The 71,879-nt window shown below is 45.7% G+C and overlaps 3 protein-coding genes across 4 annotated transcripts; 2 read left to right on the top strand and 1 right to left on the bottom strand.

The window, feature by feature from the left end:
* Window positions 1-20,391: 20,391 nt before the first annotated feature.
* On the top strand, window positions 20,392-22,716 carry LOC123052597 (protein C2-DOMAIN ABA-RELATED 8). The gene is made up of 4 exons (XM_044475847.1): window positions 20,392-20,672; window positions 21,811-21,906; window positions 22,190-22,473; window positions 22,644-22,716. Exons 1-4 carry the CDS (start codon window positions 20,550-20,552, stop codon window positions 22,714-22,716), a joined length of 576 nt encoding a protein of 191 aa, XP_044331782.1. The 5' UTR covers window positions 20,392-20,549.
* A 22,972-nt stretch (window positions 22,717-45,688) lies between these two features.
* Window positions 45,689-46,695, top strand: LOC123052596 (protein C2-DOMAIN ABA-RELATED 5). The gene is made up of 3 exons (XM_044475846.1): window positions 45,689-45,974; window positions 46,068-46,163; window positions 46,302-46,695. The coding sequence occupies exons 1-3, from the start codon at window positions 45,858-45,860 to the stop codon at window positions 46,587-46,589; spliced, it is 501 nt and encodes a 166-aa protein (XP_044331781.1). The 5' UTR covers window positions 45,689-45,857; the 3' UTR covers window positions 46,590-46,695.
* An 85-nt stretch (window positions 46,696-46,780) lies between these two features.
* Window positions 46,781-56,648, bottom strand: LOC123052594 (receptor-like protein 4). 2 transcript variants are annotated; one of them, XM_044475844.1, is made up of 10 exons: window positions 56,450-56,648; window positions 56,164-56,376; window positions 54,264-55,322; window positions 53,737-53,884; window positions 48,971-49,042; window positions 47,906-47,977; window positions 47,760-47,831; window positions 47,591-47,668; window positions 47,243-47,427; window positions 46,781-47,148 (listed from the first exon to the last, which is right to left on the bottom strand). In XM_044475844.1, exons 2-10 carry the CDS (start codon window positions 56,252-56,254, stop codon window positions 47,018-47,020), a joined length of 1,908 nt encoding a protein of 635 aa, XP_044331779.1. In that variant the 5' UTR covers window positions 56,255-56,376; window positions 56,450-56,648; the 3' UTR covers window positions 46,781-47,017. The 2 variants fall into 2 exon arrangements, with proteins under 2 accessions (XP_044331779.1, XP_044331780.1); XM_044475845.1 differs by having other exon boundaries at window positions 56,164-56,371; window positions 56,450-56,632.
* Window positions 56,649-71,879: the final 15,231 nt, after the last annotated feature.

Raw genomic sequence — 71,879 nt, 5'->3', positions numbered from 1 at the left:
CGTTTAGCTTGATACCTCAGCTACGATCTTGTGCCCTCGGCAGGATCTGGTAGATAGTCAGGCTTCTCAGCCTTTTTCATTTGTAGATGTCTGTACTCAGACATGTTAAGCTTCCACATGTGCTTTGACTTGTATGCTCTAGATGTTAGGTCATGAGACCCATGTTTGTAATATCTCGCTCCTCGGAGCCTAATGAATAAATACTTTGAGTCGTAGAGTTTTGTTGTGATGCCATGTTGTATTTACACATATCGAGCATATTGTGTGTATGATTGAAATGCTTGGTATGTGTGGGATCCGACAACCTAGTTGTTTATCCTTGGTAGCCTCTCTTATGGGGAAATGTAGTCTTGTGCTTCCATGAGCCATAGTAGTCCGCTACAGCCCGGTTCACCGGAGTCCTGCTAGCCCAGCACTACTACTCCGGAACACTTGACTGGCCGGCATGTGAATCACTTCGTTCCTGTGTCTGTCCCTTCGGGGAAATGTCACGCGGTGACATCCGGAGTCCTGCCTAGCTTGCTACAGCCCGGTTCACCGGAGTCCTGTTAGCCCAGTGCTACAGCCCGGATTCGCACGCTGCTGACCGACATGCTCGATGTTGATTCATGTATGCCTATCCCCGTAAGTTAGTGCCACTTTGGGTTCATGACTAGTCATGTCGGCCCGGGTTCTCTGTCATATGGATGCTAGCGACACTATCATATACGTGAGCCAAAAGGCGCAAACGGTCCCAGGCTGGTAAGGCGGCACCCGTGGGAATACCGTGCGTGAGGCCGCAAAGTGATATGAGGTGTTACCGGCTAGATCGATGTGACTTGGAATCGGGATCCTGACAGATCCTGCCTATCTTTGTCTTGGAGGGCACACCACGGCTTCATAGATCTCCTGTCGTTGTACGACTTCACCTGTCCGGCCCATATACGATGGACCGAGACTTTGAGGACCCCTTAATACATGACTCCCTCAATAATGAAAAGTAAGGATGACAATACTTAAAAGTTAAAACTATGTATTATGCCTAGCTAGGGGCGTAAAACAATAGCGCTTGTTAGGACGCAACCCAATAATTATCTTTATTTTTCCTTTTTCTTTTCTGTTTTTGAGTGTTCACAAATTTATGCTATTTTTATGATTGTGTTTTTGTGTTTTAATTAGTGTTTGTGCCAAGTAAAGCCTTTGGCATGATTTGATTGATAGTTGATTTGATTCTGTGAATAAACAGAAACGTTTGCGCCGAGTAGCAGAATTGTTTAAATTCATTGGAATGTAATAAAATTCTGAAATTTTTACGCATGCTTTTTATATAAATTTCCCACATTTTCCTAAAAAATTAGACTTTTTGGAGTTACAAAAGTATTGAGTTTGTTCAGATCATTACAGACTATTCCGTTTTTGGCAGATTATATTTTCTTTGCATAGTTTGCTTGTTTTAATGATGCTATGGATTATATCGGGAGGTATAAGTCATGGTGAAGTTAGAATACAGTATGTATTATGCAATAATAAAATATGAATGGGTTTATAATAGCACCTAAAGTTTATGATTTGCTTGTTATACTAACAGATCTCACGAGTTTTCTGTTGAGTTTTGTGTGCTGAAGTTTTCAAGTTTTAAGTGAGATTGCGATGGATGAAGGAATAAGGAGTGGCAAGACCCTAAGCTTGGGGATTCCCAAGGTACTCCAAATGTAATATTCAAGTATACCCAAGCGTCTAAGCTTGGGAATCCCACGGAAGACATCCCCTCTTTCGTCTACAATCCATCGGTAAATTACTTGGAGCTATATTTTATTCATCACATGATATGAGTTTTGCTTGGAGCGTTGTGTATTATATGAATGTTTGCTTTTTAGTTTGCCACAATCATCTTTTCTGCACACACATTTTGAGAGGGACACGCATTTATTCATGATTTGTTAGAATACTTTTTTGTGCTTCACTTATATCTTTTGAGCTAGGAAGTTACTCTAGTGCTTCAGTTATATCTTTTAGAGCACCACGGTGGTTATATTTCAAATAAATAGTTGCACTATCATGCTTCACTTATATATTTTTGAGAGTCTAATAAATATTAATGGCAATATGCATGGGTTATGAAATTGGTCTAATATGATAGGTATTCAAGACGAATATAATAAGAACTTTCATGTAGATCACTGAATATGATAAGTTTGATTTCTTGCAATAGTTTTGAGATATAGAGATGGTGATATGTGGGTTTTACTAGTGAATAATTGTGGTTTAGTAAGAATATTGGTGTTAAGGTTTGTGATTCCCGAAGCATGCACGTATAGTGTCATGTTATGCTAAGAAGTTGGAGCATGATTTATTACTTAAGTGTCTTCCTTTGCATGAAGGTCGAGGTCGCGCGATGGTTAACTCCTACCAACCTCCCCCCTAGGGGCATGCGTAGTAGTACTTTGATTCGAGGGCTAATATACTTTCACAATAAGTATGTGAGTTCTTTACAACTAATGTGAGTCCATGGATTATACGCACTCTCACTTTTCCGCAATTTGCTAGCCTCTTCGGTACCATGCATTGCCCTTTCTCACCTCGAGAGTTGGTGCAAACTCAGTGCATCCAAACCCCGTGATATGATACGCTCTATCACACACAAGCCTCCTTATATCTTCCTCAAAAGAGCTACCATACCTACATATCATGGCATTTCCATAGCCATTCCGAGATATATTGCCATGCAACTTCCACCGTTCCGTTTATATGACACACATCATCATTGTCATATTACTTTGCATGATCATGTAGCTGACATAGTATTTGTGGCTAAGCCACCGTTCATCATTTTTATACATGTTACGCTAGATCATTGCACATCATGTACACTGCCAGAGGCATTCATATAGAGTCATATTTTGTTCTAGTATCGAGTTGTAATTTTGAGTTGTAAGTAAATAGAAGTGTGATGATCATCATTATTCATTATTAGAGCATTGTCCCAGTGATGAAATAAAAATAAAAAATAAAAAAAGAGGCCAAAAAAGAGCTCATGCAAAAAAAGAGAAAAAGAGAGAAGGGGCAATGTTACTATGTTTTTCCACACTTGTGCTTCAAAGTAGCACCATGCTTTTCATATAGAAAGTCTCCTATGTAGTCACTTTGATATACTAGTGGGAATTTTTCATCATAGAATTTGGCTTGTATATTCCGATGATGGGCTTCCTCAAATGCCCGAGATCTTATAGAGGAAGCAAGTTGTATTCACACCCACTTAGTTTTCAATTTGAGCATTCATACACTTATAGCTCTTAGTGCATCCATTACATGCAAATCCCTACTCCTTGCATTAACATCAGTTGATGGGCATCTCCATAGCCCGTTGATTAGCCACGTCAATGTGGGACTTTCTTCTTTTTTGTCTTCTTCTTATTAATCTCTACCACCGCATCTATTCCACCCATACCGCTATATCCATGGCTTGCGCTCATGTATTGCATGGGGGGTGAAAAAGCTAAAGCGCGTTAAAAAGTATAAACCAATTGCTTGGCTGACACCGGGGTAGTGCATGATTTATACTTTGCGTTAAGAAGATGGAGCATGACAAGGTTGTGTGATTTTGTAGGGATAGTGTTCTTTGGCATTTTTATTTTGAAAGACATGATTGTTTGTTAGTATGCCTAAGTATCCATGTCTTTATGTCAAATTATAGACTATTTCTTTGAATCATTCATATCTAAATATTCATACCATAAAAGAAAGATTTCATGATAGACATGTTAGGTAGCATTCCACATAAAAAATTCTATTTCTATCATTTACCTACTCAAGGACGAGCAGGAATTAAGCTTGGAGATGCTTGATACGTCTCCAACGTATCTATAACTTTTGATTGTTCCATGCTATAGTATCAATCTTGGATGTTTTATATGCAACTACATGCAATTATATATCATTTTTTTGGGACTAACCTATTAGCCTAGTGCCAGTGCCAGTTGTTGTTTTTGGCTTGTTTTTGGCTTTTCAGGAAATCAGTACCAAACAAAGTCCAAATGCTATGAAATTTTTTGATGAATTTTTATGCACCAAGAGAGATCCTAGAAGGTTTGGGAGAAGACCAGACGAGCCACGAGGGAGCGACAAGATAACTAGGTGTGCCCTAGGGGGTGCACCCCTTGGCTTGTGGGCACCTCATGAAACATCTTGACCTAATTCCACCTATATAAATTCTCAAATACTCCCAATACATCAAAGAGCCACCCGAAACACTTTTTCCGTCACAGCAAGTTTCTGTTCTTTCGAGATCCCATCTGGAGGACTTCTCTGGTACTCTGCCGGAGGGGGAATCGGTCATGAAGGGCTTCTACATCATCCTTGCTGCCCTTCCGATGATGCATGAGTAGTTCACCATAGACCTACGGGTCCACAGCTAGTAGCTAGATGGCTTATTCTCTCTCTTTGATCTTCAATACAATGTTCTCCTTGATCTTCTTGGAATTCTATTCGATGTAATCTTCTTTTGCGGTGTGTTTGTTGGGATCTGATGAATTGTGGGTTAATGATCAGATTATTCATGAATATTAAATGAGTCTTCTCTGAATTATCTTATGCATGATTTTTTTTGTGAATCTCTTATGCATAATTGTTATAGCTTTGTATTTCTCGATCTATCCGTTTGGTTTCGCCACCTAGATTGACTTATCTTGCAATGGGAGAGGTGCTTTGTGATGCGTTCAATCTTGCGGTGCTCAATCCCAGTGATAGAAAGGGATATGACATGTATTTGTATTGTTACCATTAAGGATAAAAAGATGGGATTTATTCATATTGTTTGGGTTTACTTTGTCTACATCATGTCATCTTGCTTAAGGCGTTACTCCGTTTTTATTGCTTAATACTAGATGCATGCTTGATAGCGGTCGGTGGGTGGACTAATAGTAGTAGATGCAGGCAGGAGTCAGTCTACTTGTCTCGGACGTGATGCCTATATACATGATCATTTCCTTGAATATCGTCGTAACAATGAGCTTTTCTATCAATTTCCCAACAGCAATTTGTTTACCCACTGCATGCTTTGTGTTCGAGAGAGAAGCCTCTAGTGAAAACTATGGCCGGTCTACTTTTCTCATATATAAAATCCAAAAATACCTTGCTGCAATTTTATTTCCTTTATTTTATTGTGCAATTTACTTTATATATCTACCACTACGAATTTGATCCTTCCAAATAACCGTCACCGGGATTGACAACCCCTTGTTCGCGTTGGGTGCAAGTATTGGCTTTTGTGTGTGCAGGTGCTGCTAATGAGGTTATGTGTGGTGCTCCTACTAGATTGATGACCTTGGTTCTTAACTGAGGGAAATACTTATCTCTACTATAATGCATCATTCTCTCCTCTTTGAGGAAATCCCAACGCAACTCACAAGTAGCAATGAGAGGATCGTTGGTGATGTCAGTGACTTCGATTTCCCCCTCCCGGAGGTAAGTATCCCTGGCGGAATTGCTCCACCGGAGAGCAAAAGTGCTCCTGCCCAGGTTCCACCTCAAGACGGCATCGCTTCGTCCCGAAAGTCTTCCTCTTATTTTTTTCTAGGGCAAAACCCTTCATATAGAAAAACATTGGCACCAGAGGCCAGCTATGGGCCCCACAAGTCATCGGGCGCGCGCCTTGGGGGTGGGCACACCATGATGCCTTGTGAGGAGCAGGTGGCTCCCCTATGGAATTTCTTTGTTCCGGTATTTTTTATATATTTGATAAAAAATACTCATGAAATTTCAGGTCATTTGGATCTCCGTAGAATAGCTATCTCTGTTGTAGCTCTTTTAGGTCCAAAATTCCAGCTGCCGGTAATTTCCCTCTCCATGTAAATCTTGCAAATAAGAGAGAAAAGTCATTAGAATTGCATCATAAAGTGAAATAATGACCAAAAACATTATAAATAATAGTAGGAAAACATGATGCCAAATGGATGTATCAACTTACAACTCGATAAAACTAATACAAGATAACTCTATATGAATGCCTCTGGCAGTGTATCAAGATGTGCAATGATCTACCGTCACATGTATAACAATGATAAATGGTAGTTGTGCCACAAATATCATATCAGCTCTATATGATCATGCAAAGCAGTATGACAATGAACACACAAGTCATGTATATGATGATGATGGAAGTTGCATGGCAACATATCTCAGAATGGCTATGGAAATGCCATAATAGGTAGATATGATGGATGTTTTGAGGAAGATATAAGGAGGCTTATGTGTGATAGAGCGTATCATATCAATGGGTTTGGATGCACCAACGAAGTTTGCACCAACTCTCGAGGTGAGAAAAGGCAATGCACGGTACCGAAGAGGCTAGCAATATGCGGAAAGGTGAGAGTGCGTATAATCCATGGATTCACATTAGATGAAGAACTCACATACTTATTGTGAAATTTTAGTTGCCCTCGAAGCAAAGTACTACTCGCATGCTCCTAGGGGGATAGATTGGGAGGAAAAGACCATCGCTCATCCCCGACCGCCACTCATAAGGTAGACACTAAATAATAAATCATGCTCCAACTTAATCGCAAAACTAGAGGCCATACGTGCATACTTCGGGAATCACAAACTTTAATATCAATATTTTACTAAGCCAAAATCATCCACTAGTACATCTACATATTACCATCTTAATATCGCAAAACTATTGTAGGGAATCAAACATATCATATTCGGTGATCTACAAGTTTTATTTACGATTTTATGACTAACCATGTGAATGACCAATTCATGTTGACTCTCTAAATAGATATACGTGAAGCATGAGAGTTTACTTGTTTCTACAAAAGACCACACTTTAATAAATATAAGTGAAGCAAAATAGCATTCTACAAATAACGGTTTTCCGAATGTAGAGAAACGAGCATCCAAACTTCAAATGATATAAGTGAAGCACATGAAGTATTCTATAAAGCCATACTCAAAAGATATAAGTGAAGTGCATGAAGCATTCTATAAATAAACCAAGGACTATCTCATACCAGCATGGTGCATCACTAAAATAAAAGTAAAAAATCACACGACGCTCCAAGAATTTACGCATATCATTTGAACAAAACAAAAACGAAGACATACCGATAATTGTTGACGAAAAAAGATGGGATGCCTTCCGGGGCATCCCCAAGCTTAGACGCTTGAGTCTACTTGAATATTTACTTGGGGTGGCTTGGGCATCCCCAAGCTTGAACTCTTGCCTCTCCTTATTCTTCTTATATTGATACCCCCTCGATCTTCGAACACTTCATCCACACAAAACTTAACCAAACTTTTTATTAGAGGGGTTAGTACATATAATATCAAATCCCATCATGTCCTATTATAATATTATTGTATAATTATAATAAAATGTTTCCCATTGTATGCTATCAAAATTCTATGGCTCCCAAATCAATGGAGCTCAACAAGACTTCAATCATAAGTAGATAAAGAAACTATAACAGCAATCTGCGAAAACAGGCCAATCTATAAAGATGCAGATGAAACATATACTTCTGGAATTCCAAAAATTCTGACAAATTAGTAAGCGATAAACAATTTTTATAGCAGTATTGTGTAACAATTTCAGAAACTTTTGACGTTTCAGTAAAAAAATGTAAATTCAAACACTACAACCAAAGTTTATGTGTTTGCATTGCACATAGCAAACAAGAAACTTAAACATGCTAAAGGTAAACTTGGCACATTATTTTTTAATACAATGGATTTGTACAAGGCGATAATTATTTTTGCGAAAAACTTCCATGAAATTTTTTACATTGTTTCCATGAGCATGAACACAAGTGTCCAAGGTCGACCCTCACTTCCCCAATGCATAACCTTCCAATCGCTTCTCTTTCTGAAAAGTTTTTTGGTTCCCCTCTTTATTTTTTGGTTTTAAACCTTTTAAAAGCACATAACAGAATACAATGGCTCTCTAAAACTTCCGGGTTGTCTCCCAGGTAGCGCTTTCTTTAAAGCCATTAAGCTAGGCATAAAGTGCTCAAGTAATTGATCCAGCCGGATACCAAGGTATATCAAAGCCAATTTTAATTAACATTGATTTACAATTCATTAGTGATCACAAAGAAACATATATCATAGAACAACGGAGTCTAACTCTCTTCCTATGCATCGGCATGTCATAAAAGAACAATTCATGCACACATAATAAAGGCCAATACATAGCATAAGTAGTTTCTTGCAATTTTATCGCACTAGAAACATACAGAGGTGGAGGTGTAGTTCCTATCTCATAATAATTGCAAGTAAGAGCAGCAAGCACATGCATATTATATCCATCAAAATCATCATGTGCAATGGTAAAACGCAGCCCATCAATATAATCCTTAATAAGCGCAAACTTCTCTGATATAGTGTAGTTGGGAGAATTCAAAAATATAATAGGACTATCATGTGTGGGTGCAATACCAACAATTTCATTCTTAACATAAAGAACTATAACGAGTTCGTCCCCATAAGCATCGTTCATGTTGGCATCATGGCCACAAGCATAGCAATCATCAATTTCATCAAAAAGGGATATTTTAAACGAATCCAAGGAAACATAGCAATGTATAAGTTGAAGAGTTACTCTCATCAGAAGGTGGTCATGGGTAGCTAATCCGCTCTTCCTCCTTTTGTTCTTCGCTCTCCTCCTCATCTTTTTCACCCAATGAGCTCACAGTTTCATCAATTTCTTCTTCCATAGACTCCTAAAAAATATTAGTCTCTTCTTGGACAGCAGAGACTTTCACAATAAATTCATCAATATCGGCATTGTATTTATAATTCTCATAGCAATATTTAAGAGCGCCGTCACAATTTTTGCACTTTTCAAACAAAGATTCAATTTCATAAGCACCCTTAAAAGCGACAAATTCTTCTATTCATTCCACGTTATAGTAATCATATACTCCCTCCGTCCCGAATTACTTGTCGCAGAAATGAATGTATCTAGAACTAAAAAATGTCTAGATACATTCATTTCTACGACAAGTAATTCCGAACGGAGGGAGTATAGCATTAGCATAAGAAACCAATGTTTCATTATCATTAAATTCACATTGAAAGGGAAGGTGTGGAGCCTTCATCTTAGAGCAACAAGTATAATCATACATAGAGCACATATTTGAAGCATACCAACGCAATATTTTAACTTGATCCCATAAGTGTTTCCCTTTTTGACATAAGCGGTAATCTCTAAAGTATTCACGTTGATCCAATGTGTCTCCAATTATTAAGTTGAATGGGGATTTATCAGGATTATCAAAAAAGTAATTAGCGTTCCACACATATCTAACATCGAGGGTTTTAGGAGGTTCCCCATCTCCATGAGTAACAAGTACAACTAATTTTTTTGGTATTTCGTGTTCCATATCCATAACTAAAGATATAAAACAACTTAAAATAGAAAATAAAAACTACTTTGTGAAAAGCTAATAAGTGCACATGAGAATATTCACCCCACGCTATTGCGTCCTGGCAACGGCACCAGAAAAAGGTCTTGATAACCCACAAGTATAGGGTAGCAATTGTAGCCCTTTTGATAAGTAAGAGTCTCGAACCAACGAGGAGCTAAAGGTAGAATCAATATTCTGTCAAGTTCTATCGACCACCGATACAACTCTACGCACACTTAATCATTCACTTTACCTAGAACAAGAATAAAACTACTTTGTACATGTAATAGGATAAGTTTGCAAGAATAAAACTAGATACTTAGCTAGATAATAAAAGTTAGTTTGTTTTAGTAGAGAGCTTTTTTTAACACAAAGAGAAAGATTACCCATAGGCAATTGAATATAACACGATAGATACTTATCATATGCAATGAGGGAGAGGCATACGCTAACATACTTTCGTACTTGGATCATATGCACTTATGATTGGAACTCTAGCAAGCATCCGCGACTAGTAAAGATCATTAAGTTAAAACCCAACCATAGCATTAAGCAACAAGTCCTCTTTACTCCCATACACAACAACCCCCTACTCGGGTTTAAGCTTCTGTCACTCTCACAACCCACTATAAGAGAATTATGAATGTATCGCAACACCCTACAGCGGTAATTCCACACGCTTGCGCGACACGGAGGGCACCATAGGACATCACCATATCAACATACAACTCATATCAATCACACCACACCACAACTAACCCGTAGGACAAAAAATCTACTCAAACATCATAGGATGTCAACACATCATTGGATAATAATATGTGGCGTGAAGCACACCATGTTTAAGTAGAGATTATAGAGGGGAGAAGAGGTGTTACATCGCTGCATAGAGGAAGAGAGAGTTGGTGATGACGATGGTGAAGTTGTTGGTGTAGATCGCCATCACGACGATTCCCCGGCGGCGCTCCGACGTCACCGGAAGAGGGGGGAGAGCCCTCCTCCTCCTTCTTCTTCTTCCTTGGCCTCCCTCCTAGATGGGAGGAGGGTTTTCCCTCTGGTCCATGGCCGCCATCTCTCCCGGAGGGCAGGAGCCCCTTCGAGATTGGATCTCTCTCTCTCTCTCTCTCTCTCTCTCTCTCTCTCTCTCTCTCTCTCTCTCTCTCTCTCTCTCTCTCTCTCTCTCTCTCTCTTCTGTGTTCCTATTTTATGGCCCTTCACCATTTCTTACATTTCTGGAGATCCATAACTTCGATTGGGCTGAAATTTTAACATGATTTTTATCTGAAAATTTATCTTTCTTGCCGCGAAAGAAGGGCCCCAACCGACTTAAGGGGAGCCACGAGCCTGCACGGCGTGCCCTAGGGTAGGGGGCACGTCGTCTGAGCTCGTGACTCCCTCGAGCATCGTCTCGCGTTGATTCTTTTTCCGAAAAATCACATATATATTCCAAAAAGAATCTCCATAAAACTTTGTTGCATTTGGACTTGCTTTGATATGGATTTTTCTGCGAAACAAAAAAACATGCAACAAACAAAACTGGCACTGGGCACTAGATCAATATGTTAGTCCAAGAAAATCATATAAATTGTTTCCAAAAGTATGTGGAAGTAGTAAAATATTGGCATGAAACAATCAAAAATTATAGATACAACGGGAGATGTATCAGTTACTTGTTACTTGCTATCAATTATCATGCTATCAAACTATTTGTTACTACTACTTTACATCACTTGCAGAGAATTCCTTGATGAAACTTCTTATCAATTCCTTCTGCTCCTCGTTGGATTCGACACTCTTACTTATCAAAAGGACTACGATTGATTCCCTATACTTGTGGGTCATCAGGCGCCAAGTGGTGGTGAAGAGGAAATCTAGAGCGACCACACGCACTCCTCTCACGTCCAACACTTGCTCTCTCCCTCTCTCTCTCTCTGTGTGTCGGGGGGCGCATGTGTGTGTGTGGAGGGGCCACGTGGAGGATGTCCCCCCCCCTCTTGGAGGGCTTTGGCCCACTAGCTCTTCTGACTTGAAACTTCATAAACATTTTTTTTATCCCACAAAGAGTGATATTCTGTCAAAAAAAATAAAATATCAGAAAAATACACTGGGCACTGGATTTATAGGTTTGTCCAATGAAATTGATAAAAATGATGTCAAATTGATTCCATTATGATATAAATATACCATGAAACAAGCAAAAATTATAGGTATGATTCACACATATCAGCAGCCCAGATTGTCCTCAAGTAAGTAGATCATTGTAACGCCCCGGATCTGATGCGCCAGGTGTCTGCCAGTTATTCGCCGTCCTTGCCTTGTCATCTGCTTGCGTGTTGCATTTTGCCATGTCATCGTCTGCGTTCCATATCATGTCATCATGTGCATTGCATTTGCATACGTGTTCGTCTCATGCTTCCGAGCATTTTCCCCGTTGTCCGTTTTGCAATCCGATACTCCTATGTTCCCCGGCGCCCCCTTTTGCCTCTTTTCGTGAGCGGGTGTCAAACGTTCTCGGAATGGACCGAGTCTTGTCAAGTGGCCTTGGTATACCACCGTTAGACCACCGGTCAAGTTTCGTTCCATTTGGAGGTCGTTTGTACTCCAACGGTTAACCGGGCATCCGCAAAGTCCTTTTGGGTGTTGCAGAAAAACCCCCCTTCTAACAGCCCCAAAACCCCTCTAAGTCTCCGCCATGCTCTCGGTCGTTCGATCACGATTGCGTGGGCGAAAACCGCACCTCGTTTGGACTCTTCTAGCTCCTTCTAGCTATAAAAACGTCCCCTCCCCCTCCATTTCGGGTCCGAAACCCTAGTTTTCCCCTCTCGCCCGCCGGACATGTCCGTCCCGGACCGGACGAGATCCCGCCGCCGCTCCCGGCCAGTGGCATCGCGCCACGTCGCCCCGCCGCCGTCTCCGCCGCGCCAGGCCCGCCGGGCCCGGTTCGGGCCCGCGGGGCCCATCGCGCCTCCGTCCGGCCGGCCCCGCCGCCGGTCGCCCGTCCCTGCCGCCGCCGGGCTCCTCCCTACCGCAGGCGACCTCCGCGAGCCGGCCGCGCCTCGCCTCCGCCGGGCCGTGCCCTGCGCCGCCCCTCCACTTCGGCCCAGCCTCCCGTGCTCCGCCGCCTCCCGCCGCGGCTCCTCGCCGGACGGCGCCGCTCCTCGCCGGCCAAGCTCGCCTCCCCTCCAACTCCGGCCGATCCCGATCCCGATCGGGTCAACAGCCCGCGTTGACTTCGCCCCCCCTCGAGGTCGTTATTTCTGCTAAGTCCCAGATTTTTCATAATATGTGCACTTGTTTGACCTAGTGTAACTTTCTTCTCGTAGATCCATTGTGCATGTATGATATATCGAATTGTTCGTCTCAAGATGCTCTACATTTTGTTAAATTGCACCATGTTCATTAGAGGCCATCTTGATGCCCAAATATCCATTGCAAGAGTGCTAGTTGCTGTGATCTGCTGTTACTTATCAGAACTTGGAGATTTGTCATTTTTGTATCTTTTAATCTGTGCATCTTATGAGCATGAGCTCTACATGTGTTTTGTTGTATGCCATGCCATCTTTCCAAAGGTGTATGCCATGTATTTTTGTGATCACTGTGGTGACTAGCACAAGCATGCAAACTAGGCCCCATAATGTTTCTGATTTCAGGGACGGTGATTTCTCTAAGTCTTTGTCTGCTGTTATTTTGTTGCCTTGTAAACTTGATGCTACAGAGAGATCCATGCATATTTTGGAGATGTTCAGTAAGGATGTTTTGTATCTATTGTTGTATTTGATCCATTCCTGCCCTTTTTTGCAATTATGGAGTGCCCTAGCATGACTCAATCTTGCTATACTTTTGCTATAAAATATTTCTGGCAGATTCTTAACATGATATTCATTTTTGCCAAGCTTGTTATAGTTGATCCATACATGCTATGCTCTTGTTCTTGCCATGGATATCTTCATAAACATGCCATCTTGCTGTAGGTATGCTTATTTTGTCATGCATTGCTTTGTGGTGAGTGCATCAAGCTCACCAACATGCCTACATATTATTGTTTCTGCCATGCTCTGTTTTCTGCTAAGTTTGGAACCTGATAACGAAACTTGCTATGTTTACATGCTTGCCATCATATCTTCTGGTCCTTTTTGGCTTATGGTCAGTAAGGGACTTTTGTCATATGCTTTGAGTAGATTCATGCCATGCCTTGTTTTGCCATGTTAAGTTCCTGTAGCATGTTGATTTTGTGCTCTGAACATTGCTACCTGATGTTATTACTGCCATGTCCAGTATTTCTGCCAAGTCTGTGAACCTGTTATTATTTGCAATCTTGCCATGTCCTTTTGAGAATTTTCTAGTGATTTCTGGAGATAGCTCAGTGTTCATGTTTTGTTGTGCTTTACCTGTACATCATGTCCATGCCTTTTTTTCATGTTGAGTTGCTGTAGCATATTGTTTTGATGCTTGCATTATGCCTAGTTGCTGTTTTCGTCAGATCGTTGCTATGTCTTGTTTGGAGTGTATGTGTTGCACCGTTGCTCCGTTTTGAGCATGCTCTAAATAAAACTTGCTTAGTTTTGCATGTAGTCTCATATTATCATGTTGCATCCTTGTTTTGAGGTGTTTGCTTGATGTTTGTATGCATTTTGCATCAATGCCATGCTTATCTTGTGTTGCTCATATCTTCTAGGCCGTAGCTCCGAATCTAATGAACTTTATATGTAACTTGACTAGAATTTCGTGTAGATCATCATGGTACTCTTTAACTTGCTGTTTAACAACTTGAACATAAGGTTTATTCAGTTCTGGACCAATTTCGAAATTTGCATATGAGGACTTACCGAAATTGTTATATGTTGTTTCCGGCCTCATTTAAACTTGCCTTGATGTGTTGTTCTTGTATGCATCATCTTTTGTCATGAGTAGCTTCATATAGCCTTGTCATGCATCATACTTGATTGAGCATCATGTCTTGTTCATGTGTGGTGTGTTTACCTTGTTGTGTGCTTCTTCTCGATAGTTCACGTGTCGTTGCGATTGTGAGGATTCGTTCGTCTTCGTGGCTTCATCTTCTTCATGGATTCGTTCTTCTTCCTAGCGGGATTACAGGCAAGATGACCGTCACCTTGGATCTCATTACTATCATTGATATGCTAGTTGCTTCGTTCTATCGCTTTGCTGCGCTACCTATTCACTTGCTCTTCAAGCTTCCCAAATTGCCATGAACCTCTAACCTTTGTCACCCTTCCTAGCAAACCATTGTTTGGCTATGTTACCGCTTTGCTCAGCCCCTCTTATAGCGTTGCTAGCTGTAGGTGAAGTTGAAGATTGCTCCATGTTGGATTATGTTTATGTTGGGATACCACAATATCTCTTATATTATTAATGCATCTATATATTTGGTAAAGGGTGGAAGGCTCGGCCTTATGCCTGGTGTTTTGTTCCACTCTTGCCGCCCTAGTTTCCGTCGAACCGGTGTTATGTTCCCGGATTTTGCGTTCCTTACACGGTTGGGTGATTTATGGGACCCCCTTGACAGTTCGCCTTGAATAAAACTCTTCCAGCAAGGACCAACTTTGGTTTTACCATTTGCCTAGCCTATTTCTTTTCCCTGGGGAGTCGCTCTCTCGAGGGTCATCTTTATTTAACCCCCCCCCCCGGGCCAGTGCTTCTCTAAGTGTTGGTCCGAACTGAGTAGACTGCGGGGCCCCCTCGGGGAAACTCGAGGTCTGGTTTTACTCGTAGGATGTCTCATCCGGTGTTGCCCTGAGACCGAGATATGTGCAGCTCCTATCAGGATGTCGGCGCATCGGGCGGCTTTGCTGGTTTTGTTTTACCATTGTCGAAATGTCTTGTAACCGGGATTCCGAGACTGATCGGGTCTTCCCGGGAGAAGGATTATCCTTCGTTGACCGTGAGAGCTTATAATGGGCTAAGTTGGGACACCCCTGCAGGGTATTATCTTTCGAAAGCCGTGCCCGCGGTTATGTGGCAGATGGGAATTTGTTAATATCCGGTTATAGAGAACTCGACACTTGACCTTAATTAAAACGCTTCAACCGCGTGTGTAGCTGTGATGGTCTCTTCTCGGCGGAGTCCGGGAAGTGAACACGATTTCTGGGTTATGTTTGACGTAAGTAGGAGTTCAGGATCACTTCTTGATCATTGCTAGTTCACGACCGTTCCTTTGCTTCTCTTCTCGCTCTTATTTGCGTAAGTTAGCCACCATACATTGCTTAGTCGCTGCTGCAACCTCACCACCTTATCCATTCCTTTCTCCTTTAAGCTTTGCTAGTCTTGATACCCTTGGTAATGGGATTGCTGAGTCCTCGTGGCTCACAGATTACTACAACAACAGTTGCAGGTACAGGTTTTCGCGATGATCATGACGCGAGAGCGATGTTACTTGTTTTGGAGTTCTTCTTCTGCTTCTTCTTCGATCAGGGGATAGGTTCCAGGTCGGCAGCCTGGGCTAGCAGGGTGGATGCCGATTGAGTTTCTGTTTATGTTTCATCCGTAGTCGGATGTTGAGTTTATGTTTGATATATTGATGTATTCTTGCGGCATTTGTATGCCTTGTATGTATCCCCAAATATTATGTAATGTTGATGTAATGATATTCACCTTGCAAAAGCGTCTTCAAGATGCGCTTCTATCCTTGGTGGGACCTTCGTGTTCCTTTAGGATAGGGTCGCATCTTGGGCGTGACAATCATAAACAAATAATTTTTTATTGTGAATGCTACCTTATCATGAAAATAATTATATGATAATGTATTGTAGTGTTTAAATACAAAAAATAGTGATGCAATGCAATTTCCCCAACCTGGCATGCCAAGGCCCTAAATACGAGGAGATACTTGGTATTATGTTATTCTGAGGGCGAGCGTTAGAGCATTGCGAAACATCTACATTGTAGGTTGGGGATCTTCCCAACTTCATATTTAGGGATCCCAATTAGTGACTCTCAACTCATGGTGAAGGATCTCTGGCCGGTGGCAACCAAGATCCAACATTGGGTCGAGCCTTGGCAGGCCAGGTTGCTCCCCAATGCGGCTCGGATGGTGCTTATCAAATCATCCTTGTCGAGCTTGCCCATGTTTATCAGGGGCTTTTCTGCACTTATGAAGGCCTTCATGAAGAGATTGCTAAGTATAAGTCCAAATTTTTTAGGAAAGGGAGAAGGACAAGCAAAAGTATCACATGGTTAAATGGGTAGATATTTATAAACCCAAAGACCAAGGGGGTCTAGCTATCATCTCAACCAAGCATATGAACATTGCCCTTCTCTCCAAATAGTTGTGGCGCGTTTCAAATAATGAAGGAGGTTGTGGCTGGACATTATTAAATCCAAGTATCTTCATGGGCAACCTTATCCTTTTGTCAGCGCGGGAGGAGATCCGGTTTTGGCAATCCCTTGTTTCGCTCCTTTCGGTTCTCTGTCTTAGTTCGTCGATCTCAATTGGGATGGGCTCCATGACGTTAATATGGCTTGATAGATGGATCGCGAATGCGCCCTTTGCTGCTTAGGTCGCTAAACATTTTACCATTTGCGCTGATCACAATATCTCCGTTGAGATGGCCGTGCTGGATTTTGTGCGCTCACTTTCAGGCGTGCCTTTAGCCCGGTGGAGTTGGCGGCTTGGGAAGGGCTTCTAGACTGCATTGCAATCCATTCTAATCTTTGAGGCCCGATCGATGTCTTGGCACTTGGAAGCGTCTGGTCGCTTCTTCATAAAGTCCCTTTATAGGGCTATTGCGGCTAATTAAGCCAGGCCCGGATGAGTTGTTCCTTATTTGGGACATCAAACTTCCCCTAAAGATCCATATTTTCTCATGCGTTTGATGTGACGACAGGTCCCTTCATGGGTTGGGGTCCAAAAACGAATGGCCGCAGAAATGGCCGATGTCCGTTTTGTGATGTGGATGAGGACTCCAATCATATATTTTCAAGCGTGTGACGTCGCAATTCCTTTGAAATTGTTTACAGTAAGTGATCGTTTGCAGGTGGTGCCCTTATAACTTTATGAACTTCTTTCAAATGGTTCAGTCTAGTAATGCTAATGACCATCATGCTCATTGTCTGACTTTTAGAGCGAGCACATGGAGCCTTTGGACAATTCAAAACCAATTTGTTTCCTCTTGTGTCACCCGTATGATGCAATTTAGAAACTTTGTGGTTTTATGCAACAGTGGAAGGTGTTTAGCCGTCAACGAGAGCGTGACGACATCGACATAATCCTTCACGATTCCGCTCATTGAGGCATTGTCTGTCGCCCCTTCACCTCCTCCGGAGCCTAATTAGGCTTGTAGCTTGTGGATTTGGGGAGATAATTACACGTACAGTCCTTGTACTCTCTGGCCCGTGACATAACAGTCCTCAAACTCGTGAAATGCTCCACGACGGTCCTCAAATACGAGAATAAGCTCCAATACGGTCCTGACTACATCTCATGGTACGCCTAGCAGCCCAGTCCGGTGGTACATCAGTGTACAGTAGAAGCATGGGACCCACAAGAGAAGGAATAGAAAAATCAAGGTTCGAACCTGAGACCTGTGGGCTGATTGCAAAGCACGCATAAGCTAACGACGAAGCAAAAGTGTGCTTCGATTTTACTCCCTCCGTCTTATAATGTAAGACATTTTTTGACACTACACTAGTGTCAAAAAAGTCTTACATTATGAGACAAAGGGAGTATTATTTCTGACCAAGACTTTTACATAGTGCGCTTCCATGTACCTCTCCAAGAGACTATCACGTTCCTAATCAAATAGTTTTTTTTTCAAGTTCACGTTTATTTTTATCTTTTCCCATTTGAAAAAGTAAATGTAAGAAAAAAATTACAATCACCATGAAAGATAAATAAAGTGTTTGTGCATTTGCAAAAAATGTTCAAAAAGTTTTTGGAAAATGTTTAATGTGTATTAAAAAATTGTCAATGTATTTTTTTAAATGTTCATCATGCATTCAAAAAAAATTACAATGTGTATTTAAAACAAATGTTCGACGTGTATCAAGAAACATGTTGAATTTTTTTTTAATACAAGTTGAACAATTTTTAATACATTTCTAGAATTTATAATGATTACACAATAATTTTTTATATATGTTGTCGACTTTTTAAGTAACTGTGTGTATAAAAAATACAATGAATATGAGCAGTAATTGTGAGTGTTTGTGGTCCTGAATGAAGATAGATAATTTTGAAAATTTAAACTCGTGTAAAAATAAACATGAACTTGGAGGGAAACAATAGGAGAACCGGTAGTTCGGCACATAATTGGGCAAGACTATAACTAATTTCTAAAACTAATATAAAAATTATTCAAAATACATGTTGTCAAAAAATTTAAAGTTGTGTATTTGAAAAATACAATGAGGTTGCACAATAATTGTGGGTGCTTGTGGTCCTGAATGAAGACACATAAAATTTTCTTGCATTTCTTTTTTTTAATCCACATAAATTTTAGAAAAATTTGATGTTTACCTCTTCAGGTTACTAGAGAACAAAGAACAAAGATTTAAAATGCACAATAACTGTATTATTTATATAAAAAGGTAAATTTAAAATAAACACAAACCTGGTAAAATAAATTATAAAGGAAACCGATAGAATACGTATTAGGGAAATCGCTTGAAGATTTTTCTACGCTTTTGTGTTCTCTGAACGCAAGCGATACGGGAAATTGGTCTATATTGTGGTTATATCACTACTCTACATGATTCATATGTCGCTCAGCTGGCTAGCTAATGTTGCCGGCTAGCCTTTTGTCTCTGTATCGAACGCACCGCGAACGCTTTATTTTTCTGATTAATTTCTCTATCGCGCACTGGCATATGGACCCATATTTCTAATGTGTGCTGACATGGCATCTGTCTGGGTGCAGGGCGTAGCGGGAGACGTTGCCAGTACCGTATTGGAGTGCATCATCGTATATAAGGACCATAGTGGAACATTTCACGACTTTGAGGACCATCGTGTTACACGTCGGAGAGCATAAGAACTGTAGCTGTAATTACCTCGGATTTGGGACATGTGCTACTGCCCACAGCGCAATTTATGTTGACACATCCCATGAAAGATAAACGAGTAGGATATAGGATATGCAAAGCTTTTTAAAAGATCCGTCGCCGCTTGATATGACGATCTTACGACTTATCCTCATTGTTACAACAAAGGCCATGTTACGTAACCTTTTGTAACAAAGCTCATATTGCAGAAAAATATTTACAACAAAGGTTGTGTTGCAGATTTTTTTCCCCAACTTTTACAGCATGGATGATGTTGCAGAATTTTTTTGCAATAAAATATGTTGCAGCAGCAGCACTAGCATCGTTGTCGTCGCCGTTTTGCAAATTCGCCGTTGTTGCAAATATTCATCGGTGTTGCGACGGGCACGGCTTGGCGGGCACGCGCGGCTTCCGCTGTGCGAGACCGAGCTGGCGGTGTCGGTCGCTGGTCCTGCACCCACTTCGCCGCCAGCAACGGAAACCTCCTATCGGGCTTGCATCATGGCGGAGGCGGCCAAGGGGATGAGCACCGTCCGACATGGAAGGCTGAGTCGTTGTCGCGGTCTCTCTTGGGTTCGTTGGACAAGGTTCTTCCCTGCCAATACCTGGGCGGCATCGACGGCCACCGCTCAGGTCCGGCCACCCTGTTCGCTCCATCATGGTCAGGAAGGCCAGCGCCAACAGAAGTACCTTCTAATTGGTCTATAACATACCACTTGTTGCAGTTTACTTTTTGAAACAGATGACTAGTTACAGGAATGGGAGTAGGCTACAGAAACACATTTGTCGTTAGTGTTTCAGGGTAGATAAGGACGAAAGATAGATGCGATGGGCTGGCAACGCGTGGCAAGCGTAGGACAGGGCGGACGTAAGAGAAAAGATCGGTCGGCTGAACACTGGCTTCAACCATAGAAGGGGCAGCAGAATTCGCAATTTACTCGACACAAATTAATACTTACTATTAATTTCAAAAATTGCCCATTATTGTCCACGAGGTAGGCGAGGCCCGAGGGTCCCCATAGTTGGCGGAGCCGCCTATAAAACCCGGTGCCAGCCGCCAGCTGTTGGCCGCATCCACCCTGCCACCAGCCAGCTACCTGCTCCTTAATTCTCTCTTCTTGCCCTACTCCCATCCCGTGGCTAGAAGCCAAGAATTTGTCTGCCATGGCGTCGGAGCCGGTGATCGGGAAGCTCAGCGTCCGCGTTGTCCGAGGCCACAACCTCGTCATCGCCGACCCGCTCACCCACACCAGCGACCCCTATGTCGTCCTCTGCTACGGCTCCCAGGTCGGCCCTCATCCCCTTCTCCCCAGTCCTTGACGTAGGAGCCGTGTGTTGCCGCCGGCAGCTGAGAGCGGCGTGGCAAAGGTCGCAGCCAACGACTCACGCATACGTAGGTTGTGGCGGCACGGCATCCGGGGGATCGGGTCAGGGAGGGTGCCGATCTTCTCCGAATTCGTTTTGTGCTCACGAGATGTTTGATAGATCAATAAGTACGGACCAGCTATTTCTTGCTGTTAAGCTAGGTTCTTATATTCTCATATTAGTTACACCGGAGAGGCACCGATTAATACCTTATGAACAGGTTTTGAAATGATTGGTTCGAATCGGACTAGTTCCCACTTGGTCATGGAATTTCAAGACCGACGCATTCCTGGCGTGCAAACAGGACATGTTATGTTTTGCAGCATGTTGAACTGAACTACTGAACAGCAGTATATCAAATCATGAAATAAGTCAAGCTCAAAACAAGAAAATCGTGATGGAAATGTGAATGCCCAGTTGTTTAACTGCATAGCAGAGTACAAAACCTAAAAGTTCACCTAAAATCGAAAAATCATGATGTTATGTCCATTTAGTTGATGATGAATTAGTACAGTAAGCGGCCTTTGGATGATTCCCACACTGATAGGCTAATCAAAATGGTATATCATCGGTTAAATGGTCAGCTTTTTTTTAGATTGGTCAGCTAACATGTTCTAGATTGCTATTTTGTTATTCATAGCTGTCAATTTCTAAGATAAATCACTGAGTATCTTACTTTTTTGTTTATTTAAGATTATCTTGTGTGTTAACAAGGGCTTGGCTCTTCTCAAATAGAAAAAAGGGCTTGCTGTGCTGCATGATTACCTACCCAATGGTTTATATAATACACTCAATAGTTCTGTACGAACAGGTCTAGTTCTATTTTATCTCCTCGTGGAATTGTTGCTAGCCTTTGATAGAGTTGGTTGAATGCTATAAATTTTGCACAGTGGCATGATGTCAGATTTTCAGTTCACTATTATGCACTATGATTATATAAACTGTAATTTCTACAGTTGACTTCAGGTCCAGTGACATGGACAGCTATCGTGTTTCTCAGCATTACTGCTAATTTCACTATCTATCTGTGTTACTGAAGTTTTATTTCCTCATGGTGTAGAAGGTGAAGACTAGCGTTCAGAAGAAAAATGCCAATCCCTTATGGAATGACGTACTGGTGCTCCCTGTCACAAATCCTACAAAGCCAGTGAAACTTGTAAGTTTGCTGTTTGAGTTTCTTCATCAAGTAAACTCTACTGAAATTTTGTGTGTACATATTTTGTGTAACCTGAAGTTGAAAGGAACTTCAGTATTTGTTATATACAGTAGTATTTTAACCAATTTCTGAAAGAAGCCTCCAAAAATGATTGCATAGAATTTTCTTCTGTGCTGAAACATACAGTAAAAGATAGGGGGCCTTTTACACCATAGATCCACAGATGGTTGGTGAAGATATTAAATGAACACTTATATATCCACCTGGCAAAAACATCATGCAGGAGGTTTTTGATGAGGACAAATTCACAGCGGATGACAGCATGGGAGTGGCTGAGTTCAACGTAACTGATACCTATGACGCTGCAAAGCTGGATCTAAAGCATGCCTCTGATGGAACCAGGATCAAGACGATCTACCCGGTTGGCACAAACTACCTTGGCGGTGAGAGCCACGTATCGTGGAAGAATGGCAAGGTCGTCCAAGACTTGATTCTGAAGCTGAAGAATGTTGACAGTGGCTCTGTCGTGCTACAGCTGGAATGGGTTCACGTCCCTGGTGTTACCCTGTAAGTTGCGCCCGACTGAATGTTATTGCAACCTGGTTTGATGAAGCTGCAGCTATGGGTTCCTGTTCCTGGTATCAGATGTGTTAGCAATTTGTGGATGTTGTGGTTTGCAGTGTATGTGCTGTGTGTGTGTTATTGATTTCAGCTTGATGTATGCACTGTATTTGTAGTACTGTGGTTTTGAAGTTTGTGCTTCAAGCTGAACAAATAAGAGACACCGTTTGTGGTTACACTGAGGTGTAATTTAAGAATTCACAGCTTAAATTGAAAGATTGGTGGTACTAATTAGTTTACATAAATTTTCACCTGAAAACAGTACAATTAAGAATTTTGTATTTTATAGGGATCGGGTGTTTGGTTCAACTGAATACATCGTTTGGTGGGCTCGCAGAGCAACCAAAAACTAAGAACAACCAAAAACAACACAAACGGATAAGGGAAACGCTTGCGTTCACCCGGCTGATCATACGCGTGCGTCGGCTGCCTCCACGATCTTCTGATCAATCTTTACTCATACATTGCGGAGCAACCCATCTCATACTCAGCTCTGTTAGAGCCCCGCTGCTAGACGTGTAGCGCATGCGACACATGTCCCCCGTGCGTAACTTTCTCTCTCTATACCATTGCTGCAAATGCTGGGGGATGTTGTGAGCTGGTGCGATGAATGGCCGGCTACGAGTGAGGATGTTCTGAGGGCGTTGAGTGGCTGCTTTGAACCGGACAGCGACGTTGCTTGTGGTTCCACGAAGGGAGCGCCTAGTGCAGGAGGTGCTGGTGCCATGAGCCCGGCGGATTGCAACGTCACCGTCGTTTCTGAAACATCGCCTGTGTTGCGGAGGCGCCCGTGTTGCGAAGGTGTGGATGTTGCGAGCTTGCCAAATTGCAACTTCACCGTCATTTCTAAAACATCACTGATGTTGCTGAGAAGGGTCTGCGAGCTTGCCGAATTGCAACTTCACTAATGTTTCTAAAACATGGTCAATATGTGATGCTGCTTTTGCGAAGGGGAGATGTGTGGGGTAAATTGCAACTTTGTGATGTGTTTGAAACATGACCGATGTTGTGAAGCTAGAAGAATGATGCACTGTGGGCCATTGGATCGCGGCTGATCTGATGATGGAGGAGCCAGGGGATAACCGGAAGTTATCATTCGGCCGACGCATAGCTCTCCCCAACAACTAAAATCTACTAGAACATGAAGACGCGCGTTGCCGCGCCTACCCATTTTTATAGAAAACAAAGTTATAAATCAAAGATGATAGAAGCATATGATGAAATTTGAATCAGGCATATTTTGAAAAATGATTGGATGTTGCATTAAGTAGAAATGAAGTTAATAAAAAAATGGAAGAACAATGATGTTCATTATCGTTGGAAGGACCAACTCAAACGACAAATATTTCACTGAAATTGCACTCCTATTACTGCATTGTATTGTGGCTATGAAATTCTCCAATCTAAATATTTCTTGTGGAATCGACTTTTCATATGAAATTGAATGGAAATAGCTTGGGAACTCGATAAATAGAGTCAGAAGAACAGCTGTTGCATTTTTTTATTTTGATTTATGAGTCATGATAGAGTCAGAAGTGAAGGAAATATGCCCTAGAGGCAATAATAAAGTTGTTATTTATACTTCCTTATATCATGATAAATGTTTATTATTCATGCTAGAATTGTATTAACCGGAAACTTAGTACATGTGTGAATACATAGAAAAACAGAGTGTCCCTAGTATGCCTCTACTAGACTAGCTCGTTAATCAAAGATGGTTAAGTTTCCTGACCATAGACATGTGTTGTCATTTGATGAACGGGATCACATCATTAGAGAATGATGTGATGGACAAGACCCATCCGTTAGCTTAGCACAAATGATCGTTTAGTTTTATTGCTAATGCTTTCATCATGACTTATACATGTTCCTCTGACTATGAGATTATGCAACTCTCGAATACCGGAGGAACACCTTGTGTGCTATCAAACGTCACAACGTAACTGGGTGGTTATAAAGATGCTCTACAGGTGTCTCCGAAGGTGTTTGTTGAGTTGGCATAGATCGAGATTAGGATTTGTCATTCCGTGCATCGGAGAGGTATCTCTGGGCCCTCTCGGTAATGCTCATCACTATAAGCCTTGCAAACAATGTGACTAATAGTTAGTTGCGGGATGATGCATTATGGAACGAGTAAAGAGACTTGCCGGTAATGAGATTGAACTAGGTATGATGATACCAACGACCGAATCTCGGGCAAGTAACATACCGATGACAAAGGGAACAACGTATGTTGTTATGCGGTTTGACCGATAAAGATCTTCGTAGAATATGTAGGAGCCAACATGAGCATCCAGGTTCCACTATTGGTTATTGACCGGAGATGTGTCTCGGTCATGTCTACATAGTTCTCGAACCCGTAGGGTCCGCACGCTTAATGTTCGATGACGATTTGTATTATGAGTTATGTGATTTGATGTACCGAAGTTTGTTCAGAGTCCCGGATGAGATCACGTACATGATGAGGAGTTTCGAAATGGTCGAGACATAAAGATTGATATATTGGAAGGTTATGTTTGGACACCGGAATAGTTTCGGAAAGGTTCGGACATTTTCCGGAGTACCGGGGGGTTACCGGAACCCCCCGGGGGGTTAATGGGCCTTCATGGGCCCTTGAGGAGAGAGGAGGCAGGCGGCCAGGTGGAGGCGCCCCCCCAAGCCCAAACCGAATTGGACTAGGGTTGGGGGCGGCCCCCCTTTCCTTCTTCTCCTCCTTCTCTTTCCCCCTTCTCCTTCTTGGAATAGGAAAGGGGGGGCGAATCCTACTTGGACCGGGAGTCCAAGTAGGACTCCCCCCTTGGCGCGCCACACCTTGGCCGGCCTCCTTGTCGGGGGTGTCGTGCGACATATGCCAAAGGATGGCTTATCATGGTGAGGGAGAGTAAGACGTCGTCGGTGCCAGGAAACGGGATGAGGCGTAGACACGCACGCCGGCGAACTTTACCCAGGTCCGGGGCTCTCCTAGGAGACAACACCCCTAGTCCTGCTCTGCGGGGTCTCCGCATGATCACTAAACCAACAATGGTGGCTACAAGCTTGCTCCTTGAGCTGTTTCTCTAGAGGAGGAAGAAGAACAAGGCTAGCCCTAGCTTCGCTCTCTCTATGGGTGTGTGTGTGGTCTCTATGAGGCTGAACCCTTTGCATGGGTGCCCTGGGGGGGTTTATATAGGCCTACCCCCAGGGGTACAAACGGTAATCCGGCCGGGTGTAGGACCCGGCTGTCAGTGTCTATGGTCGCCGACTTCTCTGCCGGCCGCTGGGGCCCGCCGCCGGGTGGGTCCCGCCGGCTGTCTCGTACGTCATCGACAGGCCGTGCCCGCCGCTCGCGGGTCCTACCGACTGCTTAATACTGTGGCCGCGCCACTTATGATGCATGCTTGGTCGGGGAGAGCGTGGCTACAGTGCCGCCGCCTGGTGGGCGTTCACTGTAGCCATCCCCTGTCTCTTCTGGTTAATGGCGCACGGACTTTGAGGGAGGGGGAGGGCCGCCTGGTGGGGAGTCGGCCTCCCCCTCGTTGACTGGTCAGGGCCTGCCGCCTTCTGGGTTCTCACTGGCAAGTAGGGCTGCCGCCTGTGGGCTGTACCGATAGCCCGTAGTGGGAGCATGGCCTCCTCTGTCATGGGTGATGTCACGGGCTGCGTGGCAACAGTGCCGCGCCGGGCGAGGGATGTCCGTCCAGTACGCTGCACTGTGGCCACGCTCCACCCTGGATTCGGGGGTGGCAGGCTACACTGTAGCCACGCCCCGTCTCGTCGTGATTATGTGGGTGCTAACTTCAAGGGAGCAGAGGGGGCCGCCTGCTAGGAGCCGGCCCACCTCGTGGCCGCCATCAGGGGGTTGCCGCCTTCTGGCAACCGGCCGCTTGGACCAGCCAGCTCCGAGAAGGCGGCTCTTCCTCTTTGAGGCTTGAGGGGCGTAGCCGGCCCCGATGTCTTGAAATACCGCGGGAGGCTTATGAGGCTACCCGTGGTCATTTACTCCGACAGTAGTCCCCGAAGCTGGTGGGGCGCCGCGGCTGAAAGAGGCGAGGAGCCTCAGCAGCTTCCTACTCCGAGGGTTCTGGTTGCTTTGCTTCGTCCATCTTCCGGAGCGCCGACTGGTGGGAGTTGGGTGCGACCAGGCAGGCCGCCTGGTGATTTCGAAACGTCGCAGCGGGATCCAGGTGGCACGCCAGCCGGGCACCAGGCTTGCCGCCCGTTGCCCGCACGCCACGCGGCGTCAGCCAGTCGGGCCAGCCTGCCAGCCAACGCGCGCGACGGGACGTCGCTGCAGGCTGGGGCCCACCACTACCGTGCCTCGGCGAGCGCGCGGATCCGCTGCGGCCGAGGCGAACAGTTAGGATTCCGTGGCGCATTAACTACACATCGTTACTGCACGGTAAATGCAGGGGCGTGGGGTCATGGGCGCAGTTAATCCCACGTCCCCCCATGTTCTCGCCCCCTCGGCTCCGCCGCCTAGGGCTATAAGTAGGGGGAGGAGGGGGCGGCAAACGCACGCGCGCCCTCCTCTCCCTTCGTCATTTCCTTCCTTCCTCTCTTCGCCGCGGCAGCGTCCCTGCCTCTTGCCGACACACTGCCGCAGCTCATCGTCGCCGAGATTCTCCTCCCGCGGCGTTGCTGCTCCACCGCGGGCTCGCTCGTTCGTCGCCGCGCCGCGCCTCCGTCGGGCCCAAGCTCTCATGGCGCGCGAACAGGCCGGCGCTTGGGACGGCTCCAACGTCCACGAGGATCACCTCGCCTTCCTCCGCCAGACGCGGCGGCTGCCCGACGAGAACTACGTATGGGTACGTCCTTCGCCCGAAACAGAGATCTCGCCAGCGCCGGAGGACGGCGAACGCGTCGTCTTCTGGTCGCATTTCCTTCGCGGCTTCGGCCTGCCGGCAAGCGGCTTCTTCCGCTCCTTCCTTCAGTTCTATCGACTCCAGCCGCACCACCTCACACGAAACACGGTGGTGCTGTTGTCCGCCTTTGTTACTCTCTGCGAGGGTTACCTCGGCGTTCTCCCCACCCTCGAGCTCTGGGGGGAGTTCTTCTACACCAAGCTCGGCACCGCCGCCAAGAAGGAGGCGGCTCAGTGCGGAGCCTTCGTCGCGGTGTGGCGTCCGGGCGACGGGAACTGCTTCCCGGTCATCAACTTGTCACAGTCGGTCAAGCTGTGGCAAACATCTTACTTCTACATCAAGAACGTCCACCTGACGCACGACTTCGTCAACCTGCCGGCTTATACAGCCGGCCCGCCGGCTGAGCCCCGCACCAACCGGACTTTCAAGCCAAGGACGTTGTCGGCCGCCTCCATTGCCACCATCGCCCGCCTCAAGGTGATGACGGAGTTGGAGGGCCTCAAGGCCTCGGACTTGCTGACCGCCTTTGTGGTGCACCGAGTGCTCCCTCTTCAAGGCTGGCCTCACATGATCAGTCGGATGAGCGGGCATCAAGACCCGCGCCGGATGTGCACCAAGGAGATGCCGGACACGGAGGTGGCCCGGCTGGTGAACTACATCTCGAACTGCAAACTCTCGGAGGGAGAGTGGCAGTTCGGCAAGCGGTCGTACTCCCGCGCAGACCCGCCGCCCGCGGTGAGTCCTTAACTCTTTTTTCTCTTTGTTTGCCGGGTTCTGCTTTGCCGCCTGATCAGTCGGTCACGATGCAGATCCTCACATCCTAGCCGGCAGCCGACGCCCTGGAGCAGGGTCATGAGTACCTGCCGGACCGGTCAGTGAGTGACGTGGACGACCCCGACTTGGGGACGGCCGCCATGGAGGAGGACGACGCCACAGGTGGTGGTGGCGGAGGAGGCGGCGTCAAGGACTGGCCGGACGACGATGAGGAGGAGGCCGAGCCGCGCCGCCCGCCCGGCGCCGACAAGACGGGCGTGGGCTCCTCAGCCGCCCCGACTGCACCAGGCGGCACGCAGAAGCGTCGAGCCGGCCCACCGTAGTCCGGTAGCCGGCCGAAGAAGCCCGGGAACATGGTCGCCGTGACCAGGCAGCAGGAGGCCGCCACGAAGGCGGTCCAGTTCCAGAGGGCCCCGAAGCAGCCCCCGACGGTGTCTGCGTAAGTGCTTCGTTTCTCTTGTGCTTTCTTTTCTTCTTTCTTGCAAACTCTGTCTGAGTTTTCTCTTGTCTTGCTTGAACAGGGCCCCGCTCTCTCTTGAGCGGTCGACCTCTGCTTCCGTGATCGGGGCAGCGGAGGGCTCCGCCAACACCCGCCGCATAGACCCGCTCGCCGACCTCCAGGAGGCGACAGAGAAGAACGCGCGGGAGGTGCGCGAGGAGCGGCAGGAGGCGGAGCGGCAGAGGGAGGCGGCCAAGGCTGTTGGAAATATGCCCTAGAGGCAATAATAAAATGGTTATTATTATATTTCCTTGTTCATGATAATTGTCTATTGTTCATGCTATAATTGTGTTATCCGGAAATCGTAATACATGTGTGAATACATAGACCACAACATGTCCCTAGTGAGCCTCTAGTTGACTAGCTCGTTGATCAACAGATAGTCATGGTTTCCTGACTATGGACATTGGATGTCATTGGTAACGGGATCACATCATTAGGAGAATGATGTGATGGACAAGACCCAATCCTAAGCATAGCACAAGATCGTGTAGTTCGTTTGCTAGAGCTTTTCCAAATGTCAAGTATCATTTCCTTAGACCATGAGATTGTGCAACTCCCGGATACCATAGGAGTGCTTTGGGTGTGCCAAACGTCACAACGTAACTGGGTGGCTATAAAGGTGCACTACGGGTATCTCCGAAAGTGTCTGTTGGGTTGGCACGAATCGAGACTGGGATTTGTCACTCCGTATGACGGAGAGGTATCTCTGGGCCCACTCGGTAATGCATCATCATAATGAGCTCAATGTGACCAAGTGTTTGGTCACGGGATCATGCATTACGGTACGAGTAAAGTGACTTGCCGGTAACGAGATTGAACAAGGTATTGGGATACCGACGATCGAATCTCGGGCAAGTAACGTACCGATTGACAAAGGGAATTGTATACGGGATTGATTGAATCCTCGACATCGTGGTTCATCCGATGAGATCATCGTGGAACATGTGGGAGCCAACATGGGTATCCAGATCCCGCTGTTGGTTATTGACCGGAGAGTCGTCTCGGTCATGTCTGCATGTCTCCCGAACCCGTAGGGTCTACACACTTAAGGTTCGGTGACGCTAGAGTTGTAGAGATATTAGTATGCGGTTAACCGAAAGTTGTTCGGAGTCCCGGATGAGATCCCGGACGTCACGAGGAGTTCCGGAATGGTCCGGAGGTAAAGATTTATATATGGGAAGTCCTATTTTGGCCACCGGAAAATGTTCGGGATTTTTCGGTATTGTACCGGGAAGGTTCTAGAAGGTTCCAAAGTGGGGCCCACCTGCATGGGGGGACCCACATGAACGTGGGTAGTGGGGGCAAGGCCCCACACCCCTGGTCAAGGCGCACCAAGATCCCACCTTAGAAGGAATAAGATCATATCCCGAAGGGATAAGATCAAGATCCCTAAAAAAGGGGGATAACAATCGGTGGGGAAGGGAAATGATGGGATTTCTTTCCCCCACCTTTGCCAACGCCCCAATGGACTTGGAGGGCAAGAAACCAGCCCCCTCCACCCCTATATATAGTGGGGAGGCGCATGGGAGCAGCACCCCAAGCCCTGGCGCCTCCCTCCCTCCCGTGACACCTCTTCCTCCCCGCTTGCGCTTGGCAAAGCCCTGCCGGGATCCCGCTACTTCCACCACCACGCCGTCGTGCTGCTGGATCTCCATCAACTTCTCCTCCCCCCTTGCTGGATCAAGAAGGAGGAGACGTCCCCGCTCCGTACGTGTGTTGAACGCGGAGGTGCCGTCCGTTCGGCGCTAGGATCATCGGTGATTTGGATCACGACGAGTACGACTCCATCAACCCCGTTCTCTTGAACGCTTCCGCGCGCGATCTACAAGGGTATGTAGATGCACTCCCCTCTCTCTCGTTGCTAGATGACTCCATAGATTGATCTTGGTGATACGTAGAAAATTTTAAATTTCTGCTACGATCCCCAACAGTGGCATCATGAGCTAGGTCTATGCGTAGTTTCTATGCACGAGTAGAACACAAACTTGTTGTGGGCGTAGATGTTGTCAATTTTCTTGCCACTACTAGTCTTATCTTGTTTCGGCGGCATCGTGGGATGAAGCGGCCCGGACCGACCTTACACGTACGCTTACGTGAGACAGGTTCCACCGACTGACATGCACTAGTTGCATAAGGTGGCTAGCGGGTGTCTGTCTCTCCCACTTTAGTCGAATCGGATTCGATGAAAAGGGTCCTTATGAAGGGTAAATAGAAGTTGGCATATCACATTGTGGTTTTACGTAGGTAAGAAACGTTCTTGCTAGAAACCTATAGAAGCCACGTAAAAACATGCAACAACAATTAGAGGACGTCTAACTTGTTTTTGCAGCATATGCCTTGTGATGTGATATGGCCAAAAGGATGTGATGAATGAAATATATGTGATGTATGAGATTGATCATGTTCTTGTAATAGGAATCACGACTTGCATGTCGATGAGTATGACAACCGGCAGGAGCCATAGGAGTTGTCTTTATTTTTTGTATGACCTGCGTGTCATTGAATAACGCCATGTAAATTACTTTACTTTATTGCTAAACACGTTAGCCATAGAAGTAGAAGTAATCGTTGGCGTGACAACTTCATGAAGACACGATGATGGAGATCATGGTGTCATGCCGGTGACGAAGATGATCATGGCGCCCCGAAGATGGAGATCAAAGGAGCAATATGATACTGGCCATATCATGTCACTATTTGATTGCATGTGATGTTTATCATGTTTTACATCTTATTTGCTTAGAACGACGGTAGCTTAAATAAGATGATCCCTCGCAATAATTTCAAGAAAGTGTTCCCCCTAACTGTGCACCGTTGCGAAGGTTCGTTGTTTCGAAGCACCACGTGATGATCGGGTGTGATAGATTCTAACGTTCGAATACAACGGGTGTAAGCCAGATTTACACACGCAATACACTTAGGTTGACTTGACGAGCCTAGCATGTACAGACATGGCCTCGGAACACGGAAGACCGAAAGGTCGAGCATGAGTCGTATAGAAGATACGATCAACATGAAGATGTTCACCGATGTTGACTAGTCCGTCTCACGTGATGATCGGACACGGCCTAGTTGACTCGGATCATGTTTCACTTAGATGACTAGAGGGATGTCTATCTGAGTGGGAGTTCATTGAATAATTTGATTAGATGAACTTAATTATCATGAACTTAGTCTAAAATCTTTACAATATGTCTTGTAGATCAAATGGCCCACGCTAATGTTGCCCTCAACTTCAACGCGTTCCTAGAGAAAACCAAGCTGAAAGATGATGGCAGCAACTATACGGACTGGGTCCGGAACCTGAGGATCATCCTCATAGCTGCCAAGAAAGATTATGTCCTAGAAGCACCGCTAGGTGACGCACCCATCCCAGAGAACCAAGACGTTATGAACGCTTGGCAGCAGCGTGCTGATGATTACTCCCTCGTTCAGTGCGGCATGCTTTACAGCTTAGAACCGGGGCTCCAAAAGCGTTTTGAGCAACACGGAGCATATGAGATGTTCGAAGAGCTGAAAATGGTTTTCCAAGCTCATGCCCGGGTCGAGAGATATGAAGTCTCCGACAAGTTCTTCAGTTGTAAGATGGAGGAAAATAGTTCTGTCAGTGAGCACATACTCAAAATGTCTGGGTTACACAACCGCTTGACTCAGCTGGGAGTTAATCTCCCGGATGACGCGGTCATTGACAGAATCCTTCAGTCGCTTCCACCGAGCTACAAGAGCTTTGTGATGAACTTCAATATGCAGGGGATGGAAAAGACCATTCCTGAGGTATATTCAATGCTGAAATCAGCGGAGGTGGAGATCAAAAAGGAACATCAAGTGTTGATGGTGAATAAAACCACTAAGTTCAAGAAAGGCAAGGGTAAGAAGAACTTCAAGAAGGACGGCAAGGGAGTTGCCGCGCCCGGTAAGCCAGTTGCCGGGAAGAAGCCAAAGAATGGACCCAAGCCTGAGACTGAGTGCTTTTATTGCAAGGGAAGTGGTCACTGGAAGCAGAACTGCCCCAAGTACTTAGCGGACAAGAAGGCCGGCAACACCAAAGGTATATGTGATATACATGTTATTGATGTGTACCTTACCAGCACTCGTAGTAGCTCCTGGGTATTTGATACCGGTGCGGTTGCTCATATTTGTAACTCAAAGCAGGAGCTGCGGAATAAACGGAGACTGGCAAAGGACGAGGTGACGATGCGCGTCGGGAATGGTTCCAAGGTCGATGTGATCGCCGTCGGCACGCTACCTCTACATTTACCTACGGGATTAGTTTTAAACCTCAATAATTGTTATTTAGTGTCAGCTTTGAGCATGAACATTGTATCAGGATCTCGTTTAATTCGAGATGGCTACTCATTTAAATCCGAGAATAATGGTTGTTCTATTTATATGAGAGATATGTTTCATGGTCATGCCCCGCTGGTTAATGGTTTATTCTTAATGAATCTCGAACGTAGTGTTACACATATTCATAGTGTGAATACCAAAAGATGTAAGGTTGATAATGATAGTCCCACATACTTGTGGCACTGCCGTCTTGGTCACATTGGTGTCAAACGCATGAAGAAGCTCCATGCAGATGGACTTTTGGAGTCTCTTGATTACGAATCATTTGACACGTGCGAACCATGTCTCATGGGTAAGATGACCAAGACTCCGTTCTCCGGAACAATGGAGCGAGCAACCAACTTATTGGAAATCATACATACTGATGTGTGCGGTCCAATGAGTGTTGAGGCTCGCGGTGGCTATCGTTATGTTCTCACTCTCACTGATGACTTGAGTAGATATGGGTATGTCTACCTAATGAAACACAAGTCTGAGACCTTTGAAAAGTTCAAGGAATTTCAGAGTGAGGTTGAGAATCAACGTGACAGGAAAATAAAGTTCTTACGATCAGATCGTGGAGGGGAATATTTGAGTCACAAATTTGGCACACACTTAAGGAAATGTGGAATAGTTTCACAACTCACGCCGCCTGGAACACCTTAGCGAAATGGTGTGTCCGAACGTCGTAATCACACTCTATTGGATATGGTGCGATCTATGATGTCTCTTACCGATCTACCGCTCTCATTTTGGGGCTATGCTTTAGAGACTGCCGCATTCACTTTAAATAGGGCTCCGTAGAAATCCGTTGAGACGACACCGTATGAATTATGGTTTGGGAAGAAACCTAAGCTGTCATTTCTAAAAGTTTGAGGATGCGCTGCTTATGTCAAGAAACTTCAACCTGAAAAGCTCGAACCCAAGTCGGAAAAATGCGTCTTCATAGGATACCCTAAGGAAACCATTGGGTATACCTTCTACCTCAGATCCGAAGGCAAGATCTTTGTTGCCAAGAACGGGTCCTTTCTAGAGAAAGAGTTTCTCTCGAAAGAAGTAAGTGGGAGGAAAGTGGAACTTGATGAAGTACTACCTCTTGAACCGGAAAGTAGCGCAGCTCAGGAAGATGTTCCTCTGGTGCCTGCACTGACTAGAGAGGAAGCTAGTGATGATGATCAAGGTACTTCGGATCAAGTTACTACTGAACTTCGTAGGTCCACGAGGACACGTTCCACACCAGAGTGGTATGGCAACCCTGTCCTGGAAATCATGTTGTTAGACAACGGTGAACCTTCGAACTATGAAGAAGCAATGGCGGGCCCAAATTCCAACAAATGGCTTGAAGCCATGCAATCCGAGATAGGATCCATGTATGAAAACAAAGTGTGGACTTTGACAGACTTGCCCGATGATCGGAGAGCGATAGAAAACAAATGGATCTTTAAGAAGAAGACGGACGTGGATGGTAATGTTACCATCTATAAAGCTCGACTTGTCGCTAAGGGTTATCGACAAGTTCAAGGGGTTGACTACGATGAGACTTTCTCACCCGTAGCGAAGCTGAAGTCCGTCCGAATCATGTTAGCAATTGCCGCATACTATGATTATGAGATATGGCAAATGGACGTCAAAACGGCATTCCTTAACGGCTTTCTTAAGGAAGAATTGTATATGATGCAGTCGGAAGGTTTTGTCGATCCTAAGAATACTAACAAGGTATGCAAGCTCCAGCGCTCCATCTATGGGCTGGTGCAAGCATCTCGGAGTTGGAACATTCGATTTGATGAGATGATCAAAGCGTTTGGGTTTACACAGACTTATGGAGAAGCATGTGTTTACAAGAAAGTGAGTGGGAGCTCTGTAGCATTTCTCATATTATATGTGGATGACATACTGTTGATGGGAAATGATATAGAATTCTTGGGAAGCATAAAGGCCTACTTGAACAAGTGTTTTTCAATGAAGGACCTTGGAGAAGCTGCTTATATATTAGGCATCAAGATCTATAGAGATAGATCAAGACGCCTCATTGGTCTTTCACAAAGTACGTACCTTGACAAGATATTGAAGAAGTTCAATATGGATCAGTCCAAGAAGGGGTTCTTGCCTGTATTGCAAGGTGTGCAATTGAGCACGGCTCAATGCCCGACCACGGCAGAAGATAGAGAAAAGATGAGTGTCGTCCCCTATGCCTCGGCCATAGGGTCTATTATGTATGCCATGCTGTGTACCAGACCTGATGTAAACCTTGTCGTAAGTTTGGTAGGAAGGTACCAAAGTAATCCCGGCATGGAACACCGGACAGCGGTCAAGAATATCCTGAAGTACCTGAAGAGGACTAAGGATATGTTTCTCGTTTATGGAGGTGACGAAGAGCTCGTCGTAAAGGGTTACGTCGATGCTAGCTTCGACACAGATCTGGATGACTCTAAGTCACAAAGCGGATACGTGTATATTTTAAATGGTGGGGCAGTAAGCTGGTGCAGTTGCAAGCAAAGCGTTGTGGCGGGATCTACATGTGAAGCGGAATACATGGCGGCCTCAGAGGCAGCACAAGAAGCAATCTGGGTGAAAGAGTTCATTACCGACCTAGGAGTTATTCCCAATGCGTTGGGCCCGATGACTCTCTTCTGTGACAATACTGGAGCTATTGCCCTTGCCAAGGAGCCTAGGTTTCACAGGAAGACCAGGCATATCAAGCGTCGCTTCAACTCCATTCGTGAAAATGTTCAAAATGGAGACATAGGTATTTGTAAAGTACATACAGACCTGAATGTAGCAGATCCGTTGACTAAACCTCTCCCTAGAGCAAAACATGATCAACACCAGAACTCTATGGGTTTTCGATTCATCACAATGTAACTAGATTATTGACTCTAGTGCAAGTGGGAGACTGTTGGAAATATGCCCTAGAGGCAATAATAAAATGGTTATTATTATATTTCCTTGTTCATGATAATTGTCTATTGTTCATGCTATAATTGTGTTATCCGGAAATCGTAATACATGTGTGAATACATAGACCACAACATGTCCCTAGTGAGCCTCTAGTTGACTAGCTCGTTGATCAATAGATAGTCATGGTTTCCTGACCATGGACATTGGATGTCATTGATAACGGGATCACATCATTAGGAGAATGATGTGATGGACAAGACCCAATCCTAAGCATAGCACAAGATCGTGTAGTTCGTTTGCTAGAGCTTTTCCAAATGTCAAGTATCATTTCCTTAGACCATGAGATTGTGCAACTCCCGGATACCATAGGAGTGCTTTGGGTGTGCCAAACGTCACAACATAACTGGGTGGCTATAAAGGTGCACTACGGGTATCTCCGAAAGTGTCTGTTGGGTTGGCACAAATCGAGACTGGGATTTGTCACTCCGTATGACGGAGAGGTATCCCTGGGCCCACTCGGTAATGCATCATCAAAATGAGCTCAATGTGACCAAGTGTTTGGTCACGGGGTCATGCATTACGGTACGAGTAAAGTGACTTGCCGGTAACGAGATTGAACAAGGTATTGGGATACCGACGATCGAATCTCGGGCAAGTAACGTACCGATTGACAAAGGGAATTGTATACGGGGTTGATTGAATCCTCGACATCGTGGTTCATCCGATGAGATCATCGTGAAACATGTGGGAGCCAACATGGGTATCCAGATCCCACTGTTGGTTATTGACCGGAGAGTCGTCTCGGTCTGTCTGCATGTCTCCCGAACCCGTAGGGTCTACACACTTAAGGTTCGGTGACGCTAGAGTTGTAGAGATATTAGTATGCGGTTAACCGAAAGTTGTTCGGAGTCCTGGATGAGATCTCGGACGTCACGAGGAGTTCCAGAATGGTCCGGAGGTAAAGATTTATATATGGGAAGTCCTATTTTGGCCACCGGAAAATGTTCGGGATTTTTCGGTATTGTACCGGGAAGGTTCTAGAAGGTTCTGAAGTGGGGCCCACCTGCATGGGGGGACCCACATGAACGTGGGTAGTGGGGGCAAGGCCCCACACCCCTGGTCAAGGCGCACCAAGATCCCACCTTAGAAGGAATAAGATCATATCCCGAAGGGATAAGATCAAGATCCCTAAAAAAGAGGGATAACAATCGGTGGGGAAGGGAAATGATGGGATTTCTTTCCCCCAACTTTGCCAACACCCCAATGGACTTGGAGGGCAAGAAACCAGCCCCCTCCACCCCTATATATAGTGGGGAGGCGCATGGGAGCAGCACCCCAAGCCCTGGCGCCTCCCTCCCTCCCGTGACACCTCTTCCTCCCCGCTTGCGCTTGGCGAAGCCCTGCCGGGATCCCGCTACTTCCACCACCACGCCGTCGTGCTGCTGGATCTCCATCAACTTCTCCTCCCCCCTTGCTGGATCAAGAAGGAGGAGACGTCCCCGCTTCGTACGTGTGTTGAATGCGGAGGTGCCGTCCGTTCGGCGCTAGGATCATCGGTGATTTGGATCACGACGAGTACGACTCCATCAACCCCGTTCTCTTGAACGCTTTCGCGCGCGATCTACAAGGGTATGTAGATGCACTCCCCTCTCTCTCGTTGCTAGATGACTCCATAGATTGATCTTGGTGATATGTAGAAAATTTTAAATTTCTGCTACGATCCCCAACAAAGGCGGCGCAGGAGGAGGCGGACGCGGTCGCCAAGGCCCAAGCCGACGCCGCGACCAAGGCCCAAGCGGACGTGGCCGCCAAGGCACGAGCGGAGGAGGCCGCACGCGGCTGGACTCCGCAACTCATCATCCCCCTGCGCGCCGCGCCACCCATGCCCGAGGTCCCGGCACCGACTGGAGGAGCCGGCAACGACCAGCTGGTCATGGAGAGGGGAGGGGCGACATCATTATCTTGGGGGCGGAGGTGCCCCCGCAAGCACCGACTGCCGAGGCCCCAGGCAGTAGTCCTGACGTGCCGCTGGCGCCACCGGTCGGCGACAAGCGGGTGATGGGGGCGACCCCCATGGTCCGTGCTCCGGCGCGCCGGCGTGCGGCGAATGCGGCTTCAGCGCCACAGCCGCAGGAGATCGAGGCCGCAAGCTCGTCGGCCCCAGATGTAGAGGCCACCAGCACCGTCCGCCAGAGTGGACGCCTGGGGGCGGGACGAGCGTGCTGAACAAGGCTGCTCAGGACGTTCAGGCCCAGCTTTAGGCCCAAGGCACCGCCCTCCAGCAGTACACGAAGGCATTCCCGTCGACGCGAGCAGCCATCTGGGTATGCTTCTTTGCTTTGTTTTTGATCCTTGTAATCTTCTGTGGGCGCGCGCCAGCGCACCCACTGAGTGTAGCCCCCGAGTTTCGGGCCGACTACTGAGCAGGCGGCTCGGAACTTAAAGGCAAGTTCCGAGTGCTGACTTTTCCTTTTCTCTTGTTGTCTTCGTTGCAGGATTACCACAATATCCGCGCGGCCGCCTACAACTCCCAGGTCCAGGAGTTGGCGAAGCGGACTGCCGACTTGTCCGACAGCCAGAGTAAGCCTCTGTCCTTTCTCTCTTGCGGGGGCGCGACAACGCACCCGCGGGGTGTAGCCCCCGAGATTCGGGCCGACTACTGAGCAGTCGGGCCGGATCTCCCGGCAACTACTTTTCTTTTTGGTCAACTTATTGATTTTCTTCTGTTTCTTGTCTTTGCAGGAGCCAACGCTGACCTGCAGCGGCGCCTGGGCAAAGCCCAAACCGCACTGCACGCCAAGGAGGAGGAGTGCAGCAAGGCGGCGCAGGAGCGTGACCTCCTGGTCAAGGAGTTGGTGGACCAGGCGGACCAGCACAAGGCGGAGCTCAAGAAGCTCAAGGAGGCGGAAGACTCCCTCGCGGCCGAGTTCGAGACTCAGCGCTCGAACTAGGTCGAGAAGGAGGCAGTCCTCACCGCTGGCTACAGCGAGATTGAGGACATGATCGACGGTAAACTTCTTTTTCTTTGGAATGGCCGCCGATTGTCTCAAGAGTCGGCTTCCGACTTCTGATCTTTGTTCTTCTTTGCGCAGACTTCTTTCCTGGACACGCCGTCGCCGCCAGCCGGGCCATCGAGGCTCGCCACGACGAGCGCAAGAGTGAAGGGGTGGAGATCCCGCCCAACGCGCCCCAAAACATGAACGAGCAACTTCTGGCCGCCAGGGCGCGCCTACAGCCGGCTCACTGTATGCTCCGCTGCCTTTAGTGCGCTGGGTCCCAGCTGACTTCCGCCCTCTGGCCAGACGTCCAGGCTCCACGCACCCCCAGTCGGACCGCCGACTGGTTAGAGGTGGCAATCGGCCGCCTCGAGGCTTGGAAGGGTTCCTCCGCTCGAGTAGGCACCCAGAGAGCCTTGGAATTCGTCAAGGCGTGGTATCCTGGGCTGGACCTAGCCCGGTTGGCCATGTTCCGCCTGGAGGGCCGCGAAGAGTTGGCGGCGGTGGGGCCTGCACTCACTCAACGTGCGGCGGCGATCACTGAGTACACCGATACCAGTGTCTTCCTCCCCGAGCTGGACGAGGAGGGCGTCGAGGCGCCGCCGAACTGGTTCGGACTGAACCCGAACGACGACGAGGACTCGATGGAGGAAATCGCCTCCAGCGACGAAGGCGAGGACGAGGAGGGCGAGGATGGTGAAGACGACACGCCGGAGGATGGAGCGGATGGCCAACCTCAGCTCGATCATGCCTCGAGCAACGAGCCGCGTGCGAGTGCGTCGACTGCTGCCGAAGGCGACCAAGCCGAGACTCGCCAACTGACCACTCCACCAGCCGGCGCCGCGGACTCCACTAACCTGCCGGACCCGCCTGCTGCTCCTCTAGCCTAGGCGGCCAGTTTTAACTTTTCCTGCTTTTGTAGTTGCTCGAACAAACTTGTTAAATTTGCGTAGTTCCACCCGTTGGGGGTGTATTCAAACTCTGTTGAATGCTGGCCGAGGGCCTTTTGCTATGTAAATTAACTTTGTCGGGTTCTAACTTGTCTTGCTTTCTGCTCTTTTGGCTTTTTTTCCTTTGCCGTCTTCCCTTGGATGCTGCCTTGCCAGCCACACGGCCGCTCTGCGGTTCGTGGCTGGGTCAAGTACTTAGCCGTTTGGGAAGACAAGTACTTTGGCCGTTTAGAACGTAGCAAGTTAAGTGAGAAGCCGGCCGGCCGGCTGCTCGGCAGTCGATCGGTGAGGCGAGGAGCCGGCTTGTCCTATGTGAGTGCTTTGGTCCTTAGCCATTTTCATGTGGGCACCCTTTCCTGCCTTTGACTCTTGCCAGCCGGACAGTCGCTCTGCGAGCTGCGGCTTATGGCAAGAGAGGGCTTAGATGCCGGCACATTACTTGTCCGACTGTAGGTAGCACTGATATAGTACAAGGCGGCAAGCCCCCGGGCCGACTGGTCGAACCCAGTGCCAGGCAGAAGAATAGAATAACACATTTATAGGCATAGAACTTATCATATAGATAAAAAGGGTAGCCCCCGAGTGCTCTTCGAGGGACCTGATGTCTTAGCGCTTAATACAAAAGGTAGCGTGGTACATGCTGCATCAACTGTAAAATCTTCGGAGGAGATTTGCATTCCATGGACGCTCCGATTCCTTGCCCAAGTCGTCTCTCTTGCATGCTCTGGGCTTCTGTGCGTCGATGAGGTAGTAGGAATCATTGCCGAAAGCTTTGCTGATGACGAAGGGGCCTTCCGAAGGGGCCGAGAGCTTGTGCTGGCCGGCTGTTCGCTGGATCAGCCAGAGCACAAGGTCTCCCTCTTGGAAGGATCTTGGCTTGATCTTCGGACTGTGGTAGCGGCACAGGCTCTGCTGGTAGATGGCAGACCGGCTGAGTGCCAACAGCTGGTCCTCTTCCAGCAGATCGACGTCGTCTTCTCGTTCTTCCTTTGCCTTCGCCTCCGTGTACATGGTGACGCAAGGTGAGTCAAACTCAATGTCAGTTGGGATGACGGCCTTGGCACCGTACACGAGAAAGAATGGAGTGAAGCCGGTTGACTTGTTCGGAGTGGTGCGGAGGCTCCAGAGGACGGCCGGCAGCTTGTCGATCTAGCAGCCGGCCGAGCGCTCCAGTGGCTCGACCAGTCGGGGCTTGATGCCGGACAAGATGTGGCTGTTTGCTCGCTCGACCTGGCCGTTTGACTGCGGATGGGCAACGGACGCTAAGTCCAGTCGATGCCCTGCGTCGTGCAGAAACGGGCCAAGGTGCCTTTGGCAAAGTTTGTGCCATTGTCGGTGATGATACTGTGTGGTACACCGTACCGAACGGTGATATCTGCGATGAAGGTCACAACAGTCGGAGCGTTCAACTTCTTGATTGGCTTTGCTTCAATCCACTTGGTGAATTTGTCCACGGCGACAAGCAGATGGGTCATGCCGCCGCGTGCTGTTTTGAATGGTCCCACCATGTCCAGCCCCCACACGGCAAAGGGCCAAGTGAGGGGGATGGTCTTGAGTGCGGAAGCCGGCAGATGTTGCTTGGAGCTGAATTTCTGGCACCCCTTGCAACGCTTGACCAAATCCTTGGCGTCCTCCAAAGCAGTCGGCCAGAAGAAACCATGGCGGAAAGCTTTGGCGACAAGGGACCTGGAGGCCGCATGGTGGCCGCACTCGCCTTGGTGGATATCTTTGAGGATTGCTTGGCCCTTCTCTGGTTCTACGCAGCGCTAGAAGACCCCAGTCACGCTGCGTCTGACAAGCTCTTTGTTTACTATCGTGTACGCTCCTGCTCGGCGCTGTACTTGCCAGGCCGAGATTTCATCAGCTGGCAGCTCTCTGTTTACCAGGAATTTGAGGATGGGTTGTGCCCATGATGGTGGTGTGACTTCATCTACTGTTATCACGGCCACTTGGACTAGGGCGGTTGGGTTGGGAGGCGGCGGGTAGGAGCCGGCCGGCGCTTGCTGCGTTGTTGGAGTTCCTGGGCCGACTGCTGCAGCCCCTGGGCCGGGTGCGACTGCTGCAGTCCCCGAGCCGCTTGGTGAAGTCCTCGGGCCGACTGCTGCAGCCCCCGGGCCGGGTTGTGAAGTCCCCGGGTCGGGTGCGACTGCTACAGTCCCCGTGCCGCCTGCCGAAGTCCCCAGGCCGGCTGCTGCAACCCCCAAGTCGGATTCGACTGCTTCGGGAGCAGCCGGCACGAAGATGGACTCGGATTCTGGAGAAAGCTTGATCAACGGCTTGCAGAGGCACTAAAGGGAAATGGCAGCTGGTATTGCTTGACGGGTGGAGCCAATCCGTGCCAGGGCATCAGCTTGCTCGTTGTCGTTCTGTGGCACGTGAAGGAGCTCGTGCCCTTCAAAATATCCGCTGAGTTGCTGGACGAGGAAATGGTAACTCGCCATATTTGCATCCTTGGCGTCCCAGTCGCCAGACGACTGTTGGACCACCAAGTCTGAGTCGCCATAGCACAGGATCCGGCGGATGCCGATCTCTTTGGCCAGCCGGAGTCCGTGTACTAGTGCCTCGTACTCGGCCACGTTGTTGGAGGCGACAAAGTGGATTTGCAATGTGTATCTGAGCTTGTCACCCTTGGCAGAGGTGAGAACAACGCCGGCTCCCAAGCCGGTGCACATCTTCGAGCCATCAAAGTGCATTCGCTAATGAGTGGAGTCCGGAGCTGGCGGCAGGTACTGGGTCTCGGCCCAGTCGACAAGGAAGTCGGCCAATGCTTGGGACTTGATGGCGGTGCGTGGCTGGTAGAAGATGGTGTAAGGGGCCAACTCGATGGCCCATTTGGCCACCCGGCCTGATGCATCGCTGCTGCCTATGATCTCGGCAAGCGGGGCAGTCCAGACAACCGTGATTGGGTGCTCTTGAAAGTATGGCTTGAGCTTCCTGGTGGCAAAGTGCACGCCGTAGCACATCTTCTGGTAGTGGGGGTAGTTCTGCTTGGAGGCTGACAGCACCTCGCTCAAGTAATACATAGGCCTCTGGACCGGCAGTGCCTTGCCGTCTTCTTGGTGTACTACCACCATGACTGTGCTGACCACCCGGCTGGTGGCGGTGATGTAGAGGAGCATGGGCTCCTTAGCAGTCGGAGCGGCCAGAACATGCGGCGTGGTCAACATCTTCTTGAGCTGGAGGAAGGCCTCGTCCGCCTTGTCGTTCCACTCGAAGTTAGTGATTTTCTTCATGAGCTAGTACAGGGGAAGAGCCTTCTCGCCCACCCGACTGATGAAGCGGCTGATGGATGCCAAGCAGCCGGTAAACTTCTGGATGTCTCGCAGTCGGGTGGGTCTCTCCATCCTCTCAATGGCTTTGATCTTCACAGGGTTGCACTCAATGCCGCGCTCTGAGACCAGGAAGCCAAGGAGCTGGCTGGCTGGTACTCCAAAGACACATTTCTCTGGGTTGAGCTTGATCTACCGGCGCAGATTTTCAAAAGTTTCCTTGAGATATTCCAAGAGGGTACCGCGCTTCTCTGTCTTCACCACAATATCGTCTACATAGACGTGGACATTTCTGCCGAGTTGCTGTAGGAGGCACTTCTGCATGCAACGCTGAAACGTGGCACCGGCATTTCTCAAGCCGAATGTCATGGTCAGGTAGCAGAAGGCTCTGAATGGTGTGATGAAGGCGGTCTTCAGGCGGTCTGCCGGGTTCAACTTGATCTGATGGTACCCTGAGTAGGCATCCAAAAAACTCAACAGCTCGCATTCGGCTGTGGAGTCTATCACTTGGTCAATCCGAGGCAAAGCAAACGGATCCTTGGGGCAGGCTTTGTTGAGGCTGGTATAGTCAATACACATGCGTCACTTGTTGTTTTTCTTCAGTACAAGGATTGGGTTGGCAAGCCACTCTGGAAAAAACACTTCCATAATGAAGCCGGCTGCCAAAAGTCGGGCTATCTCTTCACCAACGATTCTTCTCTTCTCTTCCGACAGTCGGCGGAGGGGTTGTTTGACTGGTTTGGCATCTGCTCTGACATGTAGCTTGTGCTTGGCGAAATCCGTCGGAACACCCGGCATGTCTTTGGGATACCATGCGAAGATGTCTCGAATCTCACGGAGGAAATCGACGAGCTCGCTTTCTTATTTGCTATCAAGGTTGGTACCTATGATAGCGTGCCTCTCCGAGTGCTCGGGGTCCAGGGGGATCTTCTTTGTTTCTTTGGCCGGCTGGAAGGAGCCCTGGGTCTCTGACTCTTTGGGCTCTGGTGACAGGTCCGGCTGCTTGCTGGCCATGGCCACCACCCGGTCCAGGAGCTTCTTCTCAGCAGCAACCACAAGGGACTCGGCCAGCCTGCTGCTGGCCGCGGCACAGGCGGCCGACTTCTCGTAGTCCCCGGCTATCGTGATAATGCCCTTGGTTCCCGGCATATTCATCTTGAGGTAGGCATAATGGGGCACCGCCATGAGCTTGGCTAGAGCTGACCGGCCTAGGAGCACATGATAGGGGCTCTCCAGATCGACCACCTCAAACCAAATCGCCTCACGGCGGAAGTGAACTTTGTCTCCGAAGAGCACATCTATCTTAATCTTGCCGATTGGTGAGCAGGAAAGGCCGGGCACAATGCCATGGAAGACAGTACGATTGGGCTGGAGCTGCTTCTCTTTGATGCACAACTTCTCCATGGTGTCGCGGTAAAGGATGTTGATGCTGCTACCGCCATCTATTGAGATCTGGGAGAAACGAGCAGCTCGCCTCTCCGTTGCAAGGGTGGCATCCAACACCAAGGCATAAGAACCCGGAGAAGGCATCACCTCCGGTTGGTCTGCACGGCTCCAACTGATAGGCCTCTCAGACCAGTGCATGAACTCGGGGGCGGTTGAGGCAACGGCGTTTACTTCACGGTGCTGCTGACGTCGGCTGCGCCTGTCATCAGCCACACACATCGCAGATCTAGAATCTAAATATTACATACCTACAGAGCTGAAAGCTAGCATACAAACAAATTATAGCGGAAAAGTAAATAAAATCTTCATAGAGTCCATCAACGCCACTGACAAAAGTTGAATATAGACGTCCCTCTGTTCCATAAAATAGTGCTTGTAGATTTTTTAAAAAGTCAAACTTTACAAACTTTGACCAAGTTTATAGAAAAAAACATATAATTCTAGACTACCAAATACATGTTATTAGATACATCACAAGACATACTTTCATATTGTATATATTCTACATTGTAGTTATAAACAGTTTTCTCTATAAATTTGGTCAAAGTTTGTAAAGCTTGACTTTTAAAAAAATCTATATACACTATATTATGGAACGGAGGGAGTATCACTTATTCGACGTATAAATATCTGCAACATGATAAATTACAACCACAAGGGTCAATACGTTGAATGTATGCAAGTCACACTAGGTATGATATAACAGACCTACATCTACATGCAAGGTATAACAAAAGAATGAATGTGGTTGTTTTGCAGAGAAGCTAACTTTTCCCTGATAACTACATCATAATCAAATTTTAATTTGTCTTGCTACAATTAAATACATAATGTCAAAATCTCAACCATTCGTAGTGGCTAGGATCACTGAGGTTTAGCCGTGGCCATTTTTAGACCTTTAGGTGTTTTAGCTAGCAGCCAATGACTCTTTCCCTCTCCATCGCAAAAAAAATGACTCTTTCCCTCAAAAAAAAGCTAGCAGCCAATGACTTCCCCTAAAAAAAAGCTAGCAGCCAATGACAGTGGACCCGGCGCACTCTGTTGACTGGTCCACGTGACCCTTTTGACCATCACCACGCGCCAAATAGTTTCTGGCCATATTAATATGAATTTATTAATATATAAATGTGGCACTTGTTCTCCTAAAAACAACGGAGATGGGATCGATGGATATGAGCAGTTCAGAAATATAGGGCGTTCGTAGTTGGATGGAACGCCGCTCCCCGTCAGGCCGCTAATTTTAACGACTCCCCGTGTTTCCCCCACTCGCGTCAAGAAACGTCCACGACGATCGATCTTCTTCTTCTCCGCGGCTCCTCGATCGATCCATGGAGCGCCTGCTTGGGCTGCTCAAGGTGAAGGTGGTCAGCGGGGTGAACCTGGCCATCTGCGACCCCCTCGCCCACAGCAGCGACCCCTACGTCGTCATCCGCCTCGGACAGCAGGTACTTTCCTTCCTGTCCGATCATCACTGGGCCTGGGCCTGGGCCTGGGCTGATCGAGTGCTAAATCTAAAACCGAGATGTAATCATGTGCAGAAAGTGAAGTCCGGTATCAAATATAAATTCACCAACCCGGAATGGAACGAGGAGCTCACCCTGTCCATCACAAACTGGACGCTCCCGGTTAAGATTGTAAGTTCGATCAACATCTCCATCCCAATCAGGATTTCAGAAACTCACCGCCAATACTCTCTACTCCGATGAACATCTCCTATCGATCTCTTGTTCCTGAAACCAACCTTTGGGGTTGTGCTTCCATTATTATTACAGGAAGTCTTTGACCATGATACTTTCACCAAGGATGACAGCATGGGCGATGCAGAGTTCAGCATCCTCGACTTCGTCGAGATCGCCAACAAGGACCTCAGCCACGTCCCTGACGACACCGTGATGAAGACGATCCACCCTGACAAGGACAACTGCTTCTCCACCGAGAGCCACATCAGATGGAAAGACGACAAGGTCTCTCAGAACATTGTCCTCAAGCTGAGGAACACCGACACCGGCGAGATCATCCTGCACCTGGAGTGGGTTAACATCCCAGGCACGGCGCGGTGATCCGCAGTGGCCAACCATGGTGGTCTGGCTGCTTTCTGTGACTGGAATGTTTGCTTCCTCTGTGAACTATGAAAATAAGCAACGTCCTGGTGAGATCCACAGATCATTACAATGGGTGTTATGTAAGGCATGCAATAGACTTATGCTACTGGGGGGTAATGTCTGTTTATAGTTTTGGTTCTGCATATACGTAACAAAAGATAATGAAGCTAGTATAGAATTGTTCTATCAACTAGAAATAGGATGATCTGGATCATTTCCCAGTTGACAATACTCCCTCACTGAACATTTGGAGGAAAAAAGGGAGTATATACACCATCCTGACCTAGTATGTACAGTTGTTTTACAACTCAAGCTGACAGCAGCATTAACTCAGCATGCCAGAGAGAACGCACAACCGAAATAGCGTTACCAATCGCGGCAAGTAACTAGGAAAGCAAATGTGGCGAGCTTTCATTGTTGCCACCCCGTGGGCTCGTCTCATGCGGGCGGTGGTGCTTGCCCATTTGCACATCCCGTGTAAACTGGGTCCTTGATTTAGCATAGGGAGCTTCCCTTGCTGCAAAACGGGAGGGGAAAAAACTTAGTCCATTATATCAAACAAATTTGTATACTCTGCATTCAGATTTAAATGGTTTATTACAGCTTCTTACCTGCAGCTAATTTCTGACCACGGATAATGTTTTGCCTCCTTTTCCACCAGCATGCCGCAAATACAACTAGAAACAGAAAAGCTACAAGTACCCCGAAAGCCATGCCGATCTTTGCAGCGACTGATAAATGAGGGCCACACTCACGTAAACCAGGAATTCCACACAGCCCAGCATTGTCCGTAAAGCTGTCATTTCAACAGTTTGTAAGCCTCCCAAACGTTCAAGTAATATTAAGACAAACAGGAACTCAAATGTGCATCTAGATTGGGGTTTATGCTCCTATATATGTGGAGAAAGGAGTAACTGGAATGCAAACTATCTGTAGTAATAAATGCTGTGGGTTCTTACTTGAATCTAACTCGGTGTAGAGGTCTTCCTCCCAGGCTGGCTGGAACCCTTCCTGAAAGATCATTGCCATTTAGGTTCCTGCATTAAGAGAAAGTATCTCTAGTTAAGGGGGAAGAAGCACGAAGTAAGTCCCAAACAGAAGAAAAAAATGTGCAATTGATGTCCTCACAGTGTCTGTAAAGACGTCAGTTGGCCAAGGCTCTCCGGAATAGAACCATTGAGTTCATTGAATGACAGATCTCTACAAATATGATTACGTAATAAGGATTAAATGAAAAACTGGGACTTCCCAATACTGGTGTTGCAGAGACTTACAGTACTCGTAGCCCTGGGATGGTACCCAAAGACAATGGAATATTGCCCTTTATACTATTACCGCTGAAGTTTCTGTTTGATCAAACGAAAGTTTATCTTTGTCAGGCCAAAATCATAGTGCCAGTACTTTCTTAAGACAGTAAGAAAGGCAGGTAGTTTCATTTAGACTTCGTTAAGTGATATCCTCAAATTTAGGATCATTGACAATATTGATTTGCTCCTGATTACATAATCACGTCCATAGTCCATTTAATTCTGCCAATGGAAATTGGCCTGTTTGCAGCATTGGGAATTTTGAGTATGAATACCGCATGAATCATGTAATGCAAAGCTTGAACAGACTTTGACTTTCAGCATATGTCACTCGAGAATTGTCCCAAAGATTCAATTTATAGTTAAATTTTGTTATGAGCAGTACTTACATTTTTTTGTGCAAAATTCAAACACATCTATGAAGTAATTAGGAATTAACTAGTCGCCACCAGCTCAAAAATAGCAACATATATTTCAGAAGACTATACTTTTTGTTTGCCGGGAACAAGGGCTTGTATTACTCAAATAAAATGGTTGCAATTGTTCCAGCATAGCTGATTTCTGTGGATCAGGCATGGAACCCAGGCAATCAGATCTTTGAACAGCCCTTTTGTATCTGATTGAACAACTACAAAGTTGTTTCTAGATACTTCAGTCCATTTCCAGTGATCCTTCATGTTGCACACAAGGTTTTTGAGTCGCGGACCAGTCACCGACTAGATGCCGACTAATCACCGAGAAGGTGCAGGATAGCGACTTGGGCAATTAGTGGCGACTAATCACCGACTAGGTCCGGCTAATCGCTGAACCGGAGGCATGGTGACTTGACTTGACTCAGCGACTCAAAAACCTTGGTTGCACGGGTTTATGAAAATGCATCCATCAACAGTAAATGTAGCTAATGGTGTTACGGGTTTTCAGTACTACAAGATATAGCAAAGCATAATGGTAACCATGACATTTCAATTCATATTAAGAACTAAAATGATCATGCACTCATGCATTCATATTGGGGTTGTGAAACAAACTTACATGCTTTGCAGGTGTTGTAGCTTAGATACATCACTAGGTATAACTCCTCTCAAGCCTTGGTTGTCAAGACCTCTGCATGTTCAAGGAGTAGTTCAAATACTTGCAGTAACAATAACTTATTAATGGGCGATTAATGAAATTGTAATGAATATAAGAACGCAAAAGGTGCTGTTAAGGCCTAAAACAAGGTAACAACAAATAATTGGAGGGAAAAATGCTCTCATAAAACTATTTTAAAGTTTAAATCCACTTCGCTCTCAGAGCACTCCTAGAATACCACCACATAATCACACATATGCTCCATCTGCAGTCTTCTAAATCTCCTCTACCTCACTCCCTTTCCCCACTGCCCTTTGGGTCTGTGGGATGCACATCTAATGCTCTTCTTCAACCTTTAGTACCCCCAATTTAGAAAACTCCAACCTGTGAAGTGTGACGAAGCTCTGATCTGTAACGGTCATTGTATATTAACAACACACAAAAGGAGCTTATCCCTACCAAGCATGTAGCACATCTTATTGGTCAGCTGAAGACATTACTGTGAGGTGTTATGTGTAGAGTAGTAGAGGACATGACCTCGGTGCTTTGTGAAATGTTGTCAGCGAGCTTAAAGCCATAGACTAGAGCGTATAGTCGGCGGTGTCTGGGTTACCAGGGCTCCTCCACTATGAGAATGATTTTCTTGCTGATGACATCCCTGCTGCTCCCAGAAGGGCTCATCCAAGGCGTGAGAGTGTCCACCATATGCACAAGGTATACAGTGGCCAGCACGAGGTTTCCCAGGATGCTGATCCAGCACTGAAGCTTGTCAGGCAAGGGTGGATCTAGAAATTTTGTGGAGTGGGGGTAAATCACTGGAGCGGGGCGTTTATTGTACAAATTTGAAAAATTTCAAAAAGTTCTTTTAGAATAAGCAATTCCTATTGAAATTTCAAAAATTGAGTGGGGCCTAGGCACCCACTCAACACTATGTAGGTTCACCCCTGTTGTCAGGGCCTATCAAGACATCCGAGGAAGCCGAAGCCCGCTGTGAGATCCTGGCTTAATAGGAATGATAGACTGCTGAAATGTCAATTGGAACCTCATAGTAAGCCGACGCCCGCTGTGACATCCGAGTAAGTCGAGGCCCGCTGTGACTACTGATATCAACAAGGAGTTCCTTCTTTTCCAGTAGCCCATTCGCAAGGAACCTCAAAGTTAAGCATACTGGGAAGTTATCCAAGGTGCACACAAGTGAGGACAAAGTGCGCATGAAAGACTTGTGTTGGTTTGTGGGGCCAGTCTAGAACCCACCAGGCATAATGGTCGGGAACCGGTGGCTATGTCTGGGGCGTTATAAATGGTATCAGAGCCGACCCTCGCTGTTACACAGACATGTGTTGGTCAGTGGCTCAGACATGTACATGGTGCGTGTGGCCAGCTATGGCACACGAAATGGTCACATGTGGATGTTGGCACTGGCGCGCATAGACGTGTGCAAATGGAGAACGTTCCTGGTGGGCCGACAAGGACGTCGGTTCCTTTGAGTGGGGGTGTATGTGACATCCTGGCTTAATAGCAATGATAGACTACTCATATCAACAAGGAATTCCTTCTTTTCTGGGAGCACATTCGCAAGGAACATCAAAGTTAAGCGTGCTTGGCTTCGAGCGATTTGACGATGAGTGACCGACTAGGAAGTTGATCTCGGGTGCGCTGTGCGCACTACTGAGGATAAAGTGCGCAGGAAACACTAGTGTTGGTCTGTGGGGCTAGTCTAGATCCCGCCAGGCATAATGGCCGGGAACCGATGGCTATGGCCGCGGCGTTACACCCGCGCTCACCGGTGCGTGCCACGATTTGCCACCTCTGGCACGAATTCCGCTCACCAGCGCATGCCACGGTTTGCCACCTCTAGCACAATATGCTCTGCAGTATTTGCATAAATGATCCCAATATATGTTAGAATAATTCGAGCGCGCATCAATCCGTCGAGGACAAGCAATCACACAAGTAGGAGCACAACATCGAGATTTGTTAACAAGGTTCAGCAACATGGCTACATCCCCAGGGCATGACTATGGGCGCTCCTCCCCATGTACCAAATCACATGATACAGTCCACGACAAGCCGGCCGAGGCCATCAGACAGGTCCCCGGCCACCCCTGTAATGGGTGCCAGACCGTCCCTCTCGTGATCTTTGTCTCGCCTACCAGTTTATGTCTAGTCTATTTTGGCTATTCCATGGTGCCTTTATATAATAGGCCCGGGTTACAAGTGTTCGACTCAAATACCTAACCCTCCGCAAATTATAAGTCCAACTGTAGCACAACTCGTACACCTAATATTCGACACATATTTTCCACTATACCTTGGCGAATATGTCCCCGCCATCTTGAAGCCACCATGCGCGAACCTCCATGTACCTTGGATTTGAACCATTATTCATGAGCTCCGCCTTGGCCCATGTAGCATGTTGCTTATGTGTTGCACTGCCGGAACCGCTCAGGACTCCTGTTGCCGACAACGCTTGTCAACTCTAAGATCCTGATGACTCCCGTTGTTGCACGTGACCCGACCTAATCACGCCGAGATTGATCTAGAACACGTTGCCGCCATTGCACGTGCTACTGCCTTCCAATCTATTGCTTTCAATTGCTTCTTTTCTCGATGTAGTCCAGCGCAACCTGACAACTTCCATGGAAGAAATCCTCCAACCGACCAGTATCAGCTTCAATAATTGTTTCTTCCACACGTCGTGTTCGCACCAAGCGCGATTCATACTCTAGATCGACTTGTGACCTTATCAAAACCTTGCGCTCATACAACTTATTAGAATAATCTGAGGCGCGCGTCAATTTGTCGAGGAAAAGCAATCACAAAAGCACGAGCACAACACCGAGATTTGTTAACGAGGTTCACCAACATGGCTACATCTCTAGGGCATGACTATGGGCGCTCCTCTCCATGTACCAAATCACATGATACAGTCAACGACAAGCCCGCTGAGGCCATCAGATAGGTCTCAGACCACTCGTCATGGCCGGTCCGGCCATCCCTACCACTTGTGCCGAACCGTCCCTCATGTGATCTCTATCTAGCCTACCAGCTTATGTCTAGTATATTTGGCTACCCCATGGTGCCTTTATATAATAGGCCCGGGTTACACGTATTCGACTAAAACACCTAACCCTCTGCTCATTACAAGTCGAACTGGAGCACAACTCGTACAGCTAATATTCAGCACATATTTTAACAAGATACAGGCTCAATGTGAAGCAGAGAAGGAGCCATATGCCGACAAGATCATGCCAGCCATTATTGCCTTTCGACAACATCAACATCACGACCACAGACCGCATCACCATGGGAGAAGAAGAGAAGGTCAGGCACAGGATCAGCAGCATGAGCCATCACGTCAATGGAGGTTGGCTTCGGACTTCTTCTTGGCTTCATCTGGACTACTTTTCAGTGGTGAGGAGAAAGCAAAGGGTTTAAGACAGCCTTGCCCTTGCACATTTCCTACATGGCAGGGGGGAAGGGAGGGAGGGGAGAGGAAAGACTAAGGGAAGGTAAGACAGAGCATAGTGATGCGATTAAGTAGGGTTATTTTAGCAAACTCATTTTCCGAGAACGCTATGTGAGTGAAGTGAAGGGGAGCCTTGGCGCAGCGGTGAAGCTGTTGCCTTGTGACCATGAGGTCACGGGTTCGAGTTTTGGAAACAGCCTCTTGCAAAAATGCAGAGAAAGGCTGCATAGAAAAGACCCAAAGTGGTCGGATCCTTCCCCGGACCCTGCACGAGAGGGAGCTACGTGCACCATGCTGCCATGGGAGTGAAGTGGGTTCAAATAATAATGAGAGCAATTTTCCCATGATCAAAACCCCCAAACCTCTCAATTGAAGCCCTGATATTTTGATGTGCATCAACATGTGTCATGTTGCTTTTGCATTTCTCAAGAAAGTAAGACCTGAAATTTCACTAGCAAGCCCAATGGAATATCAGATGGACAATAAATTGTTGACTCCCAAAACACATGATGAAGCTCTTATATTTAGTATTCTACAAAAAATAGGTGCTACAACTTCCATTAAGCTTACCAGTTACCACAGCCTTCACAATATACATGGAATTTTGTAAGTGATGTCATTTGTGTTAGTTCATTGAAAACTAGGGCTGTTAGTTGATGACTAGTGCACCTAGGTACAATCTTTGTCTCTGATCATTGGTCTTATAAGCCCTTTGTTGATGGTGAGGTTGGCAATTCACATTGCATCTTTAATCTTGCCCATGTAAAGCATACCAATGCACTAGTACTTGTGTACTGTTTTCATGACCCAGGCCAGGCATGATAATGCATGGCTTGTACACGCTAGATCCGAACCCAGAAGTCTTTATTTCCAATTTATTTATGTTATATGTAATATGAAAAAAAATTCATCTTAAATAACATATTATGTCTACATATTTGCAAAAACTATTTGGCTGCAGCTGAGTCAGACTTTTGGACTCGTAGGACTGATACCAAACTGGTCAGACTGCACATGGACAAGTCTAGTTTCATGTAACAGAAACCCAACCAACAGGGAGATTTTTCAACCTCAAATCAATAAGCAGATAGTCCCTGCATATCATCACTGTGTTATTTGCATAGATTAGGGATAATTCCACAGGTATTTAAACACATACAAAATTAACAAACTGAATACAATGCAGAAAGTTTAGCATCCTGATCATAAAAGACTACAAATGCTTGTGATATAAAGTGGTATGAGGTAGAGAGCATACAGTCCATCAATGACCCACTGCCTTTTGGTATTGTCAAACTGGCAATCAACTCCGCTCCACGGATGCTGCTGAGGAATGCAGGGGTCACCATTCCAGCCAAATCGAAGAGGAAGACCAAGTGAACCCTTCAAAGTCCGCAGAGCAGTCACTACAGAGCATGGCAAAGGAGAGACTCAATATAGAAACCTAGTTGCTTAACTCTGGCCTCTGGTGATACTCATTCGAATAGCTGTAAATTGAAGACAGAGAAAAGCTGTCCTACTTGTTCGCGTTTAATAAAAGCATCTTTATTGAAAAGTAGATTTTGTCAACCATCAATTGATTATACACCATGAAATGGAAAATGTCCTAGATGTTTTCTGAACCATATTATGTATAGCAAGAATGTCAACCAAGGACTGCAAATGGCTGTTTCATACGGTTCACCAATAAAAAAAAGGTTTCCAAGCAACAAGCATATTTACTAACATAAACTTATTATTGCTTGAAATAAAGGGAAGATAATTTGGAGAGTGTCAAGCACCAACCTTCTTGAGTTAAGGTCTTCATTTCAGCTGGAATGATATCAAAAACCTCAATCGCACTAACAATGGCATGTGTCCCTTCAACAGGCTGCAAGGTGATTTTTAGCGTTGTCCCACTGACAGCAACAGTTTTATTCAGAACAAGCGCAGTAAAACGCTCTCCTGTCATGCGGATTATATCAATATCTTTGAAAGCAGTGTCACCATTGATAAGTACATCAAATACCCTTTGCTCTTCTGCAGTTATTCCATTATCAATCTCTGCAAAATGAAGCCATACAGAATAGTTCTTGTTTGGAGTAACATCCATTTCAAAGGATAACGTCGGCTGCCTATCAGTGCCCACAATAGCTGATTGGTACATACTTTGAGGATAAAAATTTGGTGCAAGCAATGTCTCTGCTATAACATTTTCAGTTGATATAGGTTGATCATCAGAACTAGATGATAAAGTTTTCAAACCTAACCAGAATCTGTCACCACCCCAGTGGATACCGTTTAGGTCTTCGTCAAAAGCTGGCTTTCCAGAACCACATGTCAATCTTTTGGTAGTTCTAAGCACTGTTCCCTTTCCCCAAAGGGAACCAAACTTATAGGCATTATCATCTATTTGGAGAACTTCGATAGAAAGGATCGATGGATCGCCATGACCGGTGCTGTGGAAACAAATTGATAAGCTAGAGTGTTGAACAAAAACCAGGGCTTCCGCAAATGTCTTCTCATCATCACTACTCCAGCCCGAAAGCAAAGAACTGAATAGAGTGCCCTCAACAGAAACATCAAATATTGGCTCACTATCAAGATTAGGATCAGCCACAAGGGCAAAGAAAAGCCTGACTTGGTAGTGCCCATTGGGAACATTGTTGATGTAGTAACAGTTTTCAGGGCCATCAGACAGAGGGAAATATCGAAGAGTTTTCAGTGGGGGTACAATAAAGCTCGGGCGAGTGGCATTTGCAAACCTGCCACCAGTATAACCAAAATCTCGGTACCACAACGTGTTGGTAGGTGCCGTGTGGACATCGTCGAAACTCCCACAGCTTATACGGATGGTAAAAGGTTCTGAAAACAAGCAAGCATTTAGAACTACAATGAATAGCAATGCTAGGAAGCATCAAGTAAGCAATTACTGTAAAATCAATGTACCATTTGAGTTGCACCAAAGGTGCAAGAGGTTCATTGAATCATGAAAGTACAATATACTCCCTCTGTCCCATAATATAAGAGCGTTTTTTACATTAGTGTAGTGTCAAAAACGCTCCTATATTATGGGACGGAGGGAGTAGTAGAGAAATAAATTAAAGCTTGGACGTCTTGTTTCATTTCCTCCTGCTTAAATTTCCCATGCCTCCTTCCTAGCCTGAGCAGATTTATCTTTAAATGACATACTACTATTTAGCAAACCAAATTGCACATATGAGCGGGAAGGGGCGGTAAATGGACTACTTTCGAGGGATAAGGAAGCTATCAATATTATTACAAGAGCAAATGGATAGAATTCGTGGGTGGGGTGGGGGTGTCCAAAACTTGTGAAAATGTGTCTCCATCAAATTCTTCATTCCGTCAAACGTCACCCTCAAAAAAAATGCGAGGAAAGGGACGTTGTCTCCGCAAATCTAGAAACGGAATGGTATTCCAAGAAATTAGCTAGCCTAATTTTCGCTAGGGGTAAAAAAGGACGGCAGATAATCTATCAATTAAGGGAAGATCCACCTCTTATTACATCAGCAAACTTGGAAAGCAAGATGGCAGAGTAGGCACAAAATTACTCAACCTGGATTCTGGATTCTTGATTTGGGTAAGAATGCAAAAACATAAGTAGCTCACAGTATGCTACATTTAGCAGGATTGAGCAGAAATAACAAATTTTGAGGGAAAGCAAAGAGGAAGCAAGAAAGCTCACCTTTGCTAAGGTCGGCCGCGAGAACACCAAGAAGAGCTGACGATGCGGAGACAGCGAGCAGCAGCGGCCACAGAAGAAATCTCTTCCGCATCGCGCCTCCCCCCTTCCTCTCTAAGAAAGACGAGCCCTTTCTCCTTTGCTTTGGTACGCCAGTCCAGTCCGAGATAGTACTACTATCTCTTTTGCTTTTTCTTCTCCCCCAAAAGGCCTGGCCTGGGAAATCAGAATGAGCTGTCTAAAGTTGAGACTGAAAATGGATCAGGACAATAGATTACTCAGGGAATACCCTTTCACATAGGATTTGGCTTTTGCATTGGCTTGCATGTAAGAATTATTACCCTTTCATTTAGGATTTAGGTAATGTAGCAATGGCTAACCAACAATGACATGGTACTGTTGGAGATGCCATAATAATGATGGTTGCAGCGGTTGTTGTGTATCCCTTTTCCACTGTTTTAATGGGGGCATGGGAGATGGTCACGCTCTTGCCACGATCCACAACTCACCAAGTCACGAGACATACATATACACACCACCCCCTGGATCTAACAATTTTGGATGGACGCGGTAGCGGTGTAGTGCGGCACAACCATCCGAGCCGGATCTTGGGCGCTTGCACGCAGCTGAGACGTGCGCACAGGTACAGCTCATAGTCTCGTCCACTGGTACGGCGGTGATTAATGCGCGTGCCGCGGCGTAAACAAAGGGCGGATTCACGGGTACCCGAGTACTGTACTAGAAGAGGAAGGCTCGTGCTCAGCTCACCCGATTGTTGCGGCGAGTTAAGCGCTTGGGGGACAAATGTCGTGCACCCCACCAGGCTAAGAGCATCTTCGGCCTCCCAAGGGCTAGGCGAAAAATAGCGTCTGATTGCCGGCGGTAATTTTGGTGTGGGGAAACCGATTCCCAGCCGCGACCGCAACAACATCAGCCAGAAAAAATTTAAAAAGCCCAAAGTCGACGAAATTCAGTTAAGTTGGACGAAATATAGGCAATTTCATTGATATTTAGGTGAATTTACATAGATGAAAACGTAAAACTACTCCTAGTTCGTGCCGAGGAGGTTCTAGAAGACGGTGTAGTCATCGCCGCCGTCGTCGTCATCGCCGTCGCTCGGCGGCCCGTCCTTCGGGGTGGCCTGGCTGCAGCCCTGCCCTGGATTGGCGCTGCGGACCGGCTGACTCAGAGCAGTGACCTCGTCGCCGCTGTCGGAGAGCACGATGACGCCGCCCTCGTCACGGCCGCGGCGCCGCTCGGCGATTTCTTCCAGAGCATGGCACTGGCGCTCCATCTCCTGCGCCACGTAGTCCGCGCGCGACCAGGCGAGGCCGCTCTCGAGGTCGGCGACCATGGCCTCATGCTTCTGGTTCACCACGGTCGTCGTCGGCTCCTTCTTCGGCTTGACCAGGCGGATGTGGCCGCGGGGAGGGGAAGGGACGCCGCCACCCTCGTTTATGACGAGGTTGTCATCGCGGCATCTCTTGTGGCTCGGGCTTGACGGGGACGAGTGTCGCCGACGCCGACCCGGAGGAGCGGGAACCAGAGGACGACGAGGACGGCGTGTCCATGCGCCTGAGCATCCAGGAACTTCCGTGGCGACAGAGAAGGTGGCGACAGAGAAGGACGGCGCCGGGTACATCAGCCGCGGCTCGTTGCCGCCCTCAATATGCGCGAGCACGGCGGAGAGAGTCCGCTTGGGCGCGCCCCACCATTGACGGCGACCCTCCGAGTTGTGGCGCCCCCTTGGCGTCGGGCGATACGTCTCCAACGTATCTATAATTTTAGATTGTTTCATGCTATTATATATTCTGTTTTGGACGTTTAATGGGCTTTATTATACACTTTTATATTATTTTTGGGACTAACCTATTAACCGGAGGCCCAGCCCAAATTGCTGTTTTTTTGCCTATTTCAGTGTTTCGAAGGAAAAAGATATCAAACGGAGTCCAAACGAAATGAAATCTTCGGGAACGTGATTTTCAGAACAAACGTGATCCAGAGGACTTGGAGTGGACGTCAAGCAACCAACGAGGAAGCCACGAGGTAGGGGGCGCGCCCTCCACCCTCGTGGCTCCACCGACCTACTTCTTCCTCCTATATATACCTACGTACCCCAAAACCATCAGATACGGAGCCAAAACCCTATTTCCACCGCTGCAACCTTCTGTATCTGTGAGATCCCATCTTGGGGCCTTTTCCGGCGCTCCGCTGGAGGGGGCGTTGATCACGGAGGGCTTCTACATCAACACCATAGCCTCTCCGATGATGTGTGAGTAGTTTACCTCAGACCTTCGGGTCCATAGTTATTAGCTAGATGGCTTCTTCTCTCTCTTTGGATCTCAATACAAAGTTCTCCTCGATCTTCTTGGAGATCTATACGATGTAACTCTTTTTGCGGTGTGTTTGTCGAGATCCGATGAATTGTGGGTTTATGATCAAGATTATCCATGAACAATATTTGAATCTCCTCTGAATTCTTTTATGTATGATTGGTTATCTTTGCAAGTCTCTTCGAATTATCAGTTTGGTTTGGCCTACTAGATTGATTTTTCTTGCAATGGGAGAAGTGCTTAGCTTTGGGTTCAATCTTGTGGTGCTCGATCCCAGTGACAGTAGGGGAAACGACACGTATTGTATTGTTGCCATCAAGGATAAAAAATGGGGTTTATATCATATTGCATGAGTTTATCCCTCTACATCATGTCATCTTGCTTAAAGCATTACTCTGTTCTTATGAACTTAATACTCTAGATGCATGCTGGATAGCGGTCGATGTGTGGAGTAATAGTAGTAGATGCAGGCAGGAGTCGGTCTACTTGTCACGGACGTGATGCCTATATACATGATCATACCTAGATATTCTCATAACTATGCTCAATTCTATCAATTGCTCGACAGTGATTCGTTTACCCACCGTAATACTTATGCTATCTTGAGAGAAGCCACTAGTGAAACCTATGGCCCCCGGGTATATTTTCTATCATATTAATCTCCCGTCAACAAGCCATTTCTTTCGCCGTTTATTTTGCTTTCTTTACTTTTAGTCATTATCATAAAAATACTAAAAATATTATCTTATCATCTCTATCAGATCTCACTTTTGCAAGTGGCCGTGAAGGGATTGACAACCCCTTTATCGCGTTGGTTGCAAGGTTCTTATTTGTTTGTGTAGGTGCGTGGGACTCGAGCGTGGTCTCCTACTGGATTGATACCTTGGCTCTCAAAAACTGAGGGAAATACTTACGCTATTTTACTGCATCACCCTTTCCTCTTCAAGGGAAAACCAACGCAATGCTCAAGAGGTAGCAAGAAGGATTTCTGGCGCCGTTGCCGGGGAGTCTACGCACAAGTCAAGACATACCAAGTACCCATCACAAACTCTTATCCCTCGCATTACATTATTTGCCATTTGCCTCTTGTTTTCCTCTCCCCCACTTCACCCTTGCCGTTTTATTCGCCCTTCTTCTGTTCGTCTTTTTCGTTTGCCTTTATGTCTTACTTGGCTCGTTTGCTCGTTTGGTTGGAATAGTTGTGTATTTGTTGCTAAACAGAGAACCTAAGATCTATGGATCCTCATCCGCTTGCCAATCTTTTTAAGAGATCCTATTATGTTGAACCAATTCCTAGTGATTTGAGTGCACTAGATTATCTTTATGAGGTTTTGCTTGAAATCCATGAATCTAAAAAAATTGTGATGAAGTGCTTTATGAAGTGATTCACGATAGATCTTTGAATAAAAAGCATGATTGCAATGATGTTATTATAAATTCTATTAATGTCAATTGTGTTAATGATATGCAAAACCCTAAGCTTGGGGATGCTAAGTTTGCTATGTCTACTACTTGTTGCAATGATCATGATTGGGGTGATTCTTCTTATGATCTTGAAAATTTATTTAGGCCCCATGATGAATATGAGATTGATAATAGTGTTTACAATAATATTGAAAGTGGGTTTGGAAGAGTGTCAACTTTAGATCCCACATATTTGGATCAATCTTATGAAATTTTTGATAAAAGTGGGCTTGGAGAGGTCATGACTTTAATTAATGATAATCCCACTATTTTGGAAGAGTGTCAACTTCGCATGCATGTGGATCGTGTTGAGAATATGTTATGTGATAGATATATTGTTGAATTTTCTTATGATCCTACATGTAATTATTATGAGAGGAAAATATGGTTATAGAAATTTTCATGTTACTAAATTACCTCTCGTTATGTTGAGATTGCTATTGTTCCTTTCCGCTTCCTTGCATATGCTAGTTTTTTCTTGCTATGATAATTTGTTTTTCTATAAGATGCCTATGCATAGGAAGTATGCTAGACTTAGATGTGTTTGTCACGTGTTTCATGATGCTCTCTTCGCGCTTCAATTCTTGTCTTTTATGCGAGCATCATTAAAATTCTCAATGCCTGGCTAAAAGGCCTTTAAAGAAAAGCGCTTCTTGGGAGACAACCCAATATTTTTACTTGTTGTTATTCAATAAATCTTTGATCTAGCCTCTGGTTAGATTTGTTTTTGTGTGTTTAATTAGTGTTTGTGGCAAGTAAAACCTATAGGATCTTCTTGGATGATAGTTATTTGATCTTGCTGAAAATTCCAGAAACTTGCTGTTCACAACAACAATTGTTTAAAATCACCAGAACGTGATAAAATACTGATTCAAATTGCAGAAGATCAATAAACAAATTATTTAGGTCGTCCTATTTTGGTAGAAGTTTTAGAGTTCTGGAAGTTTGCGTTAGTTGCAGATTACTACAGACTGTTCTGTTTTTGACAGATTCTGTTTTTCGTGTGTTGTTTGCTTATTTTGATGAGTCTATGGTTAGTAAAATAGTTTATAAACAATAGAGAAGTTGGAATACAGTAGGTTTAATACCAATAAAAATAAAGAATGAGTTCAATACAGTACCTTGAAGTGGTGTTTTCTTTTCTTTCACTAACAGAGCTTATGAGATTTTCTGTTGAGTTTTGTGTTGTGAAGTTTTCAAGTTTTGGATAAAGATTTGATGGATTATGGAACAAGGAGTGGCAAGAGCCTAAGCTTGGGGATGCCCAAGGCACCCCAAGGTAAAACCAAGGACACCAAAAAGCCAAAGCTTGGGGATGACCCAGAAGGCATCCCCTCTTTCGTCTTCGTCCATCGGTAACTTTACTTAGAGCTATATTTTTATTCACCACATGATATTGTTGGGGAACGTAGTAATTTTAAAAAATTTCCTACGCACACGCAAGATCATGGTGATGCATATCAACGAGAGGGGAGAGTGTTGTCCACGTACCCTCGTAGACCGACAGCGGAAGCGTTATCACAACGCGGTTGATGTAGTCGTACGTCTTCACGATCCGACCGGTCAAGTACCGAACGTACGGCACCTCCGATTTCTACACACGTTCAGCTCGATGACGTCCCTCGAACTCCGATCCAGCCGAGTGTTGAGGAAGAGTTTTGTCAGCACGACGGCGTGGTGACGATGATGATGTTCCACCGACGCAGGGCTTCGCCTAAGCTCCGCAACGGTATTATCGAGGTGTAATATGGTGGAGGGGGGCACCGCACACGGCTAAGAGATCTCAAGGATCAATTGTTGTGTCTATGGGGTGCCCCCTGCCCCCGTATATAAAGGATGGAGGAGGGGAGGCCGGCCAGCCCCTGGGGCGCGCCAAAAGGTTGGAGTCCTACTAGGACTCCTTAGTCCTAGTAGGATTCCTCCTCCCACATGGAATAGGAAAAGGGGAAGGGAAAAAGAGAAGGAAGGAAGGAGGCGCCCCCCTTCCCTAGTCCAATTCGGACCAGACCAAGGGGAGGGGCGCAGCCACCTTTTGAGGCCTTTCTCTCCTTTCCCGTATGGCCCATTAAGGCCCAATACGAATTCCCGTAACTCTCCGGTACTCCGAAAAATACCCGAATCATTCGGAACCTTTCCGAAGTCCGAATATAGTCGTCCAATATATCGATCTTTACGTCTCGACCATTTCGAGACTCCTCGTCATATCCCCGATCTCATCCGGGACTCCGAACTCCTTCGGTACATCAAAACTCAATAAAACTGTCATCGTAACGTTAAGCGTGCGGACCCTACGGGTTCGAGAACTATGTAGACATGACCGAGACACGTCTCCGGTCAATAACCAATAGCGGGACCTGGATGCCCATATTGGCTCCCACATATTCTACGAAGATCTTTATCGGTCAGACCGCATAACAACATACGTTGTTCCCTTTGTCACCGGTATGTTACTTGCCCGAGATTTGATCGTCGGTATCTCGATACCTAGTTCAATCTCGTTACCGGCAAGTCTCTTTACTCGTTCCGTAATACATCATCCCGCAACTAACTCATTAGTCACAATGCTTGCAAGGCTTATAGTGATGTGCATTACCGAGTGGGCCCAGAGATACCTCTCCGACAATCGGAGTGACAAATCCTAATCTCGAAATACGCCAACCCAACAAGTACCTTTGGAGACACCTGTAGAGCACCTTTATAATCACCCATTTACGTTGTGACGTTTGGTAGCACACAAAGTGTTCCTCCGGTAAACGGGAGTTGCATAATCTCATAGTCATAGGAACATGTATAAGTCATGAAGAAAGCAATAGCAACATACTAAACGATCGGGTGCTAAGCTAACGGAATGGGTCAAGTCAATCACGTCATTCTCCTAATGAGGTGATCCCGTTAATCAAATGACAACTCATGTCTATGGCTAGGAAACATAACCATCTTTGATTAACGAGCTAGTCAAGTAGAGGCATACTAGTGACACTCTGTTTGTCTATGTATTCACACATGTATTACGTTTCCAGTTAATACAATTCTAGCATGAATAATAAACATTTATCATGATATAAGGAAATATATAATACTTTATTATTGCCTCTAGGGCATATTTCCTTCAGTCTCCCACTTGCACTAGAGTCAATAATCTAGTTCACATCGCCATGTGATTTAACATCAATAATTCACATCACCATGTGATTAACACCCATAGTTCACATCTCTATGTGACCAACACTCAAAGGGTTTACTAGAGTCAATAATCTAGTTCACATCGCTATGTGATTAACACCCAAAGAGTACTAAGGTGTGATCATGTTTTGATTGTGAGATAATTTTAGTCAACGGGTCTGTCACATTCAGATCCGTAAGTATTTTGCAAATTTCTATGTCTACAATGCTCTGCACGGAGCTACTCTAGCTAATTGCTCCCACTTTCAATATGCATCTAGACCGAGATTTAGAGTCATCTAGATTAGTGTCAAAACTTGCATCGACGTAACCCTTTACGACGAACCTTTTTTTCACTTCCATAATCGAGAAACATATCCTTATTCCACTAAGGATAATTTTGACCGCTGTCCAGTGATCTACTCCTAGATCACTATTGTACTCCCTTGCCAAAATCAGTGTAGGGTATACAATAGATCTGGTATACAGCATGGCATACTTTATAGAACCTATGGCCAAGGCATAGGGAATGACTTTCATTCTCTTTCTATCTTCTGCCGTGGTCGGGCTTTGAGTCTTACTCAATTTCACACCATGTAACACAGGCAAGAAACTCTTTTCTTTGACTGTTCTATTTTGAACTACTTCAAAATCTTGTTAAGGTATGTACTCATTGAAAAACTTATCAAGCGTCTTCATCTATCTCTATAGATCTTGATGCTCAATATGTAAGCAGCTTCACCGAGGTCTTTCTTTGAAAAACTCATTTCAAAACACTCCTTTATGCTTTACAGAATAATTCTACATTATTTCCGATCAACAATATGTCATTCACATATACTTATCAGAAATGCTGTAGTGCTCCCACTCACTTTCTTGTAAATACAGGCTTCACCGCAAGTCTGTATAAAACTATATCCTTTGATCAACTTATTAAAGTGTATATTCCAACTCCGAGATGCTTGCACCAGTCCATAGATGGATCGCTGGAGCTTGCATATTTTGTTAGCACCTTTAGGATTGACAAAACTTCCTGGTTGCATCATATACAACTCTTCTTTAATAAATCCATTAAGGAATGCAGTTTTGTTTATCCATTTGCCATATTTCATAAAATGCGGCAATTGCTAACATGATTCAGACAGACTTTAAGCATAGATACGAGTGAGAAACTCTCATCGTAGTCAACATCTTGAACTTGTCGAAAACCTTTTTGCGACAATTCTAGCTTTGTAGATAGTGATACTACTATCAGCGTCCGTCTTCCTCTTGACGATCCATTTATTCGCAATTGCTTGCCGATCATCGGGCAAGTCAACCAAAGTCCACACTTTGTTCTCATACATGGATCTCATCTCAGATTTCATGGCCTCAAGCCATTTTGCGGAATCTGGGCTCACCATCGCTTCTTCATAGTTCGTAGGTTCGTCATGGTCTAGTAACATAACCTCCAGAAGAGGATTACCGTACCACTCTGGTGCGGATCTTACTCTGGTTTACCTACGAGGTTTGGTAGTAACTTGATCTGAAGTTACATGATCATCATCATTAACTTCCTCACTAATTGGTGTAGGAGTCACAGGAACAGATTTCTGTGATGAACTACTTTCCAATAAGGGAGCAGGTACAGTTACCTCATCAAGTTCTACTTTCCTCCCACTCACATCTTTCGAGAGAAACTCCTTCTCTAGAAAGGATCCATACTAAGCAACGAATGTCTTGCCTTCGAATCTGTGATAGAAGGTGTACCCAACTGTCTCCTTTGGGTATCCTATGAAGACACATTTCTCCGATTTAGGTTTGAGCTTATCAGGATGAAACTTTTTCACATAAGCATCGCAACCCCAAATTTTAAGAAACGACAACTTTGGTTTCTTGCCAAACCCAGTTCATAAGGCGTCGTCTCAGCGGATTTTGATGGTGCCCTTTTTTAACGTGAATGTAGCTGTCTCTAATGCATAACCCAAAACGATAGTGGTAAATTGGTAAGAGACATCATAGATTGCACTATATCCAATAAAGTACGGTTATGACGTTCGGACACACCATTACACTGTGGTGTTCCAGGTGGCGTGAGTAGTGAAACTATTTCACATTGTTTTAACTGAAGGCCAAACTCGTAACTCAAATATTTTACCTCTGCGATCATATCGTAGAAACTTTTATTTTCTTGTTACGATGATTCTCCACTTCACTCTGAAATTCTTTGAACTTTTCAAATGTTTCAGACTTTGTGTTTCATCAAGTAGATATACCCATATCTGCTCAAATCATCTGTGAAGGTCAGAAAATAACGATATCCGCCACGAGCCTCAATATTCATCGGACCACATACATCTGTTGTATGATTTCCAACAAATCTGTTGCTCCCTCCATAGTACCGGAGAACGGTGTTTTGGTCATCTTGCCCATAAGGCACGGTTCGCAAGTTCCAAGTGATTCAAATCAAGTGATTCCAAAATTCCATCAGTATGGAGTTTCTTCATGCGCTTTACACCAATATGACCCAAACGGCAGTGCCACAAATAAGTTGCACTATCATTATTAACTTTGCATCTTTTGGCTTCAATATTATGAATATGTGTATCACTACGATCGAGATCCAACAAACCATTTTCGTTGGTGTGTGTGACCATAGAAGGTTTTTATTCATGTAAACAGAACAACAATTGTTCTCTAACTTAAATGAATAACCGTATTGCAATAAACATGATCAAATCATATTCATGCTCAACGCAAACACCAAATAACACTTATTTAGTTTCAACACTAATCCCGAAAGTATAGGGAGTGTGCGATGATGATCATATCAATCTTGGAACTACTTCCAACACACATCGTCACCTCGCCTTTTACTAGTCTCTGTTTATTCTGCAACTCCCGTTTCGAGTTACTACTCTTAGCAACTGAACCAGTATCAAATACTGAGGGGTTGCTATAAACACTAGTAAGTACACATCAATAACATGTATATCCAATATACCTTTGTTCACTTTGCCATCTTTCTTATCCACCAAATAGTTGGGGTAGTTCCGCTTCCAGTTGACCAGTCCCTTTGCAGTAGAAGCACTTAGTCTCAGGCTTAGGTACAGACTTGGGCTTCTTCACTTGAGTAGCAACTTGCTTGCCGTTCTTTTTGAAGTTCCCCTTCTTCCCTTTGCCCTTTTCTTGAAACTAGTGGTCTTGTCAACCATCAACACTTGAAGGGTCTCGTCAACCATCAACACTTGATGTTTTTCTTGATTTCTACCTTCGTCGATTTCAGCATCACGAAGAGCTCGGGAATTACTTTCGTCATCCCTTGCATACTATAGTTCATCACGAAGTTCTACTAACTTGGTGATGGTGACTAGAGAATTCTGTCAATCACTATTTTATCTGGAAGATTAACTCCCACTTGATTCAAGCGATTGTAGTACCCAGACAATCTGAGCACATGCTCACTAGTTGAGCGATTCTCCTCCATCTTTTAGCTATAGAACTTGTTGGAGACTTCATATCTCTCAACTCGGGTATTTGCTTGAAATATTAACTTCAACTCCTGGAACATCTTATATGGTCCATGACGTTCAAAACGTCTTTGAAAATTCCTGATTCTAAGCCGTTAAGCATGGTGCACTAAACTATCAAGTAGTCATCATATTGAGCTAGCCAAACGTTCATAACGTCTGCATCTGCTCCTGCAATAGGTCTGTCACCTAGCGGTGCATCAAGGACATAATTTTTCTGTGCAGCAATGAGGATAATCCTCAGATCACGGATCCAATCCGCATCTTTGCTACTAACATCTTTCAACATAATTTTTCTCTAGGAACATATCAAAAATAAACAGGGAAGCAACAACGCGAGCTATTGATCTACAACATAATTTGCAAAATACTATCAGGACTAAGTTCATGATAAATTTAAGTTCAATTAATCATATTACTTAAGAACTCCCACTTAGATAGACATCCCTCTAATCATCTAAGTGATTACGTGATCCAAAGCAACTAAACCATGTCCGATTAACACGTGAGATGGAGTAGTTTCAATGGTGAACATCACTATGTTGATCATATCTACTATATGATTCACGCTCGACCTTTCGGTCTCTGTGTTCCGAGGCCATATCTGTATATGCTAGGCTCGTCAAGTTTAACCTGAGTATTCCGCGTGTGCAACTGTTTTGCACCCGTTGTATTTGAATGTAGAGCCTATCACACCCGATTAACACGTGGTGTCTCAGCACGAAGAACTTTTGCAACGGTGCATACTCAGGGAGAACACTTTTATCTTGAAATTTTAGTGAGAGATCATCTTATAATGCTACCGTCAATCAAAGCAAGATAAGATGCATAAAGGATTAACATCACATGCAATCAATATAAGTGATATGATATGGCCATCATCATCTTGTGCTTGTGATCTCCATCTCCGAAGCACCGTGCTTGTGATCTCCATCTCCGAAGCACCGTCATGATCACCATCGTCACCGGCTCGACACCTTGATCTCCATCGTAGTATCGTTGTCGTCTCGCCAACTTATTGCTTTTACGACTATCGCTACCGCTTAGTGATAAAGTAAAACTATTACATGGCGATTGCATCTGATACAATAAAGCGACAACCATATGGCTCCTGCCAGTTGCCGATAACTCGGTTACAAAACATGATCATCTCATACAACACATTATATCACATCATGTCTTGACCATATCACATCACAACATGCCCTGCAAAAACAAGTTAGACGTCCTCTACTTTGTTGTTGCATGTTTTACGTGGCTGCTACGGGCTTAGCAAGAACCGTTCTTACCTACGCATCAAAACCACAACGATAGTTTGTCAAGTTGGTGCTGTTTTAACCTTCGCAAGGACCAGGCGTAGCCACACTCGGTTCAACTAAAGTGAGAGAGACAGACACCCGCCAGTCACCTTTAAGCAACGAGTGCTCCGAACGGTGAAACCAGTCTCGCGTAAGCGTACGTGTAATGTCGGTCCGGGCCGCTTCATCTCACAATACCGCTGAACCAAAGTATGACATGCTGGTAAGCAGTATGACTTCACTTGTGTTCTACTCATGCATAGCATCAACGCATAAAACCAGGCTCTGATACCACTGTTGGGGAACGTAGTAATTTTAAAAAATTTCCTACGCACACGCAAGATCATGGTGATGCATAGCAACGAGAGGGGAGAGTGTTGTCCACGTACCCTCATAGACCGACAGCGGAAGCGTTATCACAACGCGGTTGATGTAGACGTACGTCTTCACGATCCGACCGATCAAGTACCGAACGTACGGCACCTCCGAGTTCTACACACGTTCAGCTCGATGACGTCCCTCGAACTCCGATCCAGCCGAGTGTTGAGGGAGAGTTTCGTCAGCACGACGGCGTGGTGACGATGATGATGTTCCACCGACGCAGGGCTTCGCCTAAGCTCCGCAACGGTATTATCGAGGTGTAATATGGTGGAGGGGGCACCGCACACGGCTAAGAGATCTCAAGGATCAATTGTTGTGTCTATGGGGTGCCCCCTGCCCCCGTATATAAAGGATGGAGGAGGGGAGGCCGGCCAGCCCCTGGGGCGCGCCAGAAGGTTGGAGTCCTACTAGGACTCCCTAGTCCTAGTAGGATTCCTCCTCCCACATGGAATAGGAAAAGGGGAAGGGAAAAAGAGAAGGAAGGAAGGAGGCGCCCCCCTTCCCTAGTCCAATTCGGACCAGACCAAGGGGAGGGGCGCAACCACCTTTTGAGGCCTTTCTCTCCTTTCCCGTATGGCCCATTAAGGCCCAATACGAATTCCCGTAACTCTCCGGTACTCCGAAAAATACCCGAATCATTCGGAACCTTTCCGAAGTCCGAATATAGTCGTCCAATATATCGATCTTTACGTCTCGACCATTTCGAGACTCCTCGTCATTCCCTGATCTCATCCGGGACTCCGAACTCCTTCGGTACATCAAAACTCAATAAAACTGTCATCGTAACGTTAAGCGTGCGGACCCTACGGGTTCGAGAACTATGTAGACATGACCGAGACACGTCTCCGGTCAATAACCAATAGCGGGACCTGGATGCCCATATTGGCTCCCACATATTCTACGAAGATCTTTATCGGTCAGACCGCATAACAACATACGTTGTTCCCTTTGTCACCGGTATGTTACTTGCCCGAGATTTGATCGTCGGTATCCCGATACCTAGTTCAATCTCGTTACCGGCAAGTCTCTTTACTCGTTCCGTAATACATCATCCCACAACTAACTCATTAGCCACAATGCTTGCAAGGCTTATAGTGATGTGCATTACCCAGTGGGCCCAGAGACACCTCTCCGACAATCGGAGTGACAAATCCTAATCTCGAAATACGCCAACCCAACAAGTACCTTTGGAGACACCTGTAGAGCACCTTTATAATCACCCATTTACGTTGTGACGTTTGGTAGCACACAAAGTGTTCCTCCGGTAAACGGGAGTTGCATAATCTCATAGTCATAGGAACATGTATAAGTCATGAAGAAAGCAATAGCAACATACTAAACGATCGGGTGCTAAGCTAACGAAATGGGTCAAGTCAATCACGTCATTCTCCTAATGAGGTGATCCCGTTAATCAAATGACAACTCATGTCTATGGCTAGGAAACATAACCATCTTTGGTTAACGAGCTAGTCAAGTAGAGGCATACTAGTGACACTCTGTTTGTCTATGTATTCACACATGTATTACGTTTCCAGTTAATACAATTCTAGCATGAATAATAAACATTTATCATGATATAAGGAAATATATAATACTTTATTATTGCCTCTAGGGCATATTTCCTTCAGATATGTGTTTTGCTTGAAGCGTCTTGTATGATTTGAGTCTTTGCTTTTAGTTTACCAAACTCATCCTTGCTGAATACACTTTTGAGAGAGACACACATGATTCATAATTTATTAGAGTACTCTATGTGCTTCACTTATATCTTTTGAGCTATATAGTTTTTGCTCTAGTGCTTCACTTATATCTTTTAGAGCACGGTGGTGGTTTTGTTTTATAGAAACTATTGTTCTCTCATGCTTCACTTATATCATTTTGAGAGTCCTACAAAACAGCATGGTAATGTGCTTAAATTGTGAAATTAGTCCTAATATGATAGGCATCCAAGATTAGTAAAAACTTTCTTATAAGTGCGTTGAATACTAAGAAAAGTTTCATGCTTGATGATTGTTTTGAGATATGGAGGTAGTAATATTAAAGTTGTGCTAGTTGAGTAGTTGTGAATTTGAGAAATACTTGTGTTGACGCTTGCAAGTTCCGTAGCATGCACATATGGTAAACGTTGTGTAACAAATTTGAAACATGAGGTGTTGTTTGATTGTCCTCCTTATGAGTGGCAGTCGGGGACAAGCGATGGTCTTTTCCTACCAATCTATCCCCCTAGGAGCATGCGCATAGTGCTTGGTTTTTGACGACTTGTAGATTTTTGCAATAAGTATGTGAGTTCTTTATGACTAATGTTGAGTCCATGGATTATATGCACTCTCACCCTTCCATCATTGCTAGCCTCTTCGGTACCGTGCATTGCCCTTTCTCACCTTGAGAGTTGGTGCAAACTTCGCCGATGCATCCAAACCCCATGATACGATACGCTCTATCACACATAAACCTCCTTATATCTTCCTCAAAACAGCCACCATGCCTATCTATTATGGCATTTCCATAGCCATTCCGAGATATATTGCCATGCAACTTTCCACCGTTTATCATGACACGTTTCATCATTGTCATATTGCCTTGCATGATCATGTAGTTGACATCGTATTTGTGGCAAAGCCACCATGCATATTATTTCATACATGTCACTCTTGATTCATTGCCCATCCCGGTACACCGCCGGAGGCATTCATATAGAGTCATACTTTGTTCTAGTATCGAGTTGTAATCATTGAGTTGTAAATAAATAGAAGTGTGATGATCATCATTCATAGAGCATTGTCCCAAAAAAAGAAAGGCCAAAAGCCCAAAAAAATAAAAAAATAAAAAGGGGACAAATGCTACTATCCTTTTTCCACACTTGTGCTTCAAAGTAGCACCATGATCTTTATGATAGAGAGTCTCTTGTTTTGTCACTTTCATATACTAGTGGGAATTTTTCATTATAGAACTTGGCTTGTATATTCCAACAATGGGCTTCCTCAAATGCCCTAGGTCTTCGTGAGCAAGCAAGTTGGATGCACACCCACTTAGTTTATTGAGCTTTCATATATTTTTAGCTCTAGTGCATCCATTGCATGGCAATCCCTACTCCTTGCATTGACATCAATTGATGGGCATCTCCCTAACTCGTTGATTAGCCGCGTCAATGTGAGACTTTCTCCTTTTTTGTCTTCTCCACATAACCCCCGTCATCGTATTCTATTCCACCCATAGTGTTATATCCATAGCTCACGCTCATATATTGCGTGAAAGTTGAAAAAAGTTTGAGATTACTAAAGTATGAAACAATTGCTTGGCTTGTCATCGGGGTTGTGCATGATGAGAGCATTCTTGTGTGACAAAAATGGAGCATGACCAAACTATATGATTTTGTAGGGATGAACTTTCTTTGGCCATGTTATTTTGAGAAGACATAATTGCTTAGTTAGTATGCTTGAAGTATTATTACTTTTATGTCAATATTAAACTTTTATCTTCAATCTTTTGGATCTGAATATTCATGCCACAAATAAGAGAATTACATTGAAAATTATGCCAAGTAGCATTCCACATCAAAAATTCTGTTTTTA

Source organism: Triticum aestivum, chromosome 2D, assembly GCF_018294505.1.
Source record: "Triticum aestivum cultivar Chinese Spring chromosome 2D, IWGSC CS RefSeq v2.1, whole genome shotgun sequence".
Lineage (NCBI taxonomy): Eukaryota > Viridiplantae > Streptophyta > Magnoliopsida > Poales > Poaceae > Triticum > Triticum aestivum.
Note: the sequence above shows the minus strand (reverse complement) of the source record. Positions and strands in the feature narration are given on the sequence as shown.

Excerpts from the sequence above, each read along its gene's own strand:
- LOC123052597 (XM_044475847.1), top strand. The coding sequence starts at position 20,550 with ATGGCGTCGGAGCCGGTGATCGGGAAGCTCAGCGTCCGCGTTGTCCGA. Across the intron at positions 20,673-21,810 it reads TCCTCTGCTACGGCTCCCAG|AAGGTGAAGACTAGCGTTCA; the intron begins GTCGGCCCTCAT and ends CTCATGGTGTAG. Across the intron at positions 21,907-22,189 it reads CTACAAAGCCAGTGAAACTT|GAGGTTTTTGATGAGGACAA; the intron begins GTAAGTTTGCTG and ends AACATCATGCAG.
- LOC123052596 (XM_044475846.1), top strand. The coding sequence starts at position 45,858 with ATGGAGCGCCTGCTTGGGCTGCTCAAGGTGAAGGTGGTCAGCGGGGTG. Across the intron at positions 45,975-46,067 it reads TCATCCGCCTCGGACAGCAG|AAAGTGAAGTCCGGTATCAA; the intron begins GTACTTTCCTTC and ends AATCATGTGCAG. Across the intron at positions 46,164-46,301 it reads GGACGCTCCCGGTTAAGATT|GAAGTCTTTGACCATGATAC; the intron begins GTAAGTTCGATC and ends TTATTATTACAG.
- LOC123052594 (XM_044475844.1), bottom strand. The coding sequence starts at position 56,254 with ATGCGGAAGAGATTTCTTCTGTGGCCGCTGCTGCTCGCTGTCTCCGCA. Across the intron at positions 49,043-53,736 it reads CAGTGGGTCATTGATGGACT|AGGTCTTGACAACCAAGGCT; the intron begins GTATGCTCTCTA and ends TTGAACATGCAG. Across the intron at positions 47,149-47,242 it reads TGGTCAGAAATTAGCTGCAG|CAAGGGAAGCTCCCTATGCT; the intron begins GTAAGAAGCTGT and ends CCCGTTTTGCAG.